The sequence below is a fragment of the Hesperophylax consimilis genome, chromosome 20 (assembly GCF_061612785.1).
Source record: "Hesperophylax consimilis isolate HC1 chromosome 20, BYU_Hcon_1.0, whole genome shotgun sequence".
Lineage (NCBI taxonomy): Eukaryota > Metazoa > Arthropoda > Insecta > Trichoptera > Limnephilidae > Hesperophylax > Hesperophylax consimilis.
The window spans coordinates 9,155,498-9,227,586 of record NC_142855.1 but is presented as its reverse complement, the minus strand read 5'-3'; the positions used below and the strand labels follow the sequence as shown (position 1 = coordinate 9,227,586).

The window sequence follows — 72,089 nt, the reverse complement described above, 5'->3', positions numbered from 1 at the left end:
GTTGTTTGTTCCCAATGCTTTCGCGATATTGCGTCTAATTTATTAGAAACTATATAAATAATTAATACATCCCATTGATCAATTTTTAAGCCTAAATTTTGCAGAGCCTTTAGGTTCACATTAGTCTCATCAATTAAATAGCGCATGGCTACCGGATCCTCTTGTTTCATTTCTTTAAGTTGAAACAAAGCTTGTATATGCTTATGAACGGTAGTTCGTAAATTTGCAAATCTTTGTTGCAACAATTCCCAGGCTGACACGTAATTTAAATCTGATACTTCGAAATTGGCGATCACTTTCGCTGCATTCCCCTTTAAGCAGGATTGCAGATAATAGAATTTTTGCACATTATTTAACGTTTGATTATTATGCACCAGTGTCTTGAATGTCTCTAAGAAGTTTACCCATGTTTTTTGATCACCATTGAATTCCCTTAATTGGAGGTTAGGAAGTTTTATTGCTACCTTGTTTTGCTCAACGGATTGTAACATTTCTTTTGCTTTCGCTAAAATCGAATAATATTGATTCTCAAAACTTTCCCTTTGGGAATTATTCTCGATGTCGTCAGAATCTGGTAGAGATTCTATTTGATCTTGAATTAATTCAAACTGGTTTAATACGTTTTCAATTTTTTCGTACCTAATTTGGATCTCGTTTACCGATAAACTATTTATTGAATCCCCGAACCTCGTGAGTTTACCTTTTAAAACTCCTCGTTTGGCGATTAGCGATTTCATATTATCCATCTTAATTGCGTAAAAACCAAAAAAAAAATGTTCCTTTTAAAATATTTTCTGCGCATTCGTATTATAATTGAAACCACAAATAATGAAATAACCAAATCCAGCCGTACCTTGACAAATTCTTACAAATAATATGTTTGAGCTACCTAACCTTAAAAAACCAACAATAATAATACACAATGACTTGCATCTATGCTGTGGGTAGCCGTTTTTTTCTTTTCAAATTATTATATTAGCAAAATACACAGTAAAACATAGCTTGTTTGAACTTGGAAATGATTAAAAAGATAGGAAGGCACAAGGTTACTCATCTGAATTTCTTCTGGAATTGGCATCAATTTTTCCATCAAAAGCCTTTTGTTTGGTGCTGGTTCATTTTTCCGATAAATCCTCTGATTATATCCATCCGCTCGTTAGGACCATGTTGAGAATAGTTTGGGGCTTGATGGAGTCTTCAGAATAACAGACGCATGGTTTTGGTTGCACAAAACTACATTTGTACTTTATTTAATGTTACGAGTTTAAATTTATTCCCGACCCGGGCAAAACACTTTTACAGGTGGTCAGTTGACCATAATTCCTGCCTGTTACTATTTTTTGGAGAGAAGAAGTGAAAAAATCCACTCTGCGAGGCTTTTTATAACCTAATCAAAATAACACACATTGACAATCTAATTATCCAAACAAAATACTGTCATAGACGCCAATGGTAATTAAAACACCTGTTTTAACAATAGGCCCTAGCTTTACTACTGACCGCTAGGTGCTAGGCAGTGCCCTGTAAAATAAAATGGTTGTGCACTTAGCTAATAACTTGTACATTTTAAACAATGGTAATGCATGTCCCAATTTACATAAAAAAAAATATTTTAAAGAGAGGCATAAAATATGGCAGCCCAAAGATAGCTAGCCGTGCCAACTTGTGGCGGTTAGGACGGAATAGGTTAAATAAATAAATAAATAAAAACAACACACTATCTTTAGAGATAAACCTATGAAAATATTAAGCCAATTTCTTCATACCTACACTAGAAGTATCATTTTCGCGGTGCTGGAAGCAAGCTGTGCAAATATATTAAAAATAATAAACAAGGCCCTTGATGGTATATATACTTATATGTAAGTAAACAAGGGCTAAATATTTGCAGCGCGTTCCAAAGTAGAAGACACTCTTCTCAAAATGTAAGAGTTCTTTAATAAACTCAAAGAAACAGTGTATTGTATTACCAAACGTATCTTCTTGAACGAAAATATTATTTCTTACGTTTGAAAGTGCATATAACTTTGTGGTTATACGAATATCATAAACAAATGAAACGAGATAACTTTGTTTGCACAACTATTTATTTATTTTTTAGAAAAACGCTTACATGTTTTGGAACAACCGTTCCTTTATCAGGGTAAAATATATACTTTTTGACCTGAGGAAGGATCGGTTGTTCCGGATTTGTGATTCATATGGTCAGACGTAAACTTTCTGACGTACTGCTTCTAAACAAAATTATACATGCATCAGTTGATACACCAAACATTTTATCCCAAATTAACATCAAGATACCATGAAAAAAATCAACAAGGAGGATGAAGGACATTTTCTATATTAAAGCCTACCACACAAATACAGGATATTTTCTCGTGTACCGCGAACATTAAGAAAGTATAACATTATACATGGCTCTTATAATGAAGTAGACATTTTTAATGACCAATATAAACACTTAAAAAAAACATTTAATCATATTAAGCTGATATTGTGATGAAGCCCTTTATTTAAAGAGAAGCAACATTGTACCTACCTAATCGGTGTCTCACCAGTACAGGTGTGACAATAACAAATCGTTTATGAACATATATGTATTTACCTTTTCCCCATTCTTATTTGTCATTTACTTGCATATTTAGCTTATTCATTTTGTTACTATTACTTTAATATTTTAATCTTGACGGCCTAAAGCGCGTCGTCTTAATTTGTAATACAATAATTCAACATTATGTATAGTTCTTACTCTTACGATAAGTTCCAGAGTGGAATATAATATTATAAGTATTGCCCTGGTTAAATATCAGTATTCAGAATGGAAACATTACTTGAAACGTATTTATTTGTTATTTTTCCAAAACATTTAGAGCAAGAATATCAAATAATTTAGTTAAAAATAACATAATATATGATACAAGGTTATGTGTATAATTTATATTTAGAATTTTTTGACAGAGTTGCAGTCGAATCACCATTCTGCTTTTACCTTTCAGTGAGTCAGTATGTGTTTAGCCAGGTGTGACTTCTGTGAACATAAATAGTCACAGTTGGGGCAAGAAAAGTATTTCGTTCCGCTGTGAGTCAGCCTGTGTTTCTTTAAAGTAGAAGCTCGTAAACAACAATAGCTGCAGTCAGAACAGGAGAATGGTTTATCAACACTGTGTGTCAAGACATGTTTCGTCAGATGCGACATCCGGCTACACGAATAGTCGCATTTGGTACATCCGAATGGTTTTACTTCACGATGAGTCAGCATGTGTCGCTTTAAATACGGTTGTTGTGAACTTGCATAGTTACATACAGAACACTGATATGTTTTTTCTATGCTGTGAGTCAAAATATGTCGCTTTAACTGTGATTTTTGCCCGCACGAATAGCTACATTCTGAGCACGAGAATGGTTTAACTCCACTGTGAGTTAGCATGTGTCGCTTTATGTCAGACTTTCGCGAACATGAAAAGTTGCACAAGGAACATGCGAATGGTCTCTCGCCACTGTGTGTCATCATGTGAATCTTCAAATCGAACATTCGTGAACATGAATAGTTGCAGTCGGAACATGAGATCGGTTTACCCCCACCGTGAGAAAGCGCATGTTTCTTCATACTCGGCTTAAGTGAAGCTGAAAACTTGGCTTTGATAGTGGAATATCTTGTTCCAAATCCAATTTATTGATGGAATCAATTACCCGTTAGTTAATATCGATGTTTCCAACCAAACGGTGTGCCTCTGTAAAGATATATTTTAAATTAAATAAAAATAACCAACATTATTTACTACACTATTTTTAACAAAAAATATCAATATGTTTCAAAAACCAAAAGATACATCATGGTACAAAGTATTTTTGACATTTCAGCAGTGTTATCCAAAAAAATAAAAAGTGTTGCCATACAATAATAATAATTCATTAAAATATAAAATAGTGGTGAATTTGATTCTTTTTAATTCATAGTTGATAAATAAAACATGGTTTCTATGTATCGCGTACGAAATTTCAAGTTCCTATAACTCAGTTTATAGTGCCGATCCCCACCTAATTCTTACAGATTCGGATTTCCCAGCCCTAAATTAGTCTAAATCAAGTTCAATTTTGGTTATTCGAGTGACTCCCCTAAACCGAATTTATTCCTGTCCCTGCTACGCGAATAACACCAATCGCGCAGGGCAGGACAATACAAGAATTCTACCTTAGTTCAAACGCGGAACGCCCTCAAATACTCAATACACGAAGAAGCGCGTTACGAGCGAGTTTGCGAAACACATTATCTTTCTATCGTTCTTTTATACCAAGTGTATTGTAGGGACATTTTTAAATTGAAATACGAGATCCAAGCGCTGAGAGCCGAGATACGTACGCGCGGAGCGACTGGCTGTTGTCCTACTTTTATTTCAAAATGCTTTTACACGCGGACAACGCGGCCGAGCGCGCTGGTGGGGTAAGACTCTAGGACAGTGTCTTGCTTCGTTATTTTGTCTTCCAAAGTACTGTTCAAACTATGACAGTGGGTCCGGAGCTGGGACAAATCATTATTGTACCGTCCTCGTGTGATCGCTGCTTAAGTCTACTTATAAGTTTTGCACGACTTTGTATCTCCTACTATTAGATACTTCTTGAGTTTCTGTTCATTTTATACATTGTGATGTCATTTATCATCAAAAGTAAGGTTAAAGCAGCGAAGACCGCATAATCCAATTTCCACTCTAAACGCAAACTCTAATCGTAAAATGCAAACATGTGGTTATCAATGTGTTCCGTAACGCCAATTGCTTTTGACAGGCCGTGTACTAACCAATCGTATCGTCAGGATTTGAACTGTTTAGTTTAAGTTCGCACAAGTCAGCTAAAACGACGGAAAGCCGTGAGCCCAGCCAGTTGCACAAAAACGGTTCGACCCGTCAATTATCGATCCCCGGTTGTGTTATCGGAATAATCATAATACGTATTTATTATCGCAATTTAATCTAAAATAACGAGTGATAACGAACGACAGTTCAGTTCCAGTGCTGACAGATGAGGCTGATGCAGATTTCACCATCATTTCACCGGTAAGTTGCTTGTGAAGTAACGTTACGCATTGTGTTTCCGCATTCGCCTGTCAAAAACCGTATAATTAATTGATTTGTTATCTGTGTGGAATAGCCCTTGAGTCGGCTATTCCAACCCCTGTTCGTTTTTCGAACATTTTTGGTGCCGAAACTAGGGAACTTTAAGATTATAATCTATCTATGCCAAAACGGATATATGCTGTGGAATGTTTCTTAAATTTTGAATAATAATCAATTCGAACAGTAATTAGGTAGGTACCTAGCTCTTGAGTATTTACGACCTACCGCGCATATAATTATAATAGATTAAATTATTATCATTTATTTCGTTTATTTACGACCATAGTATTTACGATTTCATAGTATTTACGACCTACCGCGTATATAATTATAATAGATTAAATTATTATCATTTATTTCGTTTCGTTTTTAGGTACGTTTCCAATCGCGTTTATTCAACATGGCCCCAGCCATTCAAATATTGCGCCGGAAACGGACATTAGCGAATAATAGGTTAGTCAAGACACATGAAATAGCAAAAAGCGCTTTGCACGATGCAACTAAGTGCAACTTATTGTTAGCGCATTATACTACTCTGGAAAAGATAGTTCTTGAATTTGAAACGTCTCACGCGGAAATATTAGCTTTAGATGACACAAACGAAATTGATGAGGATAAAATTCGTGAAACCTTTGACGAGATGTATTATCAAATTGTCGAAATTTACCAGGAGTTAACCAGTCAGCCTCTCGATTGTAAGACCGCGAATGCGTGCACAAACGTTAAATTACCAAAAATAAACATTCCAATATTTTCTGGAAATGTCAAGCAATGGCCCGAATTTTACGACATGTTTAACGCTCTGATTCATGAAAACAAATCTTTATCCAACATCGAACGCATGCAGTATTTGTTCTCATGTTTATCTGGAGAAGCTTTAGGGTTAATTCGGACATTTCCAGTACAAGGAGCTCACTACGTTGAAGCATATCAAAGATTAATCGCGCGCTATCGTAACGCGCGTGAACTCGCCTTTACGTGTTGGCGGGAAATGCTAAATTTAAATTTTCCGCCTAACGATCCTTTTGAATTTCGTCGCGTGTTCGATGTATTTAATGAGGATTTAACAATTTTAAAAGAATTGGATCTCCCAATAGATAATTGGGACTTCGTGCTTTGTTATTTAATTCTGTCGAAATTAGATTCACCTACAAGATGCGCATTCGAACAACTGCAGTCTCCTACCGACCTGCCTTCATATTTGAAACTCAAAGAGTTTCTTTATAACAAATGCGAAGCTCTTGTACGAGACTTACATTTTTCGACTCGCGATAGCAGTACTATTGACAAACCTCTTGCACGGAACTTTAATCAGGCTGCCAAAAAACGCACTTCAGCGCTTCTTTGCGATCTTAAGAAAGGACAGCCTAAAACAAATAGGTCCTCGAACTCCACCACTTATCTGAAATGCTCCTGTTGCGGGGAAGACCACTCCATTTCCAAGTGCAAGGTATTTGCACTCAAGTCAGTTCAGGATCGCCTACAGTTTGTTCAATCACACCGTTGGTGTTTCAATTGTCTTCATTCTTCTCATTATCTTAAAGATTGTAAATCTTTGTTTACATGTCAAAAATGTCAGCAAAAACATCATACTTTGCTCCATCGAGACGAAAACGCTTCTTTGGAAGATCAGTATCAACACTCCACGGCGTCTACGGACCAGGAGCCTTCTTCCGACTCTAAAATTCAGGTCCTCACCAACTTAGGAGACAAGTCCATAGTACTATTGTCAACCGCCAATGTTGGCATTCGCGATTCATCCGGCCGTTTCCAAACCTTTCGCGCATTGATCGATTCGGGCAGTCAAGCTCACTTCATCACCGATCGTGCTGCGGAGCTCGTAGGCATCCCTCGTCAAGCCAGTTCTCAGAGAGTTAGCGGCTTAGGCCAATCTTCCGCAACCACGTCAGGAGTCATTCAATTAGAGATCGGTGTTAAGGGACGGGTTCTCTTCAACATCAAGGCACTTACGCTGCCAAGTATCTGTGGCAACATGCCAACTGTTCGTCTAGATAAGTCATCGTGGCATCAGTTGAGAGACTTGCCTCTTGCCGATCCTGACTGTCACAAACCGGGACCGATTGATCTTCTTCTGGGTGCTGAGGTTTTCTCTTGTCTTCTGAGACCTGGTAATGTGAATGGTGGTCCACGTCAGCCATCAGCTTTCAATTCTGCATTTGGTTGGCTTCTTCTAGGTTCAATTGGTTCGGACACTGCTCACGAAACGAAATCTTTCATCGTTACTAACGAGGACCGGCTCCACGAAGAGGTCCAGCGACTGTGGGAGTTAGACACCATTCCCCAGTCTTCACACCTCACTCATGAGGAACAACTTTGTGAACAAATGTACTGCACTGACCACTCACGGGACGGATCTTCGGGAAGATACATCGTATCCTTGCCTTTCCGAGAAAGTGGAAGGGATATCTCTTTTCCAGGGTCGCGTGAGATCGCTTTACGTAGATTCCATTCACTCGAGCGCAAACTCATAGCAAATCCAACCTTACGTGAACAATATTCTGCTTTCATGACTGATTATTTACACAGTGGTCACATGACTCGTGTTCCTGGAAAAGATTTGCACAAGGGAAAGTATCACATACCTCATCATTGCATTCTTCGTCCAGGCGGCACTAGCATTTACTTAAGAGTCGTTTTCGACGCCTCAGCGACGGATGTTAACGGATCCTTGTTAAATGATACCTTGCTTATCGGTCAAAAGCTTCAAAAGAACCTGCTGGAGCTTTTGCTAAAATTCCGTATACCATCGGTAGTGTTTACTGCTGATGTACGACAAATGTATCGCCAAATATTGGTTCTAGAACCAGATCGCGCTTTCCAAAGAATATTTTGGCGTTTTCATTCGTCGGAACCCTTCCACGAGTACCAACTAAACACTGTAACCTATGGTGTCTCCTCCGCCCCATTTTTGGCCTGTCGTACTGTCAAACAGTTGACCAAAGATGAAGGTTATGATTTACCGCTAGCGCGTCGTGTGCTAACTTCGGATATTTACATAGATGACATCGTTACCGGTTGTAACAGCTTAGAACAAGCTCAACAAACGAAAACCGAAGTTATCGAGCTGTTTAAACGAGGTCAATTCGAATTGCGGAAGTGGGCTAGTAACAAACCAGAATTACTCGCCGATCTGCCTCCGGAATACTGCCTCAATGACTTGGTGTCCATGGATGTTGATAACTCTCACATTCTCAAGGTATTGGGATTAAAGTGGGAGCCACGACATGATACATTTTCATTCGAAGTCCTATGCCTCGATCGCGAGTGCACTAAACGCACTATCCTCAGTGAAGTCGCTCGGGTTTTTGACCCTCTCGTTTTTCTATGCCCTTTGACGTTTTTCGCCAAATCCCTAGTACCAAAGTTGTGGGTTCTAAAGGTTGGGTGGGATGACAGCCCCCCTGTTAAAATTGTTCGTCAATGGGATCGTTATACTAAACAATTACCGCTCTTGAAGTCGTTCAAAATCCCTCGATGGGTGTCATTCCCTCACATGGAGTCGTGTCAACTTCATGGCTTCTCAGATAGTTCGGAACTTGGATATGGCGCGGTAGTTTACTTGCAAATCATGGATGTTAACGATAAAGTCCAAATATATTTGGTTTGCGCCAAGTCTCGAGTCACCCCCACAAAAAAGATTTCATTGCCTCGCCTTGAACTGTGTGCGGCAGTTCTTCTAGCAGATCTATTAAAATTCGTCAAAGATTTATACGTACCATTGCTTCAGATCTCCAATACCTTTGCGTGGTCGGATTCAACCATCGTGCTCGCCTGGTTACGTTCTCTTTCGTGTCGCTGGAAGACTTTCGTGGCTAACCGTGTCAGTCACATTCAAGATGCCCTCGAAGGGACTTCCTGGCATCACGTGTCATCTGGAGATAATCCAGCGGATGTCGCTTCTCGTGGTCAATCTCCAGCCGATCTGATCGATAACACGTTATGGTGGGCGGGGCCTTCGTGGCTGATCCAGTCATCCGATTCTTGGCCGTTGTTCGATGGCAATTTCGACGAAATTGAACTTCACTCTGAGGAACGAGTTCGATCTTTATTTGTCCAACAGGACGAAAATCTGGTGGACCTATTATTAGTTAAATTTTCTTCGATTCGGAAGATCCAACGCATTCTCGGTTACTGTCTTAGATTCATATACAACCTACAGAATAAAGAATCTCGTCGTTTGTATCTTCCATTAAACCGTGCCGAAATTCACACTTCACTTTTGACAGTAGTTAAACGCACTCATCATGTACATTTTAATAATGATATCACACGCTTGAAAGAGGGCAACCTTATGTCGAAACAAATGCGGAAGCTTAATCCCTTCATTGACGACCACGGTGTGCTCAGGGTGGGTGGCAGGTTATCTCAATCTGGGCTCGAATTCGAGTATAAACATCCTGCCCTATTTCCTCGCGAATCTAAGCTTACTTCTCTTGTGATAGACGCTCTACATCGAGAACATTGTCATCCAGGCCCCGACGGCGTTGTTCGTATCGCTACGGTTCGTACATCGAATGGTTCTCTTCTCACGAGACCATTACCCAAATTGTGTCCATTGCCTAGTCAATGTGACTAATCATTTTCGCTTCCGCGGCGCATTCTTTCTTATCATTTTCATTATTATTATTAATATATATTTTTTTTCTTTTTCTTCTCTCTTTTCACTGTTTCTTCGTTCACGCAACGTTCCACAGCATTGCCCGTTTTGTTTCTAAATTTTATTTAAAATACACGTTGTTGTATTTTGGTGGGCGGAATGTTCCGTAACGCCAATTGCTTTTGACAGGCCGTGTACTAACCAATCGTATCGTCAGGATTTGAACTGTTTAGTTTAAGTTCGCACAAGTCAGCTAAAACGACGGAAAGCCGTGAGCCCAGCCAGTTGCACAAAAACGGTTCGACCCGTCAATTATCGATCCCCGGTTGTGTTATCGGAATAATCATAATACGTATTTATTATCGCAATTTAATCTAAAATAACGAGTGATAACGAACGACAGTTCAGTTCCAGTGCTGACAGATGAGGCTGATGCAGATTTCACCATCATTTCACCGGTAAGTTGCTTGTGAAGTAACGTTACGCATTGTGTTTCCGCATTCGCCTGTCAAAAACCGTATAATTAATTGATTTGTTATCTGTGTGGAATAGCCCTTGAGTCGGCTATTCCAACCCCTGTTCGTTTTTCGAACACAATGAGTTAAACTAAAATTATACTTTCATCGAGTTTGTTTAAGTATTTTCGGACAGCTAATTAGCATCGACAAAGCAAAACAGATTGTTCTTACATTGAATTGATAATGAAAACTTGAAGATCCAACCCATCCAACCACACTGACAGTTAACTTAAGACAAACGTGACAATGCATAGACTACGCGAGGTAATAGACTGTTAAGCTTTAGTGTTGTATTGTGTAGGTACTGACAGAAAATAATTTAAAATTTTCACATGTAGCTAACACTTTGTGGATTTACATAATTATAAAAACTATGATATCCTAATTATTATTGATAGTATTTATAATAATATTTTAAAACATTTTATCTTTTTCAAATCCTTATAATAAGTGGAGATAAATGAAATGACATTTTATCGTTGAAGAAAAAGGGTCTTTTAATATATTTCATCGAAACATAAAACAGAACAAGATATGGAAAAAATGAAACGGTCGACTGGAAATCAAATCCATGATCTCTGTTTTACCGGGTCAACGCCTTTTATCACCAGGCCATTGGTATACAGTAGTCGACGGTTTTAACAGTGGGGACGCGTGGATTTCATAACATTACAAGAAGTAAATGGTAGAAAAAAAACACGAATCAATTTCTGATTATCGTGATAAAACTACTGACTACCGCTTTATATCGCCATTTCATACTCTATTACATAACAGCACTATATTATATGAACACCTAGGTTTTTGCATAACTCCAATTTGTACTGGAACAATTTTAATCCTAATTTTAATTTTAATCTTTATTCTCTCTAGAATGGTAACTACACTTATTATAAGATTATTATTTGATTTATTAGTAATATTACTAATAATTCGGCAAAAGAGAACTCTAATCAACATTCTTATATAACCCAGATATTACTTATTTTTCATACTTATACTACTTTTTACTGTCTTTTGAAAGAGAAAATGCCACACACTAACTACATACGTTATTTATTTCCTGGATTTTATTTCAGATATTATTTCTTACTCATATATATTTTATTTTTCCTAATTACATCATTTTGTTTACAGTTTTGTCGCTACATATTTCGTACTACAAGTATTTATATGATAATAAAATACTGTTTTAAAACTTTACCCAGAAAACAACAATTAATTTTTGAATTCTAATGGTAATAAACGATCTTCAACATGAAATCGATAGTATCTTAGTGCCAAATACTGAAATACTTTTTGAAAACATTAACAAAATTATGCAATTTAATTGGGAATCTAATAGGATTAATATTGTTCATCAAAATATTAGAACGATGGGAAACTTGGATGATTTTCTTATATTTTTGGAAGAAATAAAAGCTGTGGTAAAGTTCCATATACTAATTCTCACTGAATGCAGGTTAAATGATTCATACATAGCCAAACAAATTTCAGGCTATAACGAATACCATACAACATCGCATATTAACCAAAATAGCGGAGTAGTAGTATATATCGACAACACATTAAATTCCTTAGTACAAGAAATAAACATCAATCAGTGTAATTGTTTAAAAATCAACATTAATGAAAATTTAGGTATCCTAGCTATCTACCGATCACCATCGTTCAATGACATCCAAGATTTCCTGGAAAATCTTATTGGTGAGTTAAAAAAAACTAAGGATTATGCACAATATGTACTGATCGGGGACATGAATATAAATACTATAGGAGAAGTATTGCATAGGCAGTCCGACGACTACTTATGTGCTATGGCTGAAAGTAACTTTATTTCCAATATTAATTCTCCAACTAGGGTACAAGGTAGCTCAAGCTCATGTTTGGATCATATATATATACCAGAAATATAACAAATTCAAATGCATTTGTAATACATAATACAATCACTGATCATTACACCACTGCAATCAGTATCCCAAACTCAACACCCAAAAAACATAAAATTAATCACAAACAGATTATCGATTATGAGGCTTTATTAAATGATCTTAATAATAAAAATTGGAAATATGTTTATAAAAAGACTGAAGTTAACAATGCTCTAAACTATTTTATTAATCATCATTGTAACAATAATCGCAGTGACAGCAGTTCGTGTTTACACTTTGCTCTTGCAAAAAAACTAAAAAAAACCTCCGAATTCGTGTGCAAACAGTATTTATATGGAAAATTTAAGTGCCAAAAAAGTTTATTTGATAAAACAGTAATAAAATAATACTATTCTAGCGGATTCTAAACATTTTTATCGAAAGTTTTAAAACAACCTAAGATTGTGTGTTTGTTCTCATTGAAATGTCCATCCCACCGATGCCTGATGAATGCTGCCATCGGCGTAAAAAAAGAATGCTGGATAAGATGACGTCCCCATCACAAAAAAAGGCCTCGGGAATGATTTCTCCAGTGGTTGAAGATGAGGAATCTGACGGAGCATCGGACTATTCCGACGTGTCTGAAAATGAGAGTGAAATCCCAGTGTCCTCAGTCCAGATACTGAACGACACTGAAGCAAGTCTAAGAGCACTCCAAGATGTCCTTGCTGAAAAGCAGTCAAGAGTCTCAAAGGATCAACAACTGCGGATAAGCGCATATGTATCCGCTGTATTCAGATCAGTTTCACAGCTGTTATTGGAACGAGAGGGCTTCAAAGCTGATCTGGCAACAGTCAATGCCAAATTAATAGTGGCAAAGGGAGAGATCGCGATTGAAAAAGCAGAAAACCAACACAGGTTAGAAAAAATATTGCAGTTGGAGTCAGATCTAGGACCAGTGATGCGTAGAGTAGCCGATGCCACGGAAGCAAGCCTATCGTTTGCCGATATTGTGAAAAATGGCCCACAGAAGATGATACCATCAATCAACCGCTCAGGACTTAACGTTGGGACCCCCAAACCTGCTGTATGCATCTTCCCAAAGCTGGATTCTACAAAAGATAGCGACGATACGAAACAGCTACTAAAAGATACATTACGACCATCAGAACTTGGAATCCGTGTGACGGGTATTAGGAGAATCAGAAACAAAGGCGTTGTAATCCATACTGCAACACAAGAAGATCAGGATAAAATACTGAAAACCCCATGTCTAGCAAACTCGGACACTCTAAGCGCTCGATTACCAACAAAACGGCTTCCAAGGGTGATTTTCTTCAACGTTCCTCGTGACCTAACGGACGAGTGCTTCCTAAAAAATGCCTTAGCAGGAGCCCAGGACAAAGCAGGCCTAGATTTCGCAGTAAAAAGTTGCAAGCTAAGTCATCTTGCTGGCGCTCGAACTGGATCAACTTGCCACCGGGTCTTCGAGGTTCCTGCCCACATTCGTCACGTGCTGGTGGAGCAGGGGAAAGTCTTTGTGGACTGGAATGTGTGCCGTGTTCGTGACTTCATTGGACTTACAGTGTACTCCAAGTGCCAAATGATCGGACATTCCTTCAAGTTTTGCAAGGACCAGCAAAGATGTGGACACTGCGCAGGCGAAGGTCACGCCCGGATAAACTGCCCAAAAGCCGCCGCCGAGCCTGTCTGCGCCACCTGTACAAGATTTGGGAAGCCCGCTGCACATCCGACTGGAGACAAGGACTCCTGCCCGGCCTACAAGGCTGCCCTTGCCAAGGACTTTGCAACTATTGATTATGGCGTCTAATTACATTGAAGAAGATGACGAGGTAGATTACGAAAATACTCATAATTTCTGTGATTGGCTAAAGTTTCATAGCAACTACAATATGGAAAATATTAATATTGTTCAGTTGAATGTTAGATCGATTTATAAATACTGGGATACTTTGAATGTCTACTTAAATACTTGTTGGAAGCATATTCATGTGTTAATGTTATGTGAAACGGCTATAACACCGAATCTTGTCTGTCTGTATAATATTCCTGGATTTAATTGTTACAACTATTGCCGAACTAAAAAATCTGGAGAAGGTATATTGCTATATGTTCGAAATGAATTCACATTTCAACAGAAAACAATAGAAACAAATCATTTTGAATGTGTGCTTGGCTCTATGACACTTCCAAACAAGAGTATTTTAAACATCATAGCAATATACCGCCCCCCCAACTCTAGCCAACCACAATTTCTTAATGAAATATCTGCCATTCTGCATACTATAAGCCCCAAAGAAAATGTTTTACTTATAGGAGATATTAATCTAGACTTGTTAAATTGTCAAAACCCTATTATTATGGCATATGAAAATATAATGTCGGATAATTATTTAATCAAATGTATTTGTGACGTAACTAGAGAAGCAGGTTTAGCAGGAAAAGTTACTCGTACTTGTTTAGACCACATATTTGTCCGATTTAACAGTGGATGTAAACAAAGCGATTCTCTTTCCTCATGTGTATGTAATAATATTACTATAGCGGATCACTTTTTAACTGCAGTTAATATTAAATATAGTGCAAGGAAAGAAGCCCCAGAACACGGGGAAAGAATTTCGTTTTTATCGCAAAACAAAATCGACAAAAACATTCATAATTTTAAGTGGCACTCCTTGCTTGAGGAACAAGATTGCAATATACTATATGGTAAAATTAAAAACAACTTTAAGAATTTGTATGAACAGAGTAAAATCGTTATGAATTATAAACCCAAAAAAAGACCTCTGTCAATAAAACCTTGGATAACTTCTAATATCTTAGAAAACATTAAAAAAAAGATTCATTGTACAGAAGGTGGAAGAATTTTCCTAGCAATCAATTCTTTGAATTGGAATATAAAACTTTCAGAAATAAGCAGGGACCGCGGAAGTACTCTATGACGGGGGGGGGGCAAACTTGTTTAGTCACCCTCTTCCTTCACTCTCCTCTCCAGTCAATCAACTAGTTATAAATAAGACAAAACGGAGATGACTAGGTCAAACAAATAACAGGTTCACTGAATAAAAACTATTTTTTTTTTAAATTGCTTTATTGCATTCATTGAACGATACCAAAAACGTTGCGTCTCTCAGCCGTCTTTGAAGCAAATTCCCTAAGAATTTCATTTACATCTAAACTAAATGTTTCCACCTTATGCACGTGCAGTATTGATTATTTAAATAATCAAAGCTCTAATGCTATCTCTTGACGATTTTTCTTGTATACAACAAACACTTTTTCATTTATGAAAAAAAGCACTGTGAAGGATACAGATAATCTTTACCAGCAGAGATAATCCTTCTTTACACAGGTAGTAAAATTGGAGGGGGCGCGGCCCCCCCTCATTTGATTTTAGGGGGGCATTTGGCCCCCTCTGCCCCCCACTTCCGCGGTCGCTGGAAATAAGGTGACAAAAGAAATTATTAAATGTAAGTCTACCTTTTTTAACAATAAATTCAAAAATTATTTTGGAAATACAAAAAAAACTTGGGAGGAAATAAATAAATTATTAGGACGCAAGTCCAAAAGTAGTTGTGACAAAATAATCTCGAAATATATGTTAAATACGAATAATGAAGAATCCGTAGCAGATAAGTTTGTTGAATATTTTACAAATAGTGTTAACTCTATGATACATAAATGTGATTATTTAGCATCGAACGTCAGGCCGAATGAAGTGCAACATAGTATGTACCTACCCAGAGCTACCTGCCAAGAAATCAATATTATTGTTAGCAAATTAAACAATTCAAAGTCACCAGGGATTGACAACATTAGAATGTTTGACATTAAGACACATATTAATATTTTAGGGCCTGTTATAACACACTTTATCAATTTAATTTTATCGCAAGCAGTAATACCAGATGAACTAAAAAGTAGCATCATTAGGCCAATTTACAAAGGGGGCAAACATACAGATATTCAAAATTATAGGCCAATAAGCATATTGCCAGCCCTAGAAAAAATACTTGAAAAATACATTTCCATAAAACTTAATAAATATCTAGAATCTTTCTCTTTGTTGGATCCCAACCAATATGGATTTCAAAAGAAAAAAAGTACGGAAATGCTGCTTCAGGAATTTTCAAATCACATAAATTATGAATTAAATCTAAAAAAACAAGTTTTGGTTTTATTCATAGATAACTCTAAGGCATTTGATACCATTGATACAAATAAACTATTAGAAACACTGGAGGCAATAGGAATTAGAGGAAAGCTGCTAGTTTTATTAAAAAATTTACTAACTGATCGACAAATAAGAGTAAAAATTCTTAAAAAATTTAGCAAAAGAAAATATATCTCAACAGGTGTTGCACAGGGGTCAATTCTAGGGCCAACCCTTTATATTATTTATGTCTCAATTATGAGAAAATTGTTTTCATTTGTTAAACATTTTGTATATGCAGACGATACGGCGCTCGTAATATCGCACGAAGATCTGGTTACTGCAATGAACCTTATGCAACATGATTTTATTGCCCTACTGAAATGGTCGCATGATGCAGGCCTCTTTATAAACGCCAAAAAAACTAAAATTATGCACATCAGATCTCCACACGCCAGATGTAATGTAATTCCTTCATTATATACACACACATTTGACTGCATACATAAAAATGTTGCACAGCCCTGTTCATGTGAAACCATTGATTTTGTCAAAAGTTATGTATATTTGGGTGTTACTATTGACTGCTACATGAAATGGGATGTACAAATTGCTAATGTTTGTAAACGTCTACGAGCTATTGTGGGTAGGATTTATAAAATAAAATATTTCGTGCCTATAAGTACTTTAAAGTTAATCTACTTATCTCTGGCTGAATCCACTATACGTTATGGAATTACTTCTTGGGGACATTCTTGTAAAACTAATATAAGCTATATACAAACATTACAAAACTCCATTATAAAATTGTTAATCCATAAATATGACAATCAACACAGAAGTAACATTAAATTAATATACAAGTCTCTGAATATTTTACCTGTCAGAGGATTATTGTTTTATAATATTGTAAGTCAACATGTTATATTGTCTGATTCATTGTATAGGGAAAGAGTTTGCCATAAACATAACACAAGATTCACTCAAAATGAAGGACTGGTAGTTCCGAAATGTACTAATAAATATGGTGAAAGAACTTTAAACTATATAGTACCCAAAATGTTTAACTTATTACCAATGACAATTAAAAATAATAACATGTATACTGCTAATGTTAAATATAATCTAAGGAAATGGTTATTGGATAATAATGATCTATACTGATGCCCCTGAAATGGAATTCATATTCTTAGAAAATGGAAAAACAATTATTTTGTAATACCTGACTACCTACCTCTATTTATGAAACTATTGATGTACTTGTTGATAATACTAATTTGTTCATACATTTATTTTTACTTGCTTATTTTATAAGGCTTTTATGTTTTATGTTGATAATACTAATTTGTTCATACATTTATTTTTACTTGCTTATTATATAAGGCTTTTATGCTGCTATTTAAACTTTTCTGCAATGTAACCAATTTATGTAATTATGTACCGTTCAAATTGTATCTTATGAGTGTATAAATGTTGTCTCTATGTCCCTGCTGACAAACTACACAAGTAGTTTAGCGGGTTTAAATGTGAAAAAAAAAAAAAAAAAAAAAAAAAAATGAAATCGATACATTCATAACAAAACACACAATAACTAAACGCATTCCATATAGTAAAATACATCTCACACCATGGATTACCAACGGCATTGTTAAATCTATACACAAAAGAAATCACCTTCATAAAATAGCTAAACGAGACCCATTGAACGATACTAAACAGCAAAACTATTACCGATACCGTAATATTTGCAAAACCGTTATTCGCAAATGTAAAGAGCGTTATTATAAATTCTTACTTGATAAGGATAATTCCAGCAAAAACATGTGGAATGTTGTCAGAGACATAACTAAAAGTAAAAGAAATACCAATGCATCTGTAACTGAATTAAATACCGGAAATTTGATTATAACTGACAATCAATCAATTGCATGTCATACTAATCAATATTTTGCATCTGTTGGATCAAATCTAGCAAAAAAAATTTTATTAGAAACCCAGAAAACGGAAGACTCTTTAGCATCGACAATTGAAACAAAGGAACAATCTTTTTCATTTAATATTAAACCAACTACTGTAGAAGAGGTCTTAAAAATAATCAACAGCCTTAATACTACACATGCAAAGGGTCCAGATAGTCTAAATACACAAATACTAAAAAAAATTAAAAATCAGATTTCTGCTCCGCTATCATATATTTACAACTTAAGTTTTGCATCAGGAATATTTCCTGATCACTTCAAAAAATCAATAATTGTCCCAATTCACAAAAGTGGACCTAAATCTCTTGTAGAAAACTAAAGGCCAATATCACTATTAAGCGCGATATCCAAAGTCATTGAAAAGCTTTTCAAAACTAGGTTAAACGAATATGTGGAGAAACATAACATTCTAAGTCCTAACCAATACGGCTTTCGGTCGGGTAAGGGAACGGATGATGCCATCGCATGTCTCACTGAAACTATTGCAGGGAATATGAACCGTGGCAAGAAAACTATTGCCCTTTTCCTGGACCTGGCCAAGGCATTTGACACTATATCTCATAAAATTCTTTTACAGAGACTTAGAAACATAGGAATAAAGGAAAAAGCTTTTCAATGGATAGAAAGTTATATATCTAATAGATTTCAACAAACCAGAATTAACGAAGCTATTAGCACTTCACTAAAATACACTTTTGGGGTACCACAAGGAAGTACACTTGGGCCCCTTCTCTTTATTATATACATAAACGAACTTTGTAACCAACACATTGGTGGCATAATTATCACGTTCGCTGACGATACAGTTATTTTGTTTGAAGGAGATGATTGGAAAGAAACACACCACGTTGCGAACACAGGTATAAACAGAGTAAAACAGTGGCTGGACAGTAATTTGCTTACACTAAACATACAAAAAACAAAATATCTCACATTTAGCGCTACCCTTGCAGGTCAACCCAAAACACCTCATCACCTCACAATACATAATATTAAGTGTAGCCTTGGAAATAATAACCATACTTGTAAATGCGAAACCCTTGAATGTGTTAAATCTGTTAAATATTTAGGTATAATAGTGGATAACCATCTTAAATGGAAACAACAAATTGAAAACACAGCTAATAAAGTGCGCAAGCTTATTTATATATTTATAGCATTGCGGGAAATTATAAAAACTCAAGACATTAAAAAAATATACTACGGGCTCTGTAACTCAGTCATAACCTACGGTTGCATTGGATGGGGTGGAACAGGATTAACAATAATACCCGCTACTGAAGGCACAGAAATCCATTCTACGCGTCATTATGAAGAAACCCTTCAGATACTCGAGCGACGCTCTCTTCAAGGAGTTTAATGTGCTTGATGTTCGACAGTGTTACATAAAAAAAATAACAATCTGCGTCCACAAAAATAAAAACAAAACGATAACAGTCGATCATAATCATCAAACCAGAAGTAAGAGCAGAAACGACCTTTCTATTCCAACTAGTAATACTGCGGCTTATCAAAAAGTTTTCTCATACCTGGGACCAAAAATATACAACAAAATCCCCTATCAATTTAAACTGTGTGAATTATCAGCCTTCGGTACTAAAATTACTAAATGGTTATTAGACTTAGGTAGGACAGATTCCGAAAAATTATTAAAAAACGTAGTCTGAGTTGATTTCTTCGATTTTGTATTTTGTATTTACCTAAAAAATATTTTTTTATTTTTCTTTCTTACATTGATATATTATATTTTTATTTTATATTTTACATGTACCTATCTGGATTTTATTGTTTATTACTGCTAAATTGTATTTTCCTAAAAAAAATATTTTCTTTCTTACATTTATATGTTATATTTTAATTTTATTTTTATATTTTACATGTACCTACCTGGAATTATGTACACTCAACCTGCCAATTTGACTGTCCTAAAACGGGAAACTTCCTAGTTGGACAGTCAAAGCTTCCTTTTATATTTGTATATCTTGTATGTAATAAATGTAAAAATAAATAAATAAAATAAAAAATAAAATAAATAATTATTTACGGTAAAATCAGGCGTGCGTAATGAACAAAGAAAGAGGTGTGAGAACAATGAACGACTTCTAAGAGAATGGTTGAAGAAGACGAGTACACCCTAGAAACACATAGCAAGATCTAGTAAAACAAATAATTACTACAATATTTGTATTTCCACTTTTAAAAAACATCTTGTTGATTGGAACATTAGAATTCTCTACCTGAATACTTTACCCCAAACTAATCTCAAGTCGGCGACCAACCCCGGGTACAGGTCAGCTCAAACATTTCAAAATATTTATTTAGATAAAGAATTTTGGGTTATTATGCCGTTTTGCAGTTTTTTCTTCTTAAGCTAACGTTTTGGACGATGTTACTGTGTCCATCGTCAGAGTGAAAAAATAATTAAAAAAATGGCATTGTTTGTTGGGATTTGTGTTCAGTACTAACGTTATTTTTTCTTAATCTATGAAATCATTATTGTCTTAGTATCACGTAACAAGAAATAAATTGCTGATGCATGCTTGAACTTTCGTGAACCACTTTGCATGCATTTCGTCCAAGGGGGTTTAATTTCGATCGAAAATGGGAATGGGAAGAAAATAAACTATTATTAAACAATTACTCTGTGAGCGGATGTACTAAATTATCAAAGGTTCATCAACCCAGATCCATCAATGAAAAACTGTGAATATTTAAGGAAAGACTGTTGATGGCTGAGTGCTGGCTAAATGTATATTTATGGGGGCTTGACACCTACGACAGTAAAAGGGGTCAGAACAATTTACGGAGCCCCGTTATATAGTCGCTGCCTAACTAAGTAACTTCTTTTTTTTACTCGTTACTCATTTTCTTTTACATGCATAGTGTTAATATTAAACTCCCTTAAGTATAGTAATAACAAATATATTTGGTGGGCTCCGCATAAGAAACATATTGTCTATGGTCGCGCATTTTTTTGAGTTTCATCTATCCTAGTCGATGACGGGTGCCGTAAAAGTTTCACGCGTCTTGCGTCTACCAATTGGCATATATATGGTTAATATTAGACCTAATTGTTTCATACAAGTACGGCGTTATCAATCTAGTGATTGGTTTCGTCCTGCTTACTCTCTCCCTAATACTACAGAGTTTCCCTCTAATTGTACATAATAATAACACTGTTTAACGCACGCAGTAAATTCAGTTGTCACATACTTGAGATGGTTATTGGTATGTTCTACTACTAATTCTTTCTGCCCGATTATTACCATAATCATTCATATTGCTTGCCATTATTGAAGCGGCCGAGGTTCTGAATCGATTTGAGTGACCGAGCATACACATAAAATCGATCGAACGCGACATATAAAATCCTTTTTTTTCTGTTTTTAATCTCGGCTAACTGAGGAATCTATGAACCCCTCAGTGTGACATCCATAAAATAAAGAATTGTATTTTGTAGACATTGATCGACAAATGGCCGTATATTACCGTCGGTACAACTTTAGTTTAGTAAAATTTGAATAATGTCGACGGTTCTTTTAACCATTTTCCTTTCTCGGATTGAAAATTTTGGAACAATTGAACTTCAAGGTCAATCGTGAGTTTCCATATATTCAAAGTCATTTACAAATGTTACTTGTTTTGATGACAACAAACTTTGTTTTTTGAAGGGATATCTTAAAAAAATATTCAAGCCTATACAACTGCACATAAATACGTTCCGTTAAGTCAATGTTCTGCTCCAGATTCATTGAAATTCTATCAGTTACAGTGACGCTATCACAACAGTGCCATGGATCTTCCCAACCCAGAGAGTGTTTCCATCAAGACGGAACCAGAGTCCCAGGAAGAAGGCGCAGGTGAAATGCCGTATACGGATGTAGACATCTATCTTCCAGACGTAAAGCAAGAATATATGGTTTTTGCGGAGAGTTTTCTGGCAGCCAGTAAGTTGCATTGAAGTTGTAAAAAATTACGAATTTATTCGAAATCAAGACAAATGCTCATTTACGACGTTCCCTCCCTTCGTTCATTAGTTTCTTTAGAATAATCTGTAAAACTTTGCACTCTTATAACCTATAATTCTCGTGAATTCTTCGAATTCCGTAAGCTGTCACTTCACCTTATTTTTTCAATGAATTAATTCAATTCGTGTTCCCTATCCACAAAGTACCAACTTTATTTGTTTTTTGAAATAATATTGTGTTAACATGTGTTGAAATACTAATCTGGACTACTTTTCTTTACTTAAATCCACCTTACTGTCTCTTATTTGAATTCCCTCTACTGCGTGATTTCTCATTGATGTCTTCAACTTTACCTTTGTATTTTGTGAAATTGATAATAATTTATTTAGTTTACAAGTTGAAATTATATAATTTATTGCAATTTCAATCGCAATTTTGAATATTATTTATATGTACTTTTTCTATTTATGTATAATTAACGCCTTGCGGCTTTCACGTATATTACTTATAGTATAGAAACATGAGTTAATAACTAATCAAATTAAGACCTGTTTAAGTGATACAATATTGAAAAAAAAAATGTTTAAACTTTTGAATAAAATAATATATTCTTATCTTTACATAGTAAATGCTTATGGGTAGGTGTTAAATAAGTAAAGTTTATTAAAAGTTGAAAAGTTCCCTCTGAGAATTGTTTAAATAATAAACAGCTCTTTTGAAAAATGCAACATTGAGTTCCTGTACTCTCAATACAATGATTAAAAAATATATATTTTAAAATGTTACTTACTTAACCTTTCCTTATCTGTGGTGTGTATTTACTACACATTGCTTCTAATAAGTTTAATAACTCTATAAATGTAATAAATTCTGGGTTCAAATTTTAGGTAGTCTTCCGTTATACATTTATGCACTGAATTAAAAAATAATATTTTGCATAGCTTTCAAATTCAATTAAAAATCAGAGATTTTTGTTATAAATCTGTATTTTGATTTAGACCATCGATACCTACGACCACACAGCTGTGTTTGTGCCAGCAGCCAGCCGCTAGCAAGTCGCCCGCGAACCGTCGTTAGATGTGGACCCCTCGCACGTTTCTTTAGCATCTGCCGATGGTTTTTTCATGTTTTCAGCAATTAAATTACAATTATTATCACGTTTGATATAAAATGTAAAAAACATAATCGATTGGCTATGAATATTCATATTTTTCCTATATTAAATCGCTTATTTTGAGATGTGTATTTACTACACAGCACCGGAACGCGTGGATTTTTTTAGCACAGTAAGGGAAAGGTTAATATAAAGATAATGTATATATTTAAGTAAATGTAATTTTTACACCGAAAATTGTTTCTAATGTGTCTCCTATATATTGAATACTCTTTTTCTTTCTATCTTTTTTCTTTATCGCATTTTTTTTCTTCTTGCAATGTATTTGTACATCATTTATTTTAAGCAATTGAGCATGTTATAATTTCATTATATTTTATATTTTACACAGACTATTCTACTGTTTCTAATGTTTTAAATGCAATTGCTAAAGTATTTTTCTTACTTATTTTTATTTTTAAACACAACTTTTCTTTATACATATGATAGGTTTTTATGGGTACTCCATCTCAATAAGATCTTTCACACTAAAGATTGATGAATTATTTTTATTTATGTATGTTACAATTTATATCTAAATTATTTTATTTTTATTAATTTATTCATTTTCGTGAAATCGAAAGTTTACATTTAATCAGTTTGTACATAAGTATTATATAGTAAAATAAAACCAATCAGGGATTTCCTCATTGTGACTTTAACTGAGACAGCGTAATATGGAATAAGTTATTTAAATTTGTGAGAAAGGAATATGAATTAAAAAATGTATACAAAACAAAAGATTATAAAAATCGAAAAATTTACAAAACAATACGAATTAAATAGATAGCCACGGAGAGAGGTTGTAGATATAAATAAAATCATAATAGAGATATAAACAATAGAGATATTAACATTATTCACAAACCATCAGAGAAATATTCTTTTATGGACCTTTTGTATTTGGTTAGTTTGCAACTGAAAATATCAACCTTGGAAAAAACGCTATTGTAATTATTTTTTATTTTCTTTTGCTATGTAATGATACTGCTACCCGGCTCAGAACAGATATTGTATAGTGAGTCGGGTAGCGCACATGATTGTAAATAACCCATTGATGTTAATAAATGACCGGGTTACCGGCAATATAACAAAATACATATGTTTGTAGATAGATGCTTAGCGGAAGGTATATAATATATAATAGCTATAACATATTTCTATTTTATTTATGAAATCAGGTTGTACGGGTTTATATTTTTTATTTAATCATAAATTTACGCGAGAACTTCGTAAGAGATTCCTTATATCGGCCGTAGATAAGTGGTGCGTGAGTACATATCTATATTGTTTCGGCGATATATTCTATACATCTGTTATTTGTCCATACGTCTTATCCAAGTTCAGGATTCTGTGTAGCGGGCTGTTGAATTGTGCGGCAGTTGAAGTGTTGTTACAATAATAAGTTGGTGATATTCTTGTATTTATGGCTGGCACATTGAAGTTTATTAGCTATTATGTTATTGTGTGTAAATATTAATCTGACTTAGTCAATATTAGAAGGTGGTTTATTGATAGTGTAAATTTAACACTGATTTAACATTATTATAACTAGACGTAAATATCAAAGTAACGTCAAAACGATACCTTACCACGGAAACGTAATGAAATGATTTAATCGGACATCTAGAGCGCATTGAATTTCGTTCTAAGATTCGAGGACCGTCTGTATTGATTGTGGATATTCCTTATATAGGTTACCGGTTGTTGAGTGAATTAGTTCTAAGACTAGTTCGGTTACATTGTTTTGTTCTCTCAGAGAAGGACTACACTTTTTTTCATGTTATAGTCAGTGTGTCTCCATATGTTCTTCTTTCAGGCAGCACCACCATAGAAACTGTTTCCATCAAGGCAGAACCAGGACACCAACAAGAAGATGGAGGGGGGATTCCTTATTCTGAAATAGAGATAGACCTGCTGGATGTTAAGAAGGAATGTTTTGAGTACTCTGATAGAATTTCCCAGACAGCAGGTAACCTTTGTTTTTCTTTGTTAAAATTATAGTTTGTGCTTTTTAAACAATTTGTCTTTTTTAAATTTAACAACTTCTTAAGCTTTATTCACTTTACTTTTCAGATTTAATAACAAACCTGAAGACGCATCCTATGGAAAAAACATTTTTATGTTCTAATTGCAACTATTCCTGCTCGGTCAAATCTGTGCTAACACAGCACTTACGCATCCATACTGGAGAAAAGCCTTTTTGTTGTACCAAGTGCAACTATTATTGTTCTCGAAAAGAATATTTAAAAAGTCACATGGTTACTCACAGTGGAGAAAAACCATTTTCTTGTTCAGATTGCAACATTTCATTTGGGCTAAAAAAAAATTTGAAACGTCACATTCTTACTCACAGTGGAATCAAGCCTTTTTCTTGTTCCTACTGTAGCTATTCGTCTTATCATAAACATCTTTTAAAAGGTCATATGCTTACGCACAGTGGAAATAAAACATTTTATTGTGCCTACTGTAGCTATTCGTGTAACCAAAAAGGATATTTAAATCGTCACATGCTTACTCACAGTGGAGGCAAACCATTTTCATGTTCCCTCTGTAGCTATTCTTTTGTGCTTAAACAACATCTTAAAAGTCATATGCTTACTCACAGCGGAGACAAACCTTTTATGTGTTTAGTCTGCAACTCTTCTTTTGGGCATAAACATCTTTTGAAACGTCATATGCTAACTCACAGTGCAAACAAACCGTTTTCTTGTTTCCGCTGCACCTATTCTTTTAGGCTTAAACAACATTTAAAAAGTCATATGCTTACGCACAGTGGGGAAAAACCTTTTTCGTGTTCAGTCTGCAACTCTTTTTTTATGAATAAGCAATATTTGAGAAGACATATGCTAACTCACAGTGAAGATAAACCTTTTTCATGTTCAGACTGCAATTTTTCTTTTAGGCACAAACACAATTTAAAACGTCATATACTTACTCACAGTGGACGCAAACCTTTTTCATGTTTAGACTGCAACTCTACTTTTAAGCATAAACAATCATTAAAACGTCACATGCTCACTCACAGTGGGCACAAACCTCGTATTCAGTCTGCAACTCTTTTTTTGGGCGAAGGCAATATTTAAGAAATCATATGTTAACTCACAGTGGAAACAAACTTTTTTCTTGTTCCTACTGTAACTATTCGTGTTATCAAAAAGGAAATTTAAAACGCCACATGCTAACTCACAAGTGAGACAATTTTCTTACTACTGCAGCAATTTTTGTTTTCGAATAGAATCTTCGTTCATGTTCTACCTTAAACTGGAGACATACGTTTTTCATTTTCATTTTGCAGTTATTCGTGCCGCAGCCAGTCAGACACCCATATACCTATTAGGTTACAAAAAACCGTTGTCTTTCATTTTTAGATTCTTGCGTTTCGTAAATTTGACACAATAAAACACTTTCGCATCCACGTGGAATAAATAACACGTTAATAAAAATGTTGATAAACCACGCGTGACTCATTCGCAGATTAGCTATTGAAAATAACATTTTCATTTATGTTATAAATTTGACAGAAGTAGTCGTTCCTACTGCAATTATTTTCTTACCGTCTATTTCGTTTTTCTACAGCTTGAACACGTGTCCCGAAGAGTAAGCACTAAAAATTATATTCATCAGTTACTAAAAAATTGTCGATAAATATTTTCATCAAAGATTCCGTTTTAAAATGTACAAGTTTCCGAACTCTGGTTAAGTGGCATCTCAATGACTTGTGCCGTAAGGAGCAAGTATAGTTTCCCTCATGTTTCTTCAATTGCTTCTTTCAGAATTTGTTTTTTTCGTGTCATAAATTGAACATTCCTTCTTTATTCTTAATATTTTTTGCCTATCTTGCAAGAAAATTATCCACTCAACGTACAGCTTCGTGCAACCCTCCGTAAAAGGTTTGTCCAGGAAATTATTACGTAACCACTGTATGATTAAATTTATAAAATTGACGAACATGTTGTGTCCATTCAATCAAATAAATTTTATAGTTCGCAAACTTTTTAGAACAGAGACGAGCCGTATTCAACTTAATGATAATTTACTGGTATATCTTATAAACCGTATTTTATTTCCTTTATTCTTAAGTCAATTCAATATCATTTAAATTTATGATTACGCCTACTGCTAACTGGTAATTTAGTATTAATAATACTAATAAATAGCATGTAGATAGCGTAGTTTAGTGTCATTTTACTTTAAGTGCGCTTTACTATAACAAAATTAAAAACGGTTATTATCGAACATAAGCCCGTCGGTCAGACAAGTTGTGTTTTACAAATTATTATAGCTTATTTATAGACTAAAATGATTAATTAAGTATTGTTATATTTTAAGGATTATGAATATTGAAAAAATTAATAAAGAAAATGTAAATATCTGTTTTTATTTTGATATATATAAGACACCGATGTACTAGCGCAACAATTAAAAAACTTTTTGGGCACTTGAACACCGTGTTGGTATTTTAGTCGCAATTGATTTCATACCCTTAACTCTGCAGTTTTATTCTCTCTACGGAATAAACTATATGTTATTGTAGCCTTCTTGTAATTGCTTTCCGTACTGTTGAACACATCTACTATTTCTGCGAAAGTATTTCCAACTGCTTGCAATCTATGTACAAGCGTATATGAATCTAAATGACTACCGTGTATTTTTGTCATTTGTTTTTGGGGTGTTATGCCGTGTTGCGCTAACTCCTTCTTTAGCCAACGTTTCGGACAGCATTTCAGTGTCCATCATTAGGGCAGATGTGTTATTTGAGGTTGTGTTAAAATGTGAGCTTATGTATGAGGTTGTGATACCGTGTTGCCAGAAAGAAGGAGTTAGCGCAACACGGCATAACACCCCAAAAACAAATAACAAAAATACTTTTGGCCGTGAAAATCTTAAATTATATTTGACGAACCTCTATGGGGAGGAAGTTCACACACTGGTACGACGATTGGAGAATCTGAGAAAGAGAAGGAACCAATTATTGGACAGCCTTGCTTTTCTCAAGAGGTGTAAAGAAGAATCGATTGTACCAGTACACATCCAAATAAAAAGACACATCACATCCCGGAAAGCAGATAGAGTATTCCAAAGAGCGAAGGCTGCACTATTAAGGGAAAGGATCCACAATGTGCGAGGCGAGCTGGATGGAGTATCTCGGGACCTTTTCGCTCTACATCTGCACCTAAGTGCAACCCTTACCGAAGAAAACTGGAGAAAAGTTGACAACATGACTTACCAACAAGCAGTAAGATCTAAACAGTCAACAGATGCGAGACAGAAACAAAAGTTTGAAAGGCTCAACCGAGACAAAAAAGGTGATCGAAAACAACTCGATCAAAATAAAGTTGTCATCAACATTTCGACCCTTGCGTTGAGCCCAGACGCAACTTCTGTACTGGCAAAGGGGATGAATTTTGCAGTGGCCCCCAAAAAGATGCCTGTGGAATCCATCGTATGTGGTGTAGAGACTGCACTACATACAATGATGAAAGTACACAAAATGTCAGAGGTGCAAGCAGAGGACATCCGGCAAGAGACTTGCCATATTTTGAAAAGGGCTGAAATACCCCACCCCAATATCACGAAAGGAGAGTTTGCGGCCCTAAAAGAATTACGCGCCAATGAGGAAATCTTGGTTCTGCCAGCCGAAGAAAAGAAGATGGAAGACCTCTTGTGCGATTCAGGCACATATAAGAAGATTAAAAACAACCCCACCAACAAGATTGACATAAAGACAAGGGAACTAGTGAAAGCTTCTAGCATCAGGAAAGAGGATTGGTCTAAGCTTTTTGTAAAAGCCTCTAGAACTCCTGCCCTGTACGGTCTCCCAAAAATACATAAAAAAGAAATCCCAATGAGACCGATTGTCAGCTAACTGCAAACTGGAAAAACCGAATCGTGGATTAAGGATTCAACAGATCTGATTAGTAAGCTCAAGAAAGATAAGACTGAGGAAGGAAATATTCTGGTCAGCTTTGACGTCGTGTCGCTTTTCACAAATGTGCCTCTAGAAGACTCCATGACAATGCTCAGGGAGATATATGAGGAAGACATTTGCAAACTTTTTGAACACTGCCTCAAAACGGGATACTTTGTGTTTCAGGGTGAACTATTTGAGCAATTGGAAGGAGTTGCGATGGGCAGTCCGTTATCGCCAGTACTAGCCAACTTTTTTATGGAGAAGTTTGAAGAAGTGGCACTCGACACAGCTTCGGCTGTCCCTAAAGTATGGTGGCGCTACGTCAACGATGTCTTTGCCATTTGGCCTCATGGAACGGAGAAACTAAACGAATTCCTGGACCATCTTAATTCTCTCCACAGCAAAATTAAGTTCACAATGGAACTGGAAAACGAAGATAAAATCCTGCCTTTTCTAGATGTGGAGGTGATGCAAAAACACGATGGTAGCCTAGGGCATACTGTATATAGGAAACCAACCAATACGAATCGGTACTTACATGCTGATTCGCACCACCACCCAGCGCAGAAGAGAGGACTTATCCATACATTGGTGACCCGAGCGACCAGAATATGTGAAGAACATAAAATCGGAGCGGAACTTACGAAACTGACCGATGCACTGGAGCGTAACGGTTACCCAGCAAGTCAGACAAGGCAAATCATAAGAATCAAATCTGCACCAAACGAAGACAGAATTGAACAAGAGTCGAAAGGCTGTGCCTTCCTGCCTTATGTGCACAATGTGACAGACAGAATTGCCAGGCTATTGAGAAAGGAAAATATCAAGACTGTCTTCGGAACAACAACAAAGATACAGGACTTACTGAGGTCTGCAAAGACTAAGTTTCCTCTGGAAACAGATGGAGTGTATAAACTCAGCTGTTCCGGATGTGACAAGGTCCATGTAGGCCAGACAGAGCGGACTATCTCCAAAAGGATTTCAGAACACTTCAGAGCTTGTAAACTCGGCCACCCTGATAAATCGGCAATTGCCGAGCATTTGATTGACACCGGGCATTACTTTGGATTTGTTCCTGAAATCCCGGGAGACCCAAAACCTGTAGAGCACGGCTGATTACGGAAGCCATTGAAATTCATAAAAATCCCGTAAACATTAATAGAGACGATAGAGCTAAGCTCAATAGTTCTTGGTATCCGGTAATTGACGGCTACACCAGAGCTAAACGAAGAAAACCACTTTAAATGAAAAATGATACGTTAATGTTAGCTCAGAAGGTTGGAGCTGGCAACACGGTATCACAACCTCATACTTAATAAGCTCACATTTTAACACAATCTCAAATAACACATCTGCCCTGATGATAGACACTGCAATGCTGTCCGAAACTTTGGCTTAAGAAGGAGTTAGCGCAACACGGCATAACACCCCAAAAACAAATAACAAAAATACGTTTGGCCGTGAAAATCTTAAATCATATTTGACTACCGTGTAAGATAAATGGAGTTGGTGGAAGTCAAAGTGGAATGCTTAGGTTGTTAAGCCGATCGACGGCATTGGGAGTCACTTGGTTCTGCACAGACGGGCCAAATGTGAACTGATGAATGAGAGATTCTTCTACAATGTGTCATGTTTGAATATATCCACATTCACACAGTATACGAGTATTTAGGCCCCATTTATTCTTAGTATTATATACACAAAGGCTGCACTGGATGCGATGGTTTTGTGACGCACGCGTCTTACAATGCAGAGAACCTAGTCAGTTTATTTGTTGGGTACACAACAAGGTGCTTGTTTCGTACTTGCAAAGAGTTTATAGCATTCAAAATTAAAGCCTTTCCTGTTGAATAAAACCGATGGCCCCACTCAATTTTTATTCCACATCGAAAAAATTTCGCAATTCAATACAATAAACTTGACGATCCGGAAGCTTTTTTTACAATTTCTGTTTGCTATACACTAGTTTTTACAAAAAAAGTACCATGTTCAGTACCTAACTATTTTTTTATAAGCAATAATCATTAGCCTGAAACACTCATCCATATTGAAAAATCTCCTGATAAAAGATACATGACGCCAACAATGTGGATGAGTGTTTCAGGCTAATAATTATTGCTTATAAAATAATTGTTACCCTTTGTGCTATGCATAAAAAATCTTGCCTTAAAACATTAGTTTACCAAAAAAATAATACCACCTAACTAGTTAAAAATAATTCTTTTCCTAGTCTATGACATACAAATTGTCTATGTATCAGCAAAAAGACATTGCTGAGGTATGCTTTCGCATCTGATAATCGTTTTTTCCTATTAACGAACTGTAATTCAACATAATAATAACGCCCGAAGTACAATCAGTTAACCCATGCTTGTGATAGGTATTGGTAAGTTCAAGCCGAGTATTAATTCACTTTTCAAATTGCTTTCAACTCCAATTACAGCGACAGTTGTCCCTAATCAATCCGAGCGACCTTTGAACTTAAATTTGGTCTTCGGCCAATACATAACACCAATGTGTCCAACTCGACTTAAGTGATGGAATCCATTCGACAAAAGTAAACTCGGCTAACACAAGAATAAGTGTGACGTCTTCTTAAAATAGATTTATTTAAGATTTGACTCGTAGACATTGATCCATATTGGCGGATCTAACTATATTTCCAGTTATTGGAGGAAGACAACTAGAAGATATTGAAATTCGACTAGTTTCGACGTTTCTTTCAACATTTATCTATTGTCGGATTGTAAATCTTCAGGCAGTTGGATTGCAATGTCACTCTTGAGTTTTCACACATTTAAATAAACTTCCAAGTGTTTATATTGCGCATGATGGTAGCATAATATTCTTACAAATATTTAAACATGCAAAAGTGCACACAAATACGTTGCGTTAAGTTAATTTTGTACTTCAGGTCCATTTTTGAGCTTCGATCAGTTACAGTACCAATATGGCAACAGTGCCGTGGATGTTGCCAATCCAGAGAGTGTTACCATCAAGAGAGAACCAGGGACTACGGAAGAAGGCACTGATGTAAAGCCTTATACGTATATAGGCCTCCCAGATGTAAAGCAGGAATGTTTGCTTTATGTGGAGAGTACTCCGACAACCGGTAAGTTGCTATGAAATTGAAAAAAAAATTACATTCACATGTTTGAAATTCTTAGATGGTTTGGGCATGTAGAGCGAAAGAGCAAAGAAAGGAGTGTTAGGAGAGTATTTGATGCGAATGCGAATGGTAGCAGAAGTCGGGGATGCCGAGAAATACATGAATCAGATAGTCGAGTCGGGCCATGTCAAGAGTCAGAATAATAGAAGAGTATGTATGAGATGATTTATGATGTGAATGAGGCAAGAAGTGTGTGGTGTGACCGAGTTGTTTAGCGGTCCATCCTCTGCCAACCCCTACGGAGAAACGGCACGATGGTTAGTTAGTAAGTTAGTTAACAGCTAGTTGTGCATTACCATTTGAACATGTTTTGTTTATTAATATTTTTGGTTGCAACAATAACACAAAATTCGTAAATTTATTTTTATAAAACTTCTTTTTAAAATTATCGAAGAAAGCAAACACTCTGTGGCTTGACATTGTGATGTTTTGGACATCCACAAAAATAAACGATAAATAATAAAATAACGTGCTCTAAAAATTTTTTGTTTAAACAACGACGGAAGATTTATTGACAGACAGGCCTTGAGTAAACAGATTCCCACGGGAAAGGAGACCGGAGCGACAGTCAGGTTTGGAACTTGGGTGGATTGACAGCCCCGAGAAAGGGATACAAATCAGAAGTGTTGTTTGAAATTGCAGTTAATTATTGAATTCAAATGGTATCAGAGAATATTGCGGAATATTGAATTAAAGTGAAAGATTATTGATCCGGTGTTTGTGTGAAGTGAAAGTGATTCGACTCAGTGAGAAAACAATTAATAATAATGACAATAAGGAACAATCGGATAATTTGTAGAGCGCCGTTTTGTAAAAACCCACCTCAGGGGCGCCCGGTGTTGTGCAATCGCGATTGTGTTATAAAGTTGTGTTGATTTAAATGTGTAGTTCAAACTAAATTACTTGTCTTAAAAACATGAAAATAATAAAAATAATGATCGCGTTTTTAAAACAAAGTGAACATATAAAGGCAGGAAGTGTTTAATCGGGCTAAGTTATTGATTTGGCGAGATGGCATTCTATCCACGGAGACCGAAACCCAGAGAATCAAATAGATTATTAACTGTGGGTTCGAATCCTAACAGATTAGGGAGGTACAATTTTATTTACAGGAATATTTAATTACCCTTTTATAAGCGTAGGGAGGAGGTCGAAAATTAAAGTGATTTAGCTATATAGTGTAACCAGGTAAGTTTCACACGAGGATTTGGAGGTGACTAACAGGGTGAGTTTTTATATTATTTATTAAATTTCAGAGGACCCTTTTAATAATAGGATACAACCGAGTTTGCAACGCCTGCAACCCAAATAATCTTCCCATAAGAAGGGATATGCTAGACGCATTGCCAATCAGCTGTGAGCGAGAGACGAGCCAACGACCTTTTCATATATAGGACAAGACGCAGGTACAGTCAGTCAAAGGGGGAAGTTTTGCTAGCGTATGCCGTCCCAAATTGAAAGCGTTCGGATGCAACCAGACGGAACAAAATGAAAACTTTTCTTCTGTTATTTGACTTTTCTAATTTAATACTTTTCATCTATTGTTTGACTTTCTAAGTTACGAATTGGGATGCACGAAAACAAATCTAAAGTCGAAAGAGGGAGATGGTAATCTCCGAAATAAAACTACCAACCGAACAACTTTTCTCAACAGGTATCTTTCGAGAGGTAGGCAGCCTCTTTAAATTAAATGCAAAACATCAAACCAATTATCCGTTTATACCTTACCTGAGAGGATAGGTATTCAGTAGGAGTTACCCATACCTAATACACGAGGATGCTAGTAACCTCATAAAATAAATACTGGAACCAAATATTAAAATACAGACAGTCCTCATCCCAAATTTGGCATATCGAGTAGACCTTACATATATCTCACATGATAATTGGCTGAATGGGTAGGCACACAACCTATCGTTAATAAGCGGGCAAAATGTCGACAAGATCGTCGTGTGTTATATATGTATTGACCTAGAAAGGGATGTAAATCCCCGACGGCGTGGGAGTTACAACGTTTTCTGGAGGTGGCACGTAACTTAGGACCTTGCGTGTCACATTTTCGCGACTAGATTCGTGACAAGGGATGTCATGGTTTTCCCCTTCTACACTCAGTAAAGTAGATTTTCCTGGAGGTGTTTGAGATTGGGGCAATTCTGAAATTGGTGATGAGACCTGGTTTTCTTTATTCTGGCGTGAAGGTTGCCGATTTGGAACAAGGGGAGACCCGGCCGGTTGTGATATCCAGACACGCAGATATCGATCGCCTTGCTCAAATTATCATCCATCAGTTTTGTTTGGTAAGAGGAGGAGTCAATCTTAACTTGAAAAAAATTCATTTCCTTTCCTCTCCTTCCCCTCCCAAAATATATACATGGATGGCGCCGACAACTAACACCATAAATTTATCGTATGTATATCACATATATAAAATCTAACACTTTATTATATTCACATTACCCTACGATAGGTAGAATCGAGTAGCTAGGGGGGGGTGAGCAGGCGACTTAGAAGATAAGGTTTATAAAATGGTTTTGAAAAACAACGGTAATGGATTCAACTCACTCTATCTCAAAAGAACCAAGGGATACCACACAAAACATAAATAACTAGGTTTCTAAACCGAGAAACAAAAACCCAACACAACGTTCGGTGAAGCCTTTTTATACTGAACCGTCACGTGAAATGAGTACGTTCAAGGTCGTACGTCACGTAGACAAACTAGGATGTACACACTTGAAGGGGTGTGTAATAAAGAAAAGACGGCAGGGAGGACCTTCCTACCCCGGATATATATATAACCAAAGCCTTATGGAAAAGTTTCCTATGGGACTTTAATGAAAAATTATCGTAGAAAGAAGTAGAAAGGGCAGATCATTACAACATTATACAAAATGAAAACGTTTTTTTTTGTTGTTTTATACCACTTTTTTTTAATATATACGTCGACCGGTTTCGGTTGTTCCCAACCTTCTTCAGGACAATAAATATATAAACTTTTTAATATTTAAAGTTTATGTATTTATTGTCCTAAAAAATGTTAATATCAACCGAAACCGGTCGACGTATATAATAAAATAAAGTGGTTTCAAACAAAAAACTTTTTCATTTTGTTATTTTTTAAACTTTTGTACCATTATTTTTAAGTTTGGTTTTAAACTACTACTAAAACATAATATTTTAGTTTTTATTCCCATATCGTTTGTTTATACTTCATTATATAGCAAATAAATATGTAATTATAATTTTTATTCCAGGATTATTATAATAATATTTTTTTAAATCTTATTGAATGAAATTTTTTATATTTAGGTCAAGTTTGTTAAAAGTACACCAATTAATAATGCTGTTAAATTTATTTTGTAGACAGATACAATCTTCAGTCTTCAGCGGTTTTAATCATCAACCTCAGCACCAAATTGTAACTATACGGGACGCATGCGATTAACGCGTCAGACAGGGGAGGTAAATACAATCCATCCCAAGGATATCCTATCATCGCCGGATACGCGTCAGCTAGTGATAATAAAAAAATAAAACATCGTAAAAGAAGCGCTTTTAGATGGAAGATTTAATTTATAAAAAACAATTTTGTGTCAACCCAAATTGTCCTACGATAAATACATTTCTTTTTAGCCACCTTGCATTTTTCCTGGTCTTCCTCTGTCTAAATCTGCAGTATTCTCACCGATTTACCAAGCGAGGCATATATTCTATAGATAATGTTGGTCTGTGCTTTATTTTCCAGCTCCATTATATGAGATGGAAGATCGAATTGGAACAAACCGCATAACTTTCAGAATATTTAAAGTTTCTCCCAATAATTGTAATTGAAAATCTACAGGTCTATCTAAAGAGACTGTATGTTGCAATGGTAGTTTATTGACAGCTCGCAGATCAAGATCAAGTCTCTTGTCCATTATTGGAGTAATTTTATTTTTTCTGGCAAGTGTTTGCAGTTTGCATCACAACCAACTGAACATTTTTTTCAGTGTTACGATTTTCGTCATCCAAAAGGGAATACACAGCATTTTCTCATGGCTCTTGAACGAGCATTTTATGTTTTTACAATTAACATCATCATTATAGCGGCAGAAATGGGGAGAGGTAAAATAGCAGTAGGAGGGAAGGAGCAGATGAAAAAGATATATTAATTTGAGTTTTCCTATATAAAAAGTTGAAAATATATCAAACTGGGAGTAGTGTCGTGTTAAGTTTTGATGGATTTTATCAATATTTTTATTAATTTCAGATTAATTATAGACTTTGTAGCAGTCTTGCTTGTTAGTTCCTACCGTATGCGGCTGACAGCATTCTCAAGTTGCCGTTTTGGATTTGCGAGCTACTAGTCTAATGAGCGCTGTGGATCGTTGGAATTTGTTCCGTCGGTTGTGGCGAGATACTCGGGGGACACGGGACGTTTATGAAGGCTTGCCGACCTTGGCGGACTTAGGATATACGTAAAATGCCTTTCAAATTGAGATTGATTTTTTATACTTTAGTATCTTAGGGATTACTCTGTTAATTATATAAATTTTGTTCAGAATTAAGTGATTCTGAGCTGGCGCCCATTAAATTCACTAAAGCATCATTTTATCCAATGGTAAATTCAACTGTTATGACTTGCATTTTGTCAACTATACTCGACACACCGTGAGAGTTAAAGCTTTTATAATGAGTCTCTTGCTTAATATTAACTTCCTAGAGATGTGTAGTAACAGAATTTTATATAATAAATGTCAAAGTTGTTAATAGAGTTTTTATTACTGGTGCACAAAATTATTCTACCCACATGTAACATCGAGTTCCCTTTTAGGGAATTGGACCCACCCTTTCCCGACGGCTGTGTGAGGAAACTGATTGTTTAACCTCCTTAGCCGCACACGTCAGGACTATATTTTTTTTGTAAAAAGAAGCTAAATTTATTTTAAAACGATTCTAGACCCTCCAATGTCCCTGCATGCATGATTGTTAGTACGAAATAATATATGCATACTTACATTAATACAGTCCTTTAACACAGAAGAACTAGGCTTCACTTCACACAACACCTACCGCTTAGATAGAAGTACCGCCACCAGCACCAAATCAAGAGGAGGAGGTGTATTAATATCAGTCACCAAATCTATAACTTCATCCAGGCTAAAATGCAAACACAAAAATATAGAACAAATTTTCCTACTACTCAAGACGAACCTAGGAAAAATCATTATTGGATGTGTTTATATTCCTCCCGGATCAATTACACAAATTTACGTAAACCACATTGAAGATGTAGACTATGTAGAGGCCCTCAAGCTCAAATATCCGGAAGATAGAATGCTGCTAATCGGCGTGAACAATACTCCCAATATAGACTGGATTACCCATAGTGATAACTCAACAACTCATTTTAATACATCTGCTAATGCTCGGGAAATTATAAATATGTCAAATTTCCTAGGTCTTAAACAAATTAATAACGTATACAACTCTAATCACCACTTACTAGATCTTGCATTTAGTAGCGATCCTTCAGTAAAATTATGCAAATCCATAGACCCCCTTCTTCCCGAAGATTCCCACCATTCTCCCTTAAACATCACCATTACTAACAACTTCCTAAACATTTACTCTAATAGTGTTCCTAAATATTCATACAATTTTGCAAGGGCAGATTACCCACTGATAACAAAATACATAGAAAGTACAGACTGGTCCTTTTTAGACAAAAACACAAATGTTAACCAAAATCTTGAATCTTTTTACTCCATCATCAACACGGCTATTGAAAAATATGTTCCCTTAATTCAATTCAAACCATCAAAGTTCCCCAAATGGTTTAATAATGACTTAAAACACTTAGGGCGACTTGCACCAACTATCGCAAATTTTATCTTAAATTGTATTTAACTAAACGTATTTAAGACCCTAAATACATTTAACTTAAATGCGTTTAGTTGCGTCCTGCACCACGCAGTTCGGTGGCAATTTTAGTTAAACGTGTTTAACGCGTCGGTAAAACAGTTACCGCGTGGTTACCGCCATTAACGCGTAAATAAAACAGCTACGATGTTTCATTTTTTTTTTTTTTTTTTTTTTTTAATATTTTTATTCTAGATAAAAGAAAATTACATTTTTCACTTATTTAACTAGAAATAACATATATATTACACATAAATATAAATATTACACATAAATATAAATATATTACACACCGATTTTATTCACTTTCATTGTTTTGTTGATTGAGCATGAAACTGAGCAGTTTTTTTTTAAATATACCTATACTTTTTTCATTTTTAATTTCGTCTGGGAGGCAATTATATATGTTGCTTCCCTCGTAACCAATGGATTGCTTGCCATAATGAGTATGTATCGTGTTTAAATGTATTTTATTGTGTTGCCGTGTAAAGTGTGTGTGTACTTGGGACGTTTTAATGAGTTCTGTATTTGTATGTATGAGTTTATTATTTATTTTGTAAATAAGGAGACATGTATTATATTCATATAATTTTCTTAATTTTAATAGTTTTGTTTCTATATATAATTTTTTTGTTGATGTTCTAGGTTTGAAGTGAAATAGTTTTTTGATTACTTTGTTTTGTGTTACCTGTAGTTCGTTTATATATGTTTCACACGTATTTCCCCAGATTTCAACCAAGTAGTTTAAATGTGAGTGTACGAGGCTATAATAAAGACCTTTTTTAATTTTATTTGGTAACAGATATGATATCCGGCTGAATACGCTAATTAAGGGGGTGATTTTATCTTTAATATCTTGAATATGCTGTTTAAAAGTTAGGTGTTTATCAATGCACAGTCCAAGATATTTCTCCTGTATCAGGATTTGCAGGTTGTTATTTTCAATTTTTAAGGGTACATGAGGAGGAATTATTTTACGAGTTGAGCTTAAAATCATGTATCCTGTTTTTTTAACATTCATTGTTAATATATTTGATTGGAGCCAACTGTTAATTTTGTCTAAGTCACTCTGTGCATTTTTTAGTAAGATGTTTAAATCTTTACCCCAGTAGAAAATTGCAGTATCATCTGCATATAAAAAAATATCACCGTTTAAATCTAATTGGGAGATATCATTAATATAAATTTGGAACAGAAGTGGTCCTAATATGGATCCTTGCGGAACTCCGTAGTTTATTGGTAGGTGGTTGCTATTTTGATTATTGATGCTAACGAATTGCTTTCTGTTGCTAAGATATGATTTGAATAGATTAAGAGCAGGACCAACTACACCAATTTTCTCGAGTTTCTTGAGAAGTATGTCATGGCTTACTGTATCGAAGGCTTTTTGAAGGTCAATTAGTATGGATAAAATATAATTTCCACCATCAATGCTGCTTCTAAGTTTACTGATTAAGTCATTTATTGCCGCAAGTGTGTTTGATTTTTTCCTAAAGCCATATTGTTTTTTATATAAGAACGATTTTTTTGATAGAAAGTTGTTTAATCTATCGTAGATTACACGTTCAAAGATTTTAGATAAGATTGGTAAGATAAAAATGGGTCTGTAATTTGAGGTATCCGTTTTGGACCCACCTTTGTGAATTGGTATTACCTTAGCAATTTTGCAACTATCTGGAAAAGTTCCCTCTTTAAGACACTGATTAATTAACTTTGATAAAATCGGAACCAATTCTGTGGAGAGACTTAGAACTGTTTTACATTTGAGTGTATCATAACCAGCGCTTGCATTTAGTTTTAAGGATTTTATTATTTTACTTATTTCTAATTCCGTGGTAGGTTGAAGATATAATGATTCCATGCTATCATGCACTAATGTTATTTCATTGGCTAGATTGTGTGTCATTTTGTTGTGTATATTATTAGCTAAGGAGGAGCCAATGTTACAAAAGAAATTGTTAAAGTGGTCGCATATCTCTACGTTGTTTGTGATTATTTCGTTGTTAATGATTAATTTATTACAAAAAGTATTCAAAGTATTCGATTGGTTCTGTATGATGTTGTTTATTAACTTCCAGGTTTTTTTACTGTTATTTTCGCATTTTTTAAAAAGATCACCGTAGTGTTTTTGTTTTAAGTTTCGTTTTTTCTTAGTAATATTATTTCTTACTACTAGGAATTCTGTTTTCAATAACGTGTTGTTTGGTTGTTTTTTTAGTTTCAGGTGTAATCTGTTTCTTTTGTTGATTAATTTTATAAGGTCTTTGGTTATCCAGTCTGGGTTATTTATGTTTTTTGTGTTAATTTTAGTGATGCTATTATAATTAATTTTATTTGTGAGGTAGTTTACAAGATTGTCATAGTTTAATACCGAGTCGTCATTCATGTTAAGATGAAAGGGATTTTGGATGATATCATTCTTTAGATTATCAAAATCAATATGTGTATATTTTCGGGACGACTTTATAGATGTGTTTTTAGTATATGTGTGAATTACATCAAGGAGTAAAATATTGTGGTCGGATATTGAATTATCACAGTTCGTTAATGAGTATTCTAGTTTTATGTCGGTGAGTATATGATCAATGATTGTGTTTGTATTTTCTGTGATGCGTGTTGCGTGTTTTTTGTTTATTTTGTTCAAAATGATATAATTATTTAAACTAATTGTATTTGTGTATTTACGAGTGTGTGTATTAGTTGGATCAAGCAGATTTATGTTAAAGTCTCCAAATATAATACCTCTTTTATATGTTTCTAGCTGAGAGGAAAGTGTCTCTAAGAAGTCTTTGAAAACAGTATTTGGTTTTTTATATACTAATCCTATTTTAAGATTGAGCTTGCTTACATGAATCCATAGAAAGTTGTTATTAGAGTCGCACGTGTTATCAATCACATTGTATTCTAAAGAATTTTGTAGAAAAATAGAGAGTCCGCCACCAAGTCCAGCTCCCTGCGGCCGGCAGGATGCTTCGTGTTTGTATCCTTCTAAGTTGAAGTACTTCAGGTCCGCTTCTTTAAGCCAAGTCTCACACAAGAGGATGATGTTGAAGTTCGAGTTAGTGGATTTCAGTAAGCATTTGATGTCATCTAGTTTACTTCTCAGGCTTCTGACATTTAGGTACATAAAAGAGAGTAGGGTTTTTCCTTTAGATGTACTTGGATGTGTATGGCACGAAATTTTTTTAATTCTGATGTGTTTTTTTAGTTTTTCTGAATGGGTGACATCATCATCGCCATCTAGTCACTTCCGGGCGCTCGGTTCCTTATCTTGGTGAGATGCAGTTTGCGGCGTCGCAGTAGTTTCTCGCGGTTTAAAGTACCTGTAGTGTCGTACCGGCACTCCTCGGGGCCACAAGTCTTCCTGCAGGAGCTTTTCATATAATTCCTCCTTTACTCCGATTCGGAATGCAGCGTATTCCTGAGAGTGTGCGACGAATTTTTGAATTTCACAACCCGTAATTTTATTCACCTCTAAATGCTCACGTATGTGATCCACTGTAGTATCCTTTTCAATCCTAGATATAATTATATTCCTGATTCTTGGAACTACTTTCACATTGGAGGTAATCTGAGAGTTACCGACGATCAGGTTTCTCGCTGTCTGTTGACGTTTTTTGCGTTTGATAACCACCCATTCTTTTTTATTAGAAAGAGCTGATTCCGATTCAAGCTCTGTAGCTGGATTCAACTCTAATTCCGATAATTCCGTTTCCTTTGCGAGGGCGCCACTTGCAGAGGTAGCCGCGAGTTGGTTTTCAATTATTTTGGTAGCCGCTCTAGTGCGTATACGTTCTTTGGTCACTGCGTCGGTCGGCGGGTCAGCGGGAGCATTGCGGGGGGCTGCGTGCGGCGGGGGGGCCGTGGTGTTGGCTGTAGCGCCCGCTCTGTGGCGGACGGTAGACTCAGGTGATGTAGGTAGTTTTGTATCTTTGCCGTAGTTCACAGAATACACGTTTGACACTTGCCGATTCAAAATTGCCTCCACGCATTTCACACGAGTCAATAGTTCATTAATCATTTTGCTTTGCTGAAGCACAATGCTCCTTAATTCATGGAGCAAGGAATCACTCATATTTAAGCTCTAAAACGCGTAGTAATTTTAAAAAATTTGGCGCGATGTAGAGACGTGTACGTTCCGTGCGATGTGTTACGAACAATTTTACTTGAAGTGTCAAAATATTTTGTGATTGTGTGTGTGGTTTAATAGTGTGTTCATTTATTTTGAAGAAAAAGTTAAAGCAAATAGACATAATGATGAAATAAGACAAAAAGAGCTTCTGTTGTTGGAATTAAAAATAAAACAATTATCCGAGTAATTTTGTTTTTTATTTCTTTTACATATTATATTGTTTTAAAGTATTATAAGAATGCTGTAGGTATGATTAGAAGTTTACAACCTTGCAAAGTACTCCTCGATAAGGAGTGTTAGCTTCAAGTTACGAGCACCTCGCTGATGTTTTTATTGGTGTTGAATTTTAACTGAGGTTTAATTTCTTGCACTATGATGTCGTTTTTTTACAGAGACGAAATCTTCTTTGAAACTTCTTGGCACTGAGTGTTTCAAATAAATTTGTTCTTGTGTTTACTTCTCTGACTATAAACGGTCTACTTATAAACTCTATAATTTCTTCATCATCGTCAGAATACAAATCCCAAATGTTCATTGTGAATACAAATTAAAATGATATAGATTTTAACCACAATCAAAAATTTAAGGGATAACCTAAACAATTTTTGACAGTACTGCTTTATGAGTCGGGCTAAACGCGTTTAACTCGGTTAAACAGCCCATTTTGGGTATTTAACTTTGACAGTTCTTTAAACGCATTTAACGACTTAAATTTTGTGGTGCAAGACGCCAAGTCGACTTAATCAAATAATGTGTTTAAAATTATATTTAAATCAAATTTAACTTATGGTGCAAGCCGCCCTTAATAATTAACAAAAAAATCTGGCACAAAAATTTCAAAGAGAGCAACTCTATCTCAGACTACAAAATATTTCATAAATATAGAACTGACTGTAAAAAGCTCTCCAAAAAATTATATCAAACATATATACTCAACACAGAAAAGTCTATTCCTTCAAATACCAAAAACTTTTTTACACATGTAAACTCACTAAGAAAAAACAAACCTAGCCTACCAACATACATGTATTTCGAAGGGAAAAGTAGTAGTGATACTAATGACATCGTTAATTTGTTTGCCGACTTCTTCAAAAATGTTTACGATAATGATATCCCAAATGTTCAACTTCCACCCTTTCATCCAAAGGAATCGGTCCACATTCCCGCTTTACATATAAATGTTCCTGATGTTATACGCAAAATAAAAACACTAGACTTAAAGAAAAAAGCGGGTCCTGACAAAATTAGTCCTGCCTTTCTAATTAACTGTGCATCAATAATAGCCAATCCACTATGTCATATATTTAACCAATCATTAAATTCTGGCTGCTTCCCCGACCTATGTAAAAATTGCTATCTAACACCTGTATTTAAAAAAGGCGATATTCATGATGTCACTAATTACCGACCCATTTGCATGCTCTCAACTATCCCCAAACTGTTTGAAAAACTTATCCTCGATAAAATCTCCATACATATTAACAACATCATTGTAACTAATCAACATGGATTTATGCCAGGCAGATCCACACTAACAAATCTCTCCTTATATGAAAATTTTATAGCATGTTCACTCGAAAACAAAACCCAAGTCGACTCAATATATACAGACTTTGTAAAAGCGTTTGACAAAGTTAACCACAAAATTCTTCTCTATAAACTTAGTCAAATCGGAATTGAGGGTAAACTATTGGAATGGATAAATAGCTACTTAACAAATAGAAATCTACAAGTAAAAAATAATCCAACCTTTCACACAAATTCATAGCTACTAGCGGTGTACCCCAAGGGTCACATTTAGGCCCAATACTGTTTCTCCTTTTCATAAACGATATTGTTACTGTATTTGATAAAAATGTTGAAGTGCTACTTTTTGCCGATGACCTTAAACTATTTAAAATTATAAAAACAATAAATGACTGTATTCACATTCAAATAAATTTAAATAAACTTCAAGATTGGTGCAAAACTAACAAACTTTATGTCAATATTAGTAAATGCCACATTATAAGATTTTTCAGAACAACACAACCCCTTAACTATCAATACAAAATTAACAATGTTTCTCTCGCCTCTGTAAGTGAAATTAATGATCTCGGCATTATTTTCGATTCAAAATTTTACTTTCTTTCACATGTAGAAACAGTCACCAACAAAAGATTAAAAATGCTCGGCTTCATTCTCCGAAATGGCAGAGACTTTAAAAATATTTCAACCCTAAAAATCTTATATTCCTCACTTGTTCGAAGTCAAATCGAATATAATTCTCCTATTTGGTGTCCTTACTTTAAAATCCACTATGACTCTATTAAAAAAATTCAGCATAAATTCCTAAGATACATTAACTATAAACTCGGTCTACCTATAGAATCAATAAATTACAATCACTTGATGAAATAATTAAACTTACTTAAACTCTCTGATAGAAGACTTATTTCCGATTTGACTTTTATTTTAAAAATTGTCAATGGTATTATAGACAGCCCTGATATATTAAGCCTAATTACCTTCCATATACCCACTAGAACCACTCGATCCAAAATTCTTTTTAATTTCAATAACAATATCAGGACTGCGTCATTTAGAAACTCGCTTATACCTAGATTGCATGCAGTTGGCAATGCTTTCTCAGAAGTAGTAGATGTGTTCAACTGCACGGAATATAGTTATAAGAAGGCGATAATAACATACCTCTGTCGTAATTATCAATGTTATTAGGCATAATACCATTCTATTCATAAGTTATCACAGAACCTAAACTATGTACTTACATCAGATATCAGACAGAAGAGTGTTATCTAATAATTTTATATACTTAATCAAAACTATAATTTTTCCCAAAATTGTTATGAGATGTCTTACTGACAGCCCTGATTCAATAGAGCTAACTCTTAGTTCTCAGCAAATTCAACCAAATTCAATATTGAAGGTAACAATAACCTTAATACTAAACTACTGTGCGGATTGAAAATAAAAATGCTAATGTACCTATGTATATTAGATGTTATTTTTGTTTAATTTTCAACATAATTTCTCAGTAATTATTCTGTTTAACATAATACTGTTTCGCTCCTGTGAACCACTGTAAACATAAATCATGTATATTGTAAAAGCCTTTTACGGCGTCTAAATAAATAAATTAATAGTAACACAAAATAAGAACACATCTGAAATGTGTTCGCCTGGTGGTTTGGCATCTAAAATTAAATAATAAATAAGGAGCACAATATTTATAAGTGGAAGTATGATTGAAACATAAAAATATACAAGCCGCGTATCGAGGGCAGTTTACCCCACTATCACCGGGCAGTCCCGGCAAGAATGAGCGTGGCAAGCGGCCTGGCCACAACGATCCCAAGCACCCGCGTCCCTGAGCCAGTTTTCCGAGAGTACCCTCAAAGAAATGTGAATGGGGGGAGGGGGGGAGATACTCCCAAAGACCCTAGGGATTGAAGTGAGCCTCAGATCACCGGAGGCAGGACGGAAGGGGACCGGGCTCACGCAAACATTCCCCAGGCCCGCTCATGATGCCGGGGGAGGCACCCGTGGTTCGTGGGACAGCCGCACTGGATTAATGTCACCTTACTGGATTCAGGAACAGGGTCTATCCGCCCCCATGGTGGGGAAATGAACAACACAGTACGATAGAGTTCAGTTCGACAACCTATTCATAAACCAATTTGTTAGTAACAAATAAAAAGTCAATAATAATAAACGTAGAAAATAAGTTGTGATCAACAACAAATTGACCGTTCATAATAGAAAAAAAAGAATGGAAAAAAGATTAACATAGTATTAAAGAGCTAAAACACAAAAAGAAACATTATTATAATTATCAATGCGTTCCTAATAAATAAGGCCCAAATTCAAAAGTAAAAGGAAGAACGTGCATAAAAAAACAGTGTAAAGAACGGGCAAAAACGGTGTAAAAAGCCAATATACACAATAAATGAATAATAAATAATAAAACAAACAAATAAAATAATAAATGCATTACGATCATGGCATAAGACAAAGAAAGTAAAACCAATGAGTATATAAAAATAAAACACAAAGCAATCGCGCATAAACAATATTAATGTTGTTATAGAGGAGTAACCGTGGAGTGACAGGAACAATACGCTTGGCACCTGAAACAAAGATGATTTTTATCTAAATCAGCAACTCTAAGCACAGGCCATCTCTCTACCCAGGACTTTACAAACTTTTTGAAGCATTCAAAATTCTCTCTGTTCAACACGAGATCGGCATTCTCTCAAGCCATCCAACATTTCCTCTCGGGCATCCTTCATCAACTCGCAGTGCCACAGAATGTGCTCGGCTGTCTGGTTAGTGTCACCACATGAACAGTTCGGATGAGGAGACAAGGCGAGACTATGTAGCCGCCCCCTGAGCTCCCCATGACCGGACACCAATTGCGTCATATAGTGATCCAGTTTTATGTGCGCCCCTTCCATTCTGCTTTTAACTGAAGGGAAGAAAGAGAAAGTCAATCTACCCTTCGTCGACCTATCCCATCGCTCTTGCCATACACTCAGCGTTCTATCTCGCATGGCTTTCAATAAGCCAGGAAGGGACACCGCTCCACCGGGTGTCAGTTCGACTCCCAGTTGGACAGCGGCCCTACCTCTTGTCAATGCCTTTTTTGTCAAAATTTCCCTAATTTCCAAGTCAATCGGCAGTGTACCAGCCAGAACCGGTAATGCATCACTAGCCACAGTCCTATATGCGCCCGAAAGCTCCAAGAGGGGAGTCCGTTGGCCCTGCTTATTGATATTTTATTAATTATAGGTTGGTAATTTAAATAAGCACTAATTTCACTATTCAACCAAAGTTTCAAACGGCCTTCTTCCTTCACACGAGAAGCATATCCATCTACGCCTTGTAGCTCGAACTATCGCAGATATAATTTACTCATTCTCACAGCCAAAAGTGTATCGAGGGCCAAGTGGATCAATGCATTATCCAGCCGGTGCTCCCACACAGAAGCGGCATACGAGACATGCGTCACGTAAACACCCCTATATATGAGACGAAGTGCCGGAGTCCGCAATCCCCACTCAGCCGTTGAGAGCCTTCTCAATTTCAAGAATAGGGGCCTGGGCCCTGCTAGAAACGCTCTTGACGTGAGCTAGGAACGAAGAAGATCTATCTAAAGTGACGCATAAATACCTGGTGCTTTCAACGAAACGAATAGTGGAGCCTCCCATTCTGATGGTAGGGTTTCTGGCACGACTGAGCATACCCTTCATCAAGAGTCCCACGGTCTTACGGGGAGCAAAGTTCAGCCTGTTTTTCTTACCCCATTCAAGAATTTCACGCAGACCCTCTTTTGCTTTACTCTCCACTTCCTTTCTGCTGTCCCCTGAGACCAAAAGAAACTTATCATCTGCGTAGTCGACCGATATGCATCCTTCAGGCAAGGGTAACCTAGAGGAGTCGTCAAAAAGGATGTTCCACAGGTCAGGCCCGAGGACTGACCCTTGTGGACAGCCCATGTTAACGTCACGTATGATGAAAAAATCACCATACGTCACAATAACCTTTCTGTTACGTAAATAATCACTCGTAACTAATATTCCCTTTTAGGGAAGTAATAATATTGGTAAAGATATTGCTACAACTTGTTATATATGTTAATTATAGTGATTTATTTTTGGGGTATTTTAGCGTGTTGCGCTACCTACTTCTGTAGTTAACGTTTCGGACTCAATAACAGTGTCCATCATCAGGGCAGATGTGTGAGATAAATACCCAAATAATAAATCACTATTATACTTTTGTTTTGTTTTTAATACGTATCTTGAAGAAAAAATTTTGTTATTCGCAGTTTTGAATGTATGTTAATTTATTGTAATTGTCATTTATTTTCAAAGCGTTTTGATTTTGTTTGCAAGCAACTTTTCTTGTTTTCTCGTTTCTGAATTTGAGAGTAGAAAAAGTTGACACAAAAGTAAACTTCTGAATTGTGTGATGTGGACATAACAACATAACATAAACAACAGAACACATCGTAGAATGTCTCCTTCGTTAGTTCCTCTATAGTACATCTTTGCTGAACCATGTGACTTCCGATGCCGTCGAGGAATACACAAGCCAAAAATGCGCGCATTCTTAGTTCGCCTTATATCACCACGAATGTAGGTAATAAACATAAAAATCGCTTGGCAAATGGAGTCTAGAAATTGTCGATTTTTGTGCAAAAATGGTTTTTATTTTTTTGTGAACACTTTTATTAAAAAAAAAATAATCAAGGGAAACTGTCACAGATAATCCTAGCCATAAAAAATATTTTTATCTAGTTGTTTCATATATGCGTTCATACATTTCTACTGAAAAAATACTTGTTTTAGTAGTTTACGCTTATATAATTTAAAATTTAATTTTAATTCTACTAAAAAATACAGCGTACAACGGGTATAGCTTATAGGTTACATCCTATTTCTTCAAGCTAATCCAACAAACACACATTATATTACATAACCCAACAATTACATGTTAACAAATGTATGTAAATAAAAAATAAAAAAGAGCTATTTAATTTATGTAAGGTATTCATTTAAAGTGTAGTGACATTTGTTTAAAATAAATGTTTTTAGTGATGATTTAAATTTGCGTATGTCGGTTATTTGTTTGATGCTATGTGGAAAGTTGTTATATACTTAAATGGCCATGTTGTGTGATCCTTTTTGAAATATAGTTTTGTTTGCTTCTGGGATTAATAAGTTTTCTGTGAAGTTTGTAGCGTGTTTGGCATGAACGATAAATTTTGCCAGATTTAACAGATAAATTAAAATTTTATTTAGTATTTTTGACTTAAGTTTAGACGTCTGGTAAGGTGCTACTTTTCAGCTGGGCTATTCTGTGACTGAGCCACACGCGTATTATCAACACTTTGATAATTAGATTTTATTCAGCTTGGGTGCAGAAGTATTTTATTATGCTTTACTTGTGGGAACACAAAAAAACGCAGAAGTTTTTTTTCCGGAATTATCTGAGAAAAAATGTTTCGTGAGATCTGACTTACTCCGACACGAACAACTGCAAAAGAAACATGAAATGGTTTTTCTCCACTTCACGTGAGTGAATTTATAAAAATCCTTTTCGGATTGCTGAAGTGAGAAAATATAAACGGTTTGTCTCCACTGTGGAAGGCTTCTGACTTTTCAAATATCCCTTTCTAAAAAATGAATAAATCAGTTCAAAAAAGATATAGGTTTTTCTGCAGTGTGGGCAAACACATGAAGCTGTACATGTTTATTTTGAGAACGTGGATAGCTGCAATAGGAAAATGAGCGAGATTTTGTTTAGTATAGATGAGTTGTTATTAAGGCAGACTTACGTAAACATGAATAGTTTCAGTGCAACTCCGGTGTGAGTAAGCATGAAAATATGCAGTCGGAACACGATCATGTTTTTTTATCGCTACAAATAAATAGAGTAATTGCAAAAGGAACACGAAAAATGTTGTTTTTCACTGTGAGTCAGTATGTGAAGTTTTAAAGATTTTTTTAAAACACAAATATCTGCAATAGGAACATGATAAGAGATTTTCTCCACTGTGAGTCAGCATGTGAATCTGTAAATACCTTTTCTACAAAATGAATAGCTACAGTAGGGACAAGCAAAAGGTTAGGCCCCACCGTGAGTTAGCATATGACTATTTAAATGTTGTTTGAGCCTAAAAGAAGAGTCGCAGACTGAACACGAAAAAGGTTTGACTCCAGTGTGAGTAAGCAAATGACTTTTTAAATGTTGTTTAAGCCCGAAAGAAGAGCTGCAGTAAGAACAAGAAAAGGGTTTGTTTCCACTGTGAGATAGCATATGACGTTTTAAATGATGTTTTTGCCCAAAAGAAGAGTTGCAGACTGAACATGAGAATGGTTTGTTTCCACTGTGAGTTATCATATGACGATTTAATTGTTGTTTTTGCCAAAAAGAAGAACCACAGACTGAACATGAAAAAGATTTTTCACCACTGTGAGTAAGCATATGACTTTTTAAATGTTGTTTTTGCTTAAAAGAAAAATTACAAACTAAACAAGAAAAAGGTTTGGTTCCACTGTGAGTAAGCATGTGATGTTTTAAATATCCCTTTTTATAACACGAATAACTGCAGGAGGAACAAGAAAAAGGTTTGTTTCCACTGTGAGTTAGCATATGAGTTTTTAAATTGTCTTTTCGCTGAAAAAAAGAATTGCAGATTGAACATGAAAATTTTTTCTCTCCACCGTGCGTAAGCATGTGACGATTTAACTGTTGTTTTTGCCTAAAAGAAGAGGTGCAAACAGAACACGAAAAAGGTTTGTTTCCGCTGTGAGTTAGCATATGACGGTTTAAATGTTGTTTTAGCCCAGAAGAAAAGTTGCATTCTGAGCATGAAAAAGGTTTTTCTCCAGTGTGAATTACCATGTGACATTTTAAATTTCCTTTTTGAGAACAAAAATAATTGCACTGGGTACAACAGAAAGACTTTTCTCCAGTATGGGTTCGTAAGTGTTGCGCTAATACAGATTTGAACGAGCAAGAATAGTTGCAAAAAGAACAGGGAAATGTTTTTTCCACAGGAAGCGTCTTCAGGTTTGTTGTAGAGTCTGAAAAATAAAGCGAAAAAACTTAATAAAATAGAGTAAGTAGTTATGTTTAAAAAGTCAATTGATTTAAAAAGCACAAACTGTTAATTTTAGCAAAGAAAAAACGAGGTTACCTGCCGTTTGGGTAATTATTTCAGAGTGCTCAAAACATTCCTTTTTAACATCGTGCCGGTCTATGTCAATTTCAATATAAGGAATTTCCCCTCTATCATCTTCTCGGGGTTCTAGTTCTGCCTTGATGGGAACAGTTTCTATCTTAATACTACCTGGAATAACAACATTATAATGCATTGACATGTGCAGAGGTACTGACTACAGCATTAAAAATATCCATCGTCATTTTATAAGACAGTTGTAGAATAGTCACTCATCAACCGAAAGCCTATACTAGCGACATTCACAAGCAATATACAGACTATAATAATACGGACGGTCTTTGAATCTAAATATCTTTCTAAAAACGTAAATAGATCTTCAATAGGTCTGATAGATACTGTTTCATATTTCATCCGTGGTAAAATCTCGTTCTGGCGTTACTTTGATACAAAATGTCTAAGTACTTATAATAATGTTTGTCATTAGCAGTGGGTCCTGTACAATGTACATTAGGTAGTGTTAAATTTACACCATAAATAAACCACCTTCTGTTAAAGAGTAAGTCAGAATAATAATCAGAAGTGCAATTAAAATCACAATAAATATATCAATTCAAACACACAACTCCTGAGGATCCACTCAAATATTAAAAAAATCGATTTCATATTATATTTAGTCACATTTTAAGATGACAATGAGACACCATGAAGTAGGGGAAATCAAATTAGAGACAATAAGGTGGATTTAAGTAAAGAAAAGAAGCTCAGATTGGTGATTTAATACAATATTTCACAATATTATTTCAATAAAACAATAAAGAACGTAAGTTGTCGATAAGGAACGCGAATCGCTTTATTTCAATGACAAAATAAGGTGAGGTAATAGCTTTAGGAATTGGGAACTGTTAAAAATATGCCAAGTTTTACAGTTTTCTGAACATTTTAGAGATAATACAAACGAAACTAATGTACGCCAAGAGGAAACGTTGTAAACAAACTTTTGTTCTAGTTGGATAACATTCCAAAAGAGACATGAATTCAAGACGTTTATTATTTACATCATTAAATTTTTGTCAATTATTCATTAAATTTAATGTAACGTGCTTAATAAATCATTAATTAATCTATTAATCATTAAATTTAATGCAACTTACTGGCTGTCGGAGTACTCCCCAAATAAGTCAAACATTCCTGCTTGACGTCTGGGGGAACTTGTACGCCTTTTTCCCGGGACCCTGGTTCCGTCTTGACGGAAAAATGCTCTAGTTTAGGAAGATCCATGGAACTGCTTTATGGCAACTGGTTGAAGCTGAAAGGACTTGAAGCAGAATATTGACTTAACGGAACTTCTGAATGTGCAGTTAGATATTTTGTATATATAAATATATATTTAAAATCAAAGTCGAATTGCAAAATAAGCATTTGGGTATAACTTTAAAATGTAACAAGGTTGATCTTGAAGTTCAACTGTTCCAAAATATGCAATTCGACATTTGAAAACGGTTGAAAGAATAGCCGACATTAGTCGAATTTTAGTAATCTGATGTTGTCTTTCTCTAATAGCCGGAAATATTGTATTTTCGATCCGCCTTTGTGGATTTACCGTATAAGAGCTCAAATGTTACTTAGATTGATTCGGAACAATTACCGCTATTGTTATATATAGGAGTTGCAAGCAATATGAATAGCGGATTAATGCTCGGGTAGAAAGTATCAGTAGTAAAACTTACCAATAACTATTCCAAGGATTGGACGACTGCGTGCGTGAAACAATGCGATCATTAAGTAGAATAAGAGTTCGTTGACAGGACAAAACGAATCTCAGAAGCGAAAAAATGAGTCAGCAATTTAGTTATAGCATAGATATACCACTCACTCGATCGATATCTAAGAGTTTTTTGTATGAAAAAAGTATGCCAAAGATTTAACCACAGATAAAGCAATCTTAAAACTTTGTGACTGATGATAGAGATACTCAAGGCCATTTAAGAGGTGCGACCGTAGACAATACAATTTTCTACTCCGTTCATTTATTAGCCTACAAAAACATTTTTAAAATAAAAATGCCGTAATACCGAAAATGTCAAAACGTTTACTACCATCCCATCCATCTGACAAAGCACTGTCCTAAAGATACGAACTTTGAAGAATTTTTCTTTTCAGTTCATTTTGTCAGATGATACGTTGCTTACCTGAGAAGACGATAACTGTCAAATATAGAAAAAACTAAAAGAAATTCGAATTAATTAATCAAATACAACGAACATTGAAGAAAAACAACAAACATAATTGCGCAATTCTACGACCGTCAAATTTTGAAATTTTTCTGCAATTACTTCAATAGAAAAATGAAAAAAAAATACAAACTCATGGTTGCATATGATTAATGTTTTTTCATCAAAACAATAAGATAATACATGTGATCATTAATTAATTAAAAGAATAAAGTAGAGGGGGTTGATATGTTTATTAATGTGTATCACAATGTTCAAGTGTGTATTTATGAAACTTACAAGTTGGGAACGGCTCGTGCGCTAGCCTATCGGTGTCTGATGGTTGTACTAAGATATTCAAGTAAATAACAGATTCCTAAATAAACTTTTATTTAAATATCAAAATTCGAAAAATCTAAGAATAACTCTTTTTTAATTGTAAAATGATGCTAAAAAGGAACTTAATATTTGCGCCACTGATTACACGCGAAACATTCCAGCAATCGAAAAAGGAAACATACGCAGCATTATCATTTCTAGACAGCCCGGAACATCACAATTAAATCAGCGCTTCTCAAGTTACGCGTCTGGAACATTCCCGTCTTTACCAGATGCATGTGGTTGTATATAAGCAGAGTCGCGCATCGCTACCGGGCAGTGTTTTCATGCACTCAGTCTTAGTCAGTTAGAGTTACGTCTAGTCCTGGCGACCACTTCGCCGGCCTACGCCACCCCTAAGATGTCTTCGCTTAGGCCTTAGGTGCTTATGCCTCGTGACATCTTCGCCAACCTACGTCAGAGTCCTTCATGCTCGCATTATCTGCCATCAAGGTCCACCTCATCTTCGTCTCTTTCCTCACTGGAGCATCAGGAAGACCCATGATCTTCACCACCAGTGATGAACTTCACCGCTCACAGGGCTCTCCACTCGCGAAGCGCAGAGATAATGAATTCATCGCCGTGACTTCACTCCACCACCGCCCTTTTCGGCTTCGACGGTGATGACCATCGGCTAGGAGGATTCGCCGTCGACTATCTCCACCGCCAGGATGTCGAGCCTCGTCCTGGGGAATTCCTGGTCACTCCTGGACACACTGCATTCTAGATTTCTACCCAACCCTCATACCTTTTATCTTCTTAGAATTTTCGTTCCTCAAAAAAGACCATCCACACAACATCACACCATCAGCAGCACAGGGAAATTATTTTAAATTTCAGAAATTATTTTCCTGTGTGGGATTAATGTAAAAAAGGGAATGAACACAGTAAAAAATGCTTTAAAAATATCAACATAGCTCTTTGCAAATCGTTCTTAGAACATGGTATAATTGGATGGTGCACAAATAAAAGGATTCTGAAAGTCCCTGTATGAATTAGCACTAAAGAAATCTTCAACAAACTTAACTTCTATAACTACTTTGTAAAAAAATGCAATTCTTCTTTACATTCATAAATAAAAAAAAACACAAGAAATAACCACGAACTCATTTATTAGAATGACGAGATCTCAGAGCCAAAGATATACAAAATTCGCAACAATATTTGAACATTTAGATTCCGAATTTTTTTATTAATGTTTTAGTAATCCAAGAACCTAATTGTTTGGCGGTCCGTCCTCCGCCGAAAAACGTAATATTTAAATAATTTCTGAATTAAGCTTTATGTAGGTCCCATATAAGCGCTGTTAATAATAAGGGAATGAAAATGCTTGGCTTCATTCTTCCAATTTCCAGAGGCCTTAGGAATATTTCAACATTGAAAATTTTGTATTTGTACTGTAATTATTTAGTTCGAAATCAAGCCGAACATAATTATTCGATCTGGTCTGCCCATTTTAAAATACTTTCAGATTCAATCTAAAAAATTCAACCTAAATTCCTGATAAACATTAATTTTAAACTTGGTATTCCCATTGAAAGCATGAAACATAATTACTGGATGATTTATTTATTTATTTGGTCATCCATCCTATTCACGGCCAAAGGTATCATAGTGATTTGTTTTAGGGTATTATGCCGTGTTGCGCTACCTCCTTCTTTATCTAACGTTTCGGTCAGCATTGCAGTGTTCATCATCGGGGCAGATGTGTAATCTGATCACATCTGCCCTGATGATGAACACTTCAATGCTGTCCTAAACGTTGGCTAAAAAAGGAGGTAGCGTAGCATGGTATAATAATACCCCAAAAACAAATCACTATATTAAAGTATATTTACTTCAGCGGAAGGGGATCTGGTGAGAGGCACGGAATGAAAGACAGTCGTGAAGGTCACGACTTTTCACACATTTGATGAGTCAGGTAGCCGCGATGAGATGACTTAGGACAGATGTTGTATTCGGTGATGTGTAGGTCAAGCGCGGGTCAGTGAGTCGACGACGCACGCTGGTGACCGGACTCGATGACGGTCAGGCACTGGCGAAGAACGTGGGTCTTCAGGTACTCCAGTGCTGACGGGAAGGCCGAAGATACGGTGGACCTGTCAGCGGTGACGGGAGGTTTACAGGAGGTTTGAGGTAGTGCGTAAGGATGCTGCGTACCCTCGTGGTGGTAATAGTGCATGGAAGTAGCGCTGGTCAAATGCGCTGGAACCAGGGCGCTACAATCCGAAGTAGCGCTAGCCAGGGACGGCGGAGCCAAGGCGCTATGATGATGTCCCGTTGGAGTCCATGACCAGAGCCGGGAATATTGTCGTCCTAAAGCGAGGGTAAGAGGAGCGCGGGTGATCACTCCTTGAGCCTTGGTAACTGACGGCTGGATGATGACTGACTGACTGCTCGCTGCGTCGGGCTTATTTATACAGTACAGCCGACGGCGACAGTAGGTAGGCGAGATTGCCAGTAAAATGGAGACACTCGCTCAGTCTGGGCTCACATAGGCGATAGGCAAGAACCTTCTAGCGAGTTGGCGTAACGTGCCAGACCAACTCGCAACGTATTGTCGTAGGTAGGTCGCGTTGTTTACGATTAGTTCTCGGTAGTAACTTGCAATTACTTAGGTAGGTCGAGCTGTTTACTATTAATGAGACGATCTGGATCATTCTCTCAACGCCCTAGAGAAAAAATACGTAAGATTAAGGTAAATTTAAACTAAAAATATAGATTTAAAATTAAAGTACTTAAAATAAAATTTTTATTTTATTTATTTATTTAATATTTAGAAGTGGGTACAGTGGTGTTATATAAATTACAAATGGGTACAACATATATTTATAATCGCAATCTCACCATGTGGTTCTTGTGCTTAGTGAGCGAGTTACACTTATCATATGGAAAACTACGGCAGTACGACGATGAATTCCGACAGTTTTCTGCCTATTTAGAACTCATGGTTACATATGTTTAAAAATCTTTAATTTCACCAAAACAATAAGATAATACAGGATAACACTAATCAATAACATGAATAAGTTGGTCGATATAATAAATAACATTTATAAGTTGTGGAGGAAGACTTATGCCAAGTATGAAGCATTGTTTAGCAAAAAACCTAACGAATAACCTAAAAACTGTCAATTCAGAAAACTTGAACTAACGTAGGTAGGTTGAATATTAAGTTTGTAACTCGCTAACACTATACTGGCTTATATTATATTTTTATCACGAACACTTTTAACACGCAATATTTTCGACGCGAAATGAAAGTATTTCGGCAGCAAATGACAACCCGCGTGTATAAATAAACTACTCTCATTTTGTTTAAATTTTTTTTTTTTTTTTATTTAAAGAAAGCAATACAAAAATATATATTACAGTAAACAATAAAATAAAATACAGAAAAAAACAGAAATGTTCCAATAAACTACTTTTCAGTAGTTTGTCGATGGCAACTTTTCACATAAAAAATATCAAAAAAAGATAAAAACTTATTTTACTTAATGACAACAGTGATAACAATAAAAAATAACAATTTGTTTTAAATGATTTGAAAACAGTATAACGACAACATTCCGTCCTCTCTTTCTGTTACACGAGTTACTATGGTAGAGAGCGAGAGATCAAACTAATCCTTCTGCTTTTTTGAGTGATATTTTCTGGTTTTTGAGTGACATTTGAAGTAAAGTAAGTAAAATGTCGGAATTCATCGTCGTACTGCCGGAGAATCATGTTTTGGAAATTTTCTTCAGTGTTTTTGCAAATTTCTTGTCATTTTGGGTTTATTCTTATCAGATTAACAAGTTTCATCTTAAGGAAATACACTGTAAAAGTTTATTTTCTTAGTCAGATGAACCTTGCCCTTGGAAAACATTTCGACATTTTTCTGCTTCAAGGACATTTTAATTTTTAAAATAGTTTTTTGGGCTAGTGAATGAATGGAGTAGGCCGAGAGCAATTATATTGTCTATGGTTGCATCTTATTTTTAGATGACCTTGAGTTTTTTCTACCTTGTCTACTGCTCTTCTCACGGTAGGTACTGCTTTTGTTTATCTGTGGTTAAGTACTGTATTATTCTGTTGGATACAAAAAGCCCGAAAATATCGATCTAGAGAGTGGTATATTTATGCGCTGTCACTTGTCTATGTCAACTGTCAACCGAGAGTATATTCTTCCTCCATCTTAAAAAAAGTCTTATTGTTTTATGTAAATAAATATTGAATCGATGGATTCATCAGACATTGTTGCATGTGGAATGTTTTTGTCATTTCTGGGGCTAGCACACACTGCAATAGGAGACGCACAGAATAAACGACGTTGGAGTGTGCGTCCAATTAATCATAAAAGGAAGAAAACAGAACATTTCCAAAATTTCTTTAAATACATGGTGGTACTAGACATAGAGCAAATCAACAAATATACAAGAATGTCGCAGACCAATTTCTATAAATTGTTAGGACTTCTACAACACAAATCAGTTAATTATATTCGATCATAATATTCGATTGTCAAATAGTAGATACCATAGAGTATAGATCGAATATACATAAATCTCAGTATATATCTATATAACTTAGTTTTCTGCAATCCGTAACCGTATAAGATGAAGTTGGACCATCTTTTCGGTTGTGGAAAAAAATAACAGATTATTGCCATCTATTATAAACGGATACACAGGTTTCCTATCTTCCAACTTCTACGGCCTAGGGCTTTACGGCCTATTCCTATTATAAACGGGCCTTAACTATCTTTGTAATATCGTTAAATATATAAATCTTTCATAGTGGGGATGTGTTGTGATCGCGCGGATATTTAGTAAATTTCTTTACAAAATTTTTCAATATATTCTAATCATATCCCGTTTTTTTCTAATTTGTCCCGACTTCGAATTTTAAGGTTTGGGAACACTGAATACCACCATAAACATTTTAATTAATGATCAAACATTGTAATTAACAAATATGTCCCGCTAATAGTATTTTTTCTGAGTGGGTATGTGTTGTGATCGAGCGGGTAATTAGTGCATTTCTTGCTGCAGATTGAATGCTCTTGAAATGAAATCCCCGAGGTGTATATGTAGTAAAACAATGTATGATCGTGGGAGAAATGTAACGATCTGCAAAGAATGCAAGGTTGATAATATAAGCATAATGAGTAAGATTAAGAAAATTACGCTCAGATGGTTTGGACATGTTTAGCGAATAAACGATGAAAAAGACGAGGAAGACATGCCACGATCAAGTGAATCTGTTATTTGAGTTGAGTCAAGTAATAAGAATGTAATATAAAGTAGGTAGGAAACGATTAGTGAAACAATAAGAACAATTTTTATATGTTTTTATATATTTTTTTATATACCGCACAAGAGTCTCAACCGCTCCCGTCTGGAACAGCGAGACTGTGGCATCCCCCATCTGAGTATTAGGGTGAAGGTATTGGGGAGGGGAAGAAGATGGGGAAGAGAAATGTAGAAAAGTACCTGGTCACCAAACACGGCAAAAGCTTAAAAATAACGTTTCCATTCGGAATGGTGGTCTGACACCAGGGCGATACTGAGAGTATATTTCACTCTGGAACGCGCCGCAACAACACACTTTATATTATTTTGAATGTATTTATTGTGAAATAACACAAGCAAATAAAAATTTATTTGCGCACGCCGGGTTTGACCGTCAGATTACGGGCTTCGGATTGCGAGTCGAGAGTCTTACCTCTCAACCACAGATGCTGTAATTAATTAATTAATTCACTATGAACGTTAAAACTTCACTAGAAGAGAAAGAAATATTTTTGGTTGTTTATTTATTTATTACGCCTAATGGACTTTTACATTCTAGTTTAATAGTTGAGTAATAATAATTGATAAATTCTTCAAAATTAAAAAAAAAAAAACAAAATACAATGAAAGAAAATGTTACAACAAAAGCGTACAATTAAATAAGATACATTGGAAAAAAATATAAGATGTCTCACATAAGTAGATATTCAAAATAAAAAAGATTGCAAAAATTATAGATGTCTATTTGTGTCTCGATATATAAAAGAGTTGAAATAAACAATATTTATATTGATTATTTTTAAGGTGAAATATATCTCCCAGATCAGAATAAGTAATGTAATCCTAAGTGGTGTATAATACAAGGGGCATACGGCCTTAATGTGCCTAAATTATTGAAGTCTTTTGAAACTCTCAAAACAAATCCAAGAGTCTACGGAAGACGTAAAAATTAAATCGACTTTCAAAACGCCATATAACAAACAAATAATATACACTCGGACGCCAGAATAAATTATTCAGTATGGACGTGAAACCTTTATTAGAATAGTCAGCAATATACAGAAGACGTAAAAATTAAATTAGAGTGAAAGGACGTGAAACCTATATTAAAAGGAACTTATAATATACAAAAAATATACACCGGGACGTGAGTATGTACGTGACGCAAGAAATGTATGAAAGTATAATAAACATCAAAACCTGCACTATTATAAGTATTAAAAAATATGATATTATCGATTATGGTGAGAAATATTCACAAAAACAATCTAAAAAAAAGAACTAGAAGTGCTGGACGCCCAAAGACGGATTTACCCACGGACGCAATAAATGTAGTGGGACCTATGTATATATATATACGTTTGTTACGTTTTTAAAAAAAATTATAATAGTTTCCTTTGAAATATCACAGCAGAGCTGCGGCCTGGTCCCCAAAATCTCCAAGTGCGTCTTCTGTTTCCTGGGAGAAAGGGCTGCCGTCGCACTATGGTCCCCTTTGAAGAAACTAGCTAGACAAAAAGATTTCAACGATGTTTTTATTTATGTACAAAAATATTCTCACAATATTGAAAAATGTCCATAGTATTATTTTCACATCAATAAAAAAATTAAAACAATACGTGCGATACGTAGCAACGTTGTAAACACGACACTTTGGATGTGCCAATCGTTCGCCTAGCGGTCAGTCGCTTTCGGGTATGCACGCTGTTTGATCGTTGGTGTTGTTATTTGAAATCGGAGAGAAATTATGAAAGGTAAAAATTAAAGTCTATTGTATGTTCTTTCAAATTTATTTAATTATTGTATAATTTGCCTACTCAATATTACTTTCATTATTAATTAAAAATCTTTAAAAAAGTATCAATATTTACAATTATTTTCCAAAGTTTGATTAAGCTTTCAAAATCGTGTACCGATTTGTACCACCAAACAAAACTAGTTTCATATAAAACCATTCTTTATGTATAATATCTTATAAAATTTGTTTGCTCAAACTTGCTCTTTTGTCTTTTACATAGCCTGTCCCCACAATCTATCGTTTGAATATTTTGGAGATTCTAGAAGTAAAGGGCACGTCAAAGTTGAATTGCACTGCAATACGGCAGTGTGTTTATTTTTTTTTTATTTTTTTGGTTTATTGGTTTAATAGGTACAGATATAATGTATACATATTATGAACATATAAAACATTTATTGAATTTACTTAAGAAAAACATCGCTTTGGTTCGAAGTCGGAAGAAGTACTTTAAAATTGAAGTTTAAACACGCAAAATGGCTTAACGCAGTTTTTATTATTTCTGTAGTGACACGTAATGAGGTAAACAACAAGGTATACTACAACGTGGTAGACCTGAAAAAAAATTTCGTTTATGCTCGTCAAAAAGCAAAACAAGAAAAATGAAATGTCTTCTGAACTCTCGAAGTCCACAAGAACTCTCTCATGCTACTCAAATCAGCTTGAGGTCACATGGAAAACGGGATGCTGCCAAAATATCAACAAAACATTCCGATGTCTTACCTAGTGGTGTCTAAAAATTAATATCGATTCCAGAAGTTCCAGCGAAAAAAATACAGAAGTCTGTTAACAAAGCCACTGTTGGAAATTAGCATTTAATAATAGTGACGATAGCGACTGGGCCAGTAGTTCATAAACAAAAAATATCATTCGGTTTTGTTCTTATATTATGTTAAAAAAATATTTTTAACTAAAAACTTAAAAGAAGTACTTCGTTATGACTTAACCGAACCATTATATATACGCATTTTATTAGTTATTAATTTTGTTTTGAAAATTCTGTAACAATCGCTAAAATAAATGAATATTTTTTTAAGTATTTTTTTTATTACATTGTAATCCTTTTGCATCAAATACCATGAAAAAATATTTTTGTCTAGCTAGATCGGGATTTGGGACCACTGTGCGTCGGACCAATGCAGCTCAAAAAGCCCTTCGTCTTACCTAGAAAAAGACAAAATTTGAGACCAATGATTACACTATTCTAATATTATACACATGTTAATTAAATTATTATTTTTTAAATTTCATGGATAAAATTAATTAAAAATATTTTAAGAAAAAGGGGACATTTATATTTCGCCACTAGTTATTGTTTGTGATTTATTCACTGTCGAACTTTTGAACCTTCTTATTTGGGAAAAAATCGTGCTTTTGCAGTTTCTGCAGAATTTGTAGGGACTGAAAACAAAACTTCTTAAGCGAATTCCACTGTAATATAAATTAAGTGTATATCTTCAGAATATTCCCCCAAATGAGTATTCCACACTGTTGAAGCGTACTTACGACATCTCGTCGCTTTAATTCGTTTTTATCCAACAGACCAAAACGTAAATCGGAAGAAATAGCGCTTCAAAGTTTTTTTTTACGAATTTATATAAAATGACATTAATTCAATTCTAAGCTTACTTAAATGATTTAAAGTGATAGAAATTATTATTTTTTAGTAAAATTCGTTCGAAATGTTTAAAATTACGCAGAAAACAAGTTTTTAATTTAGATGTAGGACAAAGTGTTGGATAAACACGATTGGAATGTTCTATTTTGGTGGACTTAAGACAAACTGCATCTAAAAATACATTAAAAATATATTTTAAATTGTATCGTATTAATAAATGGTTTCTAAGAACAACTGCAGACTTAACTTAATTTTGCCTAAAATTGTCTGTTGGACAAAAACGATCTAGAGCAACGACCAAATAAATATTATTTAAAGAATAACAAATTAAAATGTTAAGTATTATTGCCACAGCACTAGAAGTTATTCAAAATATCTTGCAAGGGTTTGATATAATTTTAACAGCGTTGTCGTCAGCAAACATCGTGGAAAATGCTGGTTACATTGGAATAAGGTTCTTACATTATGCAATTCTGGAGAGGTTTAAATGACCTTGTTTGATGTAATCGTGACCTTGTTCAGCAGTTTTAGAATACTAATACGTGGTATGGGATCGCGTCGGGATACGGATAGGTCTAAAAGGGAAAAGAAATTAAATTATTAGCCAATGAAGTACATTCAGGAATCAGGAACATTGTATCAAAGAACGAGAGGCTGGCATTTGTATTCAAAAACGGCAATGGGTCCTTTTTTCAATTGGTGGAGATAGATTGGTGTATTTTAAGATATCTGGAAGATTAAGCGTTGTCAATGCATTTTTTAAATCCCAGTAGTACCGTATGTTTGCTTTCAATCGCGAAATGATAAACACAAACAAACGCAATTCTTGCTAGCACCGGATTATCGAATTGGTCGAATAGAATATCCGTCTGAGCAACCTTTAACACAACACGGCATTAATTTATCACCTTGAAGAATTCTAGCACGCAAAATTATTCATAGACAGTTAAAAACCCGCTCCGCGGGTTTTTTTCTGCTAGGCCCTGCGGGCGGCTCTTCGTTGGGCTTCGCCCATTTTAAGTGATATTAACAACAGTTACATTTAATAGATAGATATTAGGACATTCACAGAGAGAGGGTGAGTATATATATATATTGTTAAAACACGGAACAGAAAGGAGTCAATTAATAATAACATGCTAAATTTACGCATAATAAGAATGACAGTTGTTTGAATAAATTAAATTTTACGTATTTGTGATGGATTATTTCAAATGAAACACTATTATTGACTACATGTCTACAACTGATATTAACTGTTATCTTAGGTACCTAATATAATTAGCTCATAGGAGACTTGCAGTGCTTAAATATTAGTTACAACCGTCAATGTCTATAAGTTGAATCAATATCGTTTAGTTTGTCACAATTAAAGATAGTTATAACAAAGTTGACTTAAATAATAGATTATTACATATTGATTAATTGTACCCGTGTTTATGAATAAAATGAGGGTAATTGTGCGATGAGATTAGAAGTCGGTTTAATTAAAAGGTGTTAATTTTACTACAACTGGTGGTAATTCTTTACCTACAACTGTTACTGTATCTAATAAAATTTAAAGTTAGATTATATATACAACATCATCAGGAGAGTAAAAATCTATATATAAAGGTAGATTATTACAATATAGCGCCCCTGAGGTGATATCTCACAAAAGCGGCGCTATGCAAATTGTCCAATAAATAAATAAAAATAATGTTTACATTTTATTGTGTATACACCGAAGTCAAAAATTAAATATAGATTGCAATTGGGAAAGAAGAAGTGGAAGGAGGGGGGAGGGGTAAGAGTAGGCTGGGTTTATAATAATTAGGAATTACAATATCGTTAGACGGGAAAGACCAGTTGAGTGGGAAAATATTTAAAAGAGAGTTTATAAAAAAATTCTTGTTAATTATATCTGCTTTTATATTAATATGTTTCCTCGTTTCCAAAATTTATATATTATTTATAGTGAAGTATTTTAAGACCTGAAAAAAAACAAATAGCATACAACCTTAACACTAGAAAGACCGGGTACTGCTCCATACCTATAAAGACCACAACGGTCATTTTGACCGCTGATAACATACGAGTTTATTATTATTGTAATTGTGTAATATTTGGCATAATATTAAATAAAAAAACAATAATTATGTAATGAAATAATTTATTTTAATAAATTAGGTGCACATTTAGTACAAACTGTTGTTTTTTTATAATATCCTAGGCACTTTCCGCAAACAGATTTCTTACAATTATCACATGTGTCAGTTGTTTTATTTTGTTTACATTTTTTATTAATTTGACACTGTCGTCTTTTAGAAGTTTTATTTTCTGGTTCCCTTTCTGTCAATTCTTTAGAAGCAAACACAACTGGACCAGCTCTGGTATTTGTATATGCTGACCTTAGTTCTTCAACAAGCTTTAGAATAAAATTGTGACGAGATATATTTATTTTTGTTATCTTTTTATAAATTATCCATGCATTTATAGCGGCTAGATCAAGTATGTTGTAGAAAACGTGCACAGGCCACCTTCTACTTCCAGCTCTTACGGAATATTTACGAGCCATTTGGTCGATTATATCGACACCATATTTTGTAGAATTGTAAAATTCAATCGTTTCGGGAATTTTCTTTGTTCCGTCGCCAAATCGAACATCTGGATGTACTGTACTTAATATCATTACATTTTTCTTCGGTTTTCCTTGATAAACAGTTAGTGTAGTACCATTGTTAGCCTTCAAAATAAATGATTCATAACGTGGAGTACAAATGGTTTTGCAAACTGCTGGTATTTCTCTCCTGGCTCTTCTCATCGTTCCGACAATACTTGTTTGTTCAGCTCGTAATTTCTCTGCCAGCTTCATCGAAGTAAAAAAATTGTCAGTTGTGATGTTTCGTCCCTTTTTGAGATACGGTTGTAATAGTTTCATTATTACATATTCTGGCAATGATTCATTTGAACGTTCTTCAGTTTTACCTAAATATGGAAATCCATTACATAGGTATTTACTATCTACGTCCACCAGAAGCCAATACTTTATTCCAAATTTGTCAGGCTTATTTGCTATATACTGAGTAAATGGACATCGAGTTTTGCTAGGAAATAGCTGTTCATCGCCCGTCAAATTTTCACCAGGAACGTAACACAGATTACAGTTTTCAATGAACTTGTTCCAAATTGCCGATGCTAGTGCAAATTTATCAGTTGCCAGACGTGAAGATCTCGTAGTTCGCAAATCAAAACGCAAATATTTCATAATTTCTTTGAACCTGTTCTTACTCATAGTTTCTTTGAATATGGGGGGTCCCCATAATGTCGACCATAATAAGTCAATATCCAGGTGGCTAGCATTATAAGCCCCGCGAGCATAAACGACAGCAATAAATGCATCAAGCTCATCCAAAGATATGCTCCAATTATCATTGTTTGTCTGACGACGAGCTTCTGTCTCGGTGCACATTTTTATAAGTCGAAGGGTCGGTTCATCGATGAATAATCGCCAAGCAGTTAGAACTTTGTTGTTTTCAACATATCGTTTCGCATAAGGTGTTGGGCCTGCAACTTCTCTGAGTATATTTTCTCGATTACGTCGTCCTTGCTGGCTGGAAGTACTCTGAGTATGTGATGTACACGTCCATTCTGTACCGTCAACTGCAACCTGAATATCTCCAATTTCCGGAAGTTCTGTTACTCTTGCAGAAAAACGTCCTCCAAGTTGTGTAGATCTCCCTCCACGGCTGCCTCTTATTCTAACCCCTCGACCACGACGATTTGAAATCGGATTTCTAGGAAAAGGTGTCGATGTCATCTGAAGATCTTCATCTGATTCTGTAGCGTCCGATGAAGAAATATTGGGCTCCAAAACACAAACGGTGTCATCAATTTCACTGTCACAACATTCTTCCTCTGACTGATCCTCTGCAATGTTTTGAAGTCTTGCTAGTTCTTCCATTATATCCAACTCGGTAAGATTTCTACGAGCACTCATATCGATATGATAATATGTTCCAAAGTGTCAATAAAACTATAACAAAAATAATTAGAACACAATCTACAAAAATAAAACGAAATTTTCGGTGACTTGAAATACATACGCACAGACCAACATGCGGTAGAATACTAACAACCGACACCCACAGTACAGATCGAGTAAGAATGATACCGAAAGAAAGAGAAAGGTAAATTAGTACTAACATGTGTAAGGTGGAATGGGTATATTTAAACTTGGATAAAGAAGATCATAAACAAACCCAGCTTAAAATGGCCCAAGCGGTCACAATGACCGCGGCGGTCTTTGTAGGTATAAATCATTATATTCCGATAAATAAATAAGGTACATACCTGTTTTTTTCACCATAGTCGTTAAATCATAAATCATGAAAAGTAAAAAAAAATCAGATCATTACCATAAATTTTAAGCAAAATATCAGCATAATACATCGAGAAACGGTCAAAATGACCGCTTCGGTCTTTCTAGTGTTAAAACAATATATCCATAAGACAAATAATAACGGTTATTCTAATAAATTGATAGTTAAAATACTAAATAAAAAAATTAAACATTTTCTCTTCAAACGGTCTTTCTAAAGATAGAAATAAACAATGGCGTAGAATTCTGTTTGTGGATAACGATACTTCTAAAATTATATATAAAAACAATCCTGGTACTATTCAACTGGCGTTTTACACTAATAACAATGAAGAAATATATTCTTAATAATAAAGATAGCAAAATTCGAACAAAAAAATCAGGAGTTTAAAAACTCAACTGGGATGATTGTAATTTCTTTTACAAAGGTAGAACCAATAGAAATTTTGAAGTCAGAACTAAAGAATATCGCACGGCTCTAAATGGAAATAGTGAATCTGAGTTTGCAAATCATCTTTTGAATAATGATCACACTTTCGATAAAAAATTCAGGTCTTAAAATACTTCACTCAGCATACTTCACTAAAGCATCGCAAATAAATAATTTTTAAATTAGAAAACATGTCAATATAAAATCAGATATAATTAATAAACAAAAAAATATAAATAATAATGAAAAATGCCATTACAAAGTGATAAGCTTCCAGAAGAAATCTGCTTGTTAATCGTAAGTACTCAAATATTGTGAGCTGCATATTTAAATATTCGCGCCATTAATTTGGTTCGTTTTTAGACCGCCAGAGGTGCGCTCTGTCGGCGATCTAATCTATAGCCGTGCGTATCGGCCATTGAAGGATCGCGTGATTTTTTTATAAACGTCAAACATAATTACGTAACTGTGGATAATTTTCACTGTAATGTAATTAATCCAATGGATTATGAACTTTCTAAAACATATTTTCTTTGATATTATCCAAAAATTATATGAGGAGAAACGATGCTTTTGAAGAAATCTCGTATTATTATGAGGCGATCCTATTTTAGTATGAAATCGAGTCTTAATTTTCAAGTTAGCGGAATTTAACCGAAACAAACAATTTAAATTTGACCAATCAGAGGGCCTACACCGTCCAGACGCTGAAGTATTAATACTATCAGATGGGTAAAAGAAAATTCAAAATATTGACGCAGCGTAAATATCCAAAAACTTGTACTTACTTTAACCTTCGAAATGGCGTCTTGGAAATTACCGTTCATTTTTATCAGAGCATAACCCATGCATAGCTTTTCTTTCTGTTACACGAGTCGCTATGGTAGAGAGCGAGAGATCAAACAACAATTTTTGATCTGAGCCAATGAGATGTGAGCTTTCAGTCACAACAGCTTTGTATAAAAGAAAATGGGTTGAGGTCGACTCATCCCATGAGGGTTACAAAGTCAGACGGGAGATATACGCCCCTGGTCAGATGGGAGCGATGGGAGATATACGCCCCTACTCTCAGCCAACATTAAATATTAAAAATAACGGGGAACTTGATTTATCTCAATACAACTTTTCTTAATCTAACTCATTACGCTTACATAGGCCTTGCATTCTTTCCCGATCTCTTCATTTCTCACACGATCATTCATTGTTTTACTCTGGGATCTTAATTCTAGAGCATTCAGTATGCAGCGAGAAATTCGCTTATTACCCGCGCGATCACAACACATACCCAGTACAAAAAAATTCTATATATACCGATTTCATACAGATAATTTTCATCATAATAGAAATAATATCTTGGGACTGTACAAAATCGTCAAAAAATGGCAACACTTTGAACATAACCACAGATCACATTTATGAAAGCATCTGTCACGGAAATTTTCAAGATTGATCAAATTGAGATTATCATAAGTGATCGGTAAGTTCGAATGCCGATATATTCCTCCCGAGTATTGTGTGTGGTCAAATGTTGAACTGCCCTGTGTCTAACGCGAAGTAACTTAACTTTTACCTGGCTATATCGATATTTTTTCAGAGGGAATGGCGGATTGACTATACGATAATGTCACTTTAAATAGAGATACGGAGGATTAAATCATCGGATTCTGCCAAATCGTTTTCAATTATCTTAACTTTAAGTTTTATTCAGTAAAAACTATATATTTTTTCAAATTATTTACTATGCATACACCCAATTAGGTTACAAAACATCAAGACTCGTTATTGTCTGACAAAGTCTGAAAATCTATCTGACAAAGTCTGATAAAATGTGGCAACTAAAAACACTATGTTTAAAGTAAATTTTTAATTCTATCGCTGTACATGTGTGGCTAAGATGTACATTCAAAGAATATTTCCGAATAAAATGATAGCGGGCGGCGTTTTGAAATTTGCATCGGATATATTTTACGTCATGGGCGTGACTAATATGCCTAAACTTACTCGCTTACACTATAAGATGAACATGGAATACTGAATGAGATCGACTGCTATTAGGTTGACCTCATTATACTTATGTGTTGCTACTTTCACTATTTTACTTTCTCGTATGGCGCTGCAAATATTGATATCTGAAAACAATCGAAATATATATTTTTCACAATAAAAGAATAATTTTAGTGATGAAATTTTATCTGTTGGCTTTTTATAGAGGTTGTGGGGTAATAAAAACATCTTCTCATTACTCACAAAGGTTTTTTATAGTGTTTGTCGGGTAATAAAAACATTTTCTCATCACGTATGAGGGCATAATGGCACTTTGTAACTCTATTTACTTAGAGGTTGCACACGACCTTACGTAACGCGTAGCAGTTTAGTACTAAAGGTACAAAATTGAAAGGAATACAGTTTCGCTTTTATCTTGCCACTTTGAGATTTCTACAGCGCGTCTATATGTTTGCAAACACCTTATTGTTCTTACAAAATATTCCAACTGAAATAAAATATTCAAATCTCTTCCAAATAAAATTTTTGTTCATAATGTAACGTTCTGTTTCTGTAGGTTTCAGTTTTATTTTTGGGCTAGAACCAAACCATTATCTTACCACAGTCTTACCATGGATCTACTGAATCCAGAGCGTGTCTCCATCAAGAAGGAACCAGGGCCACAGGAAGAAGGCGGTTGTGAAATGCTGTATGGGGATATGGATTTTGACTTTTCAGATGTAAAGAAGGAATCCTTACAGCATGCGGAGAGTACTCGGAAAGCCTGTAAGTTGCGATGCTTATGTCAAAAACTGTTTTGCGTAAAATTTCGATGCTGGTAATCCATGTCAGTTTTGAGTTGCCCAGGCACGCCATAATTTTTGTTAAGTACTTGTTCTTGTTGTTTTTGCCGTACTTTGGTATTTAAATTTAATATTATATTTACGGGAAACTGCCACAAGTTACATTAGGGTGCATTAAAACACATGTAATATTGATTCGAGCATCATTTCTTTAACAATACAAAACCGTGTATAGAATGTACTCAAGAGTAAATAGTATATCCTCCTTGAAATGAACATCTGCGGTCCTTCTTATTTCCTAAATGAACCCTTAAAGCCTGTTCTCCGGATTCCCGTTTTTAAAGGGTATTAATCAATCGTATCATTTATAGTACATTTTGAAAATAAAAGTTTTTCAAAAATATATATCTTTGTTTGTAGTACTCTCCAGGAGATGGACGACTGTAATTGTACTGTTTTATAATGCACTTCGTCTGGACTTATCAATTGAGTATTATTGATTGGTTTTTAGGTGGCATTAAAGTGGAGACTGTTAGCTTCAAGGTAGAATCAGGACCTCAAGAAGAAGATGGAGAGGGAATCCCTTTTATGGAAATTGACATAGACCTTCCGGATGTTAAAAACGAATGCCCTAAACGCCTTCAAAGAAAAACACAGACAACAGGTAAATAAAGATTCTTGTTTTTTTTAAATTTATTGAATTAATGATGCTTATACTTATACTTATTCGTAATGTTTTTCAGACTCATTGACTGATCAAAATACACGTTCTTTGGAAAAACCATTCTCTTGTTCCCATTGTAAGTACTCCTGCAAGTTAAAGTCAAAGTTAGAACGTCACTTCCGGACTCACAGTGGAGAAAAACCTTTTTCTTGTTCCGACTGCAAATATTCATGTTCTCAAAAGGGAGATTTGATGAAACACATGCTTACTCATAGTGGAGGAAAACCTTTTTCATGTTCCGTTTGTGCTTATTCAAGTTCTCGAAAAGGATATTTGACGAGACACATGCTGACTCATAGTGGAGAAAAACCTTTTTCTTGTTCCTACTGCAAATATTCTTGCTCTCGAAAGGGACATTTAACGACTCACATGCTGACTCACAGTGGAGAAAAACCCTTTTCTTGTTCCGACTGCAAATATTTATGTTCTCGAAAGGATAGTTTGAACGTACACAGGCTGACTCACAGTGGAGAAAAACCTTTTTCATGTTCCATTTGTGCTTATTCATGTTCTTATAAAGGAGATTTGACGAAACACATGCTGACTCATAGTGGAGAAAAACCTTTTTCTTGTTCCTTCTGCAACTATTCTTGTTCTCAAAAGGGAGTTTTGACGAGACACATGCTGACTCACAGTGGAGAAAAACCTTTTTCATGTTCCGTGTGCAGTTATTCATTTTCTCAAAAGCGTTATTTGGCTAGACACATACTTACACACAGTGGAGAAAAACCTTTTTCTTGTTCTAATTGCAACTATTCTTGTTCTCGAAAGGGTCTTTTGACCAGACACATGTTGACCCACGGTGGAGAAAAGCCTTTTTCATGTTCCATGTGCAATTAACCATGTTCTCAAAAGGGACATTTGACGAGACACATGCTGACACACAGTGCAGAAAAACCATTTTCTTGTTTCAACTGCAACTATTCTTGTTCTCAAAAGGGTCTTTTGACGAGACACATGTTGACCCCCGTTGGAGAAAAGCCTTTTTCGTGTTCCGTTTGCACTTATTCATGAACTCGCAAGCAAAATTTGACGAATCACATGTTGAATCACAGTGGAGAAAAACCTTATTCATGTTCCGTTTGCAATTATTTATGTCATCAAAAGCATTATTTGACGATACACATGTGCAAAGAAACCTTTTTCCTGTTCCGTTTGCACCTTTTTTTGATATCGAAAGGGAGATTTGACGAGACATTTCCTGACCTTTTTCTTGTTCCAACTGCACTTATTCTTGTTTTCAAAAGAGACATTTGACGAGACACATGCTTACCCATTGTGGAGAAAAACCTTTTTCATGTTCTGTTTGCAA

The 72,089-nt window shown here is 35.2% G+C and overlaps 1 protein-coding gene and 1 long non-coding RNA gene across 2 annotated transcripts; one reads left to right on the top strand and one right to left on the bottom strand.

Annotated features, from left to right (window-relative positions):
- The first annotated feature begins 31,570 nt into the window (after positions 1–31,570).
- Positions 31,571–36,071, top strand: LOC149414021 (uncharacterized). The gene is made up of 3 exons (XR_016304008.1): positions 31,571–31,695; positions 32,224–32,421; positions 35,842–36,071. It is a non-coding gene; the product is annotated as an uncharacterized LOC149414021 (long non-coding RNA).
- Positions 36,072–47,571: 11,500 nt separating this feature from the next.
- LOC149414020 (uncharacterized) lies at positions 47,572–53,025 on the bottom strand. Its single transcript, XM_089644090.1, has 5 exons — positions 52,931–53,025; positions 52,355–52,518; positions 51,219–51,371; positions 50,425–51,105; positions 47,572–47,876 (listed from the first exon to the last, which is right to left on the bottom strand). The coding sequence occupies exons 2-5, from the start codon at positions 52,479–52,481 to the stop codon at positions 47,572–47,574; spliced, it is 1,266 nt and encodes a 421-aa protein (XP_089500216.1). The 5' UTR covers positions 52,482–52,518; positions 52,931–53,025.
- Between the last annotated feature and the right edge of the window lie 19,064 nt (positions 53,026–72,089).

Excerpts from the sequence above, each read along its gene's own strand:
- LOC149414020 (XM_089644090.1), bottom strand. The coding sequence starts at position 52,481 with ATGGATCTTCCTAAACTAGAGCATTTTTCCGTCAAGACGGAACCAGGG. Across the intron at positions 51,372-52,354 it reads GGGGAGTACTCCGACAGCCA|GTAGTATTAAGATAGAAACT; the intron begins GTAAGTTGCATT and ends TTGTTATTCCAG. Across the intron at positions 47,877-50,424 it reads GCAAAAACAACAATTAAATC|GGGACAGCAGAAAGGAAGTG; the intron begins GTCATATGATAA and ends TTTTGGTCTCAG.